General features: G+C 40.8%; 4 protein-coding genes and 1 long non-coding RNA gene across 8 annotated transcripts in view; 1 reads left to right on the top strand and 4 right to left on the bottom strand.

The window, feature by feature from the left end:
• itga10 (integrin, alpha 10) overlaps nt 1-8,952 on the bottom strand; it is a 34,981-nt gene extending 26,029 nt beyond the window's left edge. The window contains exons 1-2 of the mRNA XM_034698637.1: nt 8,150-8,952; nt 1-69 (exon numbers count right to left, since the gene is read on the bottom strand). The exon at nt 1-69 is cut by the window's left edge and continues 43 nt beyond it. Of these exons, the coding sequence (XP_034554528.1) occupies nt 1-69; nt 8,150-8,201 (121 nt within the window). The 5' untranslated portion in view covers nt 8,202-8,952. The remainder of the gene's footprint in view (nt 70-8,149) is intronic.
• A 5,064-nt stretch (nt 8,953-14,016) lies between these two features.
• On the top strand, nt 14,017-64,043 carry LOC117823441. Of its 4 annotated transcripts, none has more exons than XR_004633402.1 (5): nt 14,017-14,269; nt 53,882-53,978; nt 54,105-54,184; nt 60,986-61,163; nt 63,536-64,043. It is a non-coding gene; the product is annotated as an uncharacterized LOC117823441 (long non-coding RNA). The 4 variants fall into 4 exon arrangements; XR_004633401.1 differs by having other exon boundaries at nt 54,102-54,184; XR_004633403.1 differs by lacking the exon at nt 54,105-54,184.
• On the bottom strand, nt 26,710-34,025 carry crabp2a (cellular retinoic acid binding protein 2, a). Its single transcript, XM_034698642.1, has 4 exons — nt 33,663-34,025; nt 30,142-30,320; nt 29,467-29,583; nt 26,710-27,342 (listed from the first exon to the last, which is right to left on the bottom strand). The coding sequence occupies exons 1-4, from the start codon at nt 33,742-33,744 to the stop codon at nt 27,286-27,288; spliced, it is 435 nt and encodes a 144-aa protein (XP_034554533.1). The 5' UTR covers nt 33,745-34,025; the 3' UTR covers nt 26,710-27,285.
• On the bottom strand, nt 46,961-48,305 carry LOC117823438. The gene is made up of 2 exons (XM_034698641.1): nt 48,137-48,305; nt 46,961-47,920 (listed from the first exon to the last, which is right to left on the bottom strand). Exon 2 carries the CDS (start codon nt 47,906-47,908, stop codon nt 47,327-47,329), a length of 582 nt encoding a protein of 193 aa, XP_034554532.1. The 5' UTR covers nt 47,909-47,920; nt 48,137-48,305; the 3' UTR covers nt 46,961-47,326.
• Nucleotides 51,332-66,169, bottom strand: ca14 (carbonic anhydrase XIV). Its single transcript, XM_034698643.1, has 11 exons — nt 65,938-66,169; nt 65,574-65,597; nt 61,327-61,506; nt 60,957-61,102; nt 58,959-59,054; nt 58,783-58,849; nt 58,134-58,291; nt 56,492-56,618; nt 55,691-55,714; nt 55,495-55,579; nt 51,332-52,200 (listed from the first exon to the last, which is right to left on the bottom strand). Exons 1-11 carry the CDS (start codon nt 66,116-66,118, stop codon nt 52,089-52,091), a joined length of 1,200 nt encoding a protein of 399 aa, XP_034554534.1. The 5' UTR covers nt 66,119-66,169; the 3' UTR covers nt 51,332-52,088.
• Nucleotides 66,170-71,931: the final 5,762 nt, after the last annotated feature.

Genomic DNA, 71,931 nt, shown 5'->3' with positions numbered 1-71,931 from the left:
ACAGAGCATCCTCTGGACCCTCAAAGATGCGTGGATTTTTGACATCTATATTGAAACACTGACATAACTCTGAAAGACACAGCAAAACAGATTATTACACAGGTGGCAACATGACAGAAAGATGACTTTTATTTACATTTTGTCAACAGTATTTCAAGCAAACATATATATCATATCTGTCTCTTTGATATAGAGCTACAATTAGCAAAGTTCTGCACACATGATAATGATGAGTAAATGCAACTTAATGGTGCAATGTTCTACAGGTTCCAAACTTCATCACCTTCACTACAACATCACTTCCTGGTTCCTGTGTCATATGACTGAAATAACCAATCACAAGCAAAGAGGACTTATCAAGGTTTGCATGAGGGAAACCAAAGAAGCAGAAGCAGCAGCACGTCTGGTCTTCAACCAGCCTAAGACAGCTCATGTCACTCCCCTGCTCATTTCGCTACACTGGCTTCCAGTTGCAGCTCGCATTAGATACAAAACTCTAATCATCACTTACAAAGCAGTAACCAAAACTGCTTCAGTTTACCTGGAACCCTTAATCCAGGTCTACAGCCCTTCTCGCCCGCTATGCTCAGCCTCAGAAAGGCGCCTAGTGCTTCAAGCACATAAGGCCTCAAAATCACTAGCTTGTCTCTTCTCTTCTGTTGTCCCTAAATGGTGGAATGAATTGTCCAACTCCATTCGATCTGCAGAGTCCCTCTCTACTTTCAAAAGACAGCTAAAGACCCAGCTCTTTAGGAAGCACTATGCACTTAGCTAGACTATTCTCCACTGTTGTCCCCAGTGGCAGATTGTGTCGTCCAGCTACAGTTGACTTGCACTGTCCTGCTCTACTCTGGGAATCTGTGTTCAGCTCTTGAGTGACCCAGCACTTGGTACTTTGGTCATCATTGTGATGATGACGAGTTAATGGTTGATGATGATAATGGTAGGTCTTAAATGGTTTGGTTGCTTCATTGTAGATGTTCCTTATTTTACAAAAAAATTTAAAATAATGTACTTTTGTGCATTGCCTTTACACTGCTTGGCAGTACCTGCATCCAAATGGACTTGAAGCACTTTGTTACTCTTACTGCTCTTGTTTCCTCTTGTCTAGATCTTTGCTTGTGTTGTTCTTGTTCTCGTATGTACGTCGCTTTGGATAAAAGCGTCTGCTAAATGACATTGTAACCTTGTAACATTAAACAGTTTTAAGATGCAGAAATGTGTGTGTCTTATAGTTAACTGTATACACTAACACATTTATTTTTAGAAATACAATTAAATTTACACATTAATTTCAATTCTGAACCTTAAATGAACACAATCTGCCTCCAAGTCCAGATCAGTACAAATAAACAAGATGTATCCAATATGTAAAGACAATGTTTATGAGGGAATTATATAGGCTACCTTTTAGTAACAGCATATTTATATTCAAGCAATCTTTTTAACATGTCACATTTTTAAAGGCTTTAAGGCATTAAGAATATAATGTAATACAAACGATATTAAAGAACTGTTAAATAAATGAAATACATGTAAAACATGGAGTAGGAAACTGTGTTCATAACTTAATGTCGACAGTGCAGAGTCAGATTATTATTTTCCCTCTTGGTGATAGGACAGAGGATTGGGGGGAGCTGAGGGGGAGCTCAAGAAGATGGATAAACAGACTGACCAGAGGCAACCTCCAGGAAAAAAGGGAGTTCAGTCTGAGGGGAAAGTGGGAAAGGAGAGGGAAGAGACGAGGCAAGGCAAGGAAGGGTGTGGGTTAAAAAAACTATGTAGTATAGTAAGCCTCCTGTTATGACACACAAGCCTGCCCTTCATACAGAGAGAGAGAGAGAGAGAGAGAGAGAGAGAGAGAGAGAGAGAGAGAGAGAGAGAGAGAGAGAGAGAGAGAGAGAGAGACACACACACAGAAACGCAGGATTGCAACATGACGAAGGTCAGCAGCTAAAAACATTTTTCAACTGGCCAAATGTAAGACACACATTTTATTTGTACCAAAGTCTGAGGGGGGGGAAGTCTAAATATGTTTTCCAACACCAGAATGAGTGCACAATGTTACATAAATACACAGCACAGATAAAATGTGTCCTTTAATACATGTGCTGGAAATATAAACTGACTAGACAAACAAAAAATATTTGACTGTTGAGTTTCTGTGCTCCACATAAAGGCTATTCAATCAACAGTTCCTAGAAAATTTCAAAAATAAATACAATTCACCATGTACACAATCTCTCACTGCATTTTTAAATATTTTCAACAAGAAATCACATTCACTCTTGGTGGACAACATGAGTAAGAGTCTTAACACACTGGTAGAATCCATTCTTACACACAGTGATGTCCAAGCGGCAGGCTAATGCAGAAGTGCTAAAAACTGCAGTTCGTCGAGTGTCCACTTGAGGCTTGCTCCAGAAGTACTGGAAACCACTTAGACACTCATTCAAGAAGGCTGATCTTTACAGCTAAAATAAACGGGTTGACAGCCTGGTACAAAAAATTATTTCAGTCTGACCAAGCGGTAACCTCCGGTCTAAAAATATGAGTCCAATGCGGAAGTGTTAAAAACTACAGAACATCAAGGATGAACCACATACACACCAATTAAAAAAAAAAAGACTATCTTTACAGCAGAAATAAACATATTAATAACGTGCTGGACGCTTACTCTCCTCTATCACTCTTTCAAGACCCAATTCGGTCGAGGCATGATGGTTGTCTAACATGAGTCTGGTTCTGCTCGAGGTTTCTGCCTGTTAAAAAAGGAAGTTTTTCCTCACCACTGTAACTAGCTAAATACTGCGATGTGCAATGCTCATGATGGATTAAAGTGGGGTCCGACTGAGTCTTACCCTGTCTTGAATTTGGGTCTCTGTTCATAATTTGACATAGAGTGGTCAAGACCTGCTATGTTTGTAAAAGCGTCTTGAGATAACGTTTGTTGTGATTTGTTGCTATACAAATAAAGATTGATTGATTGATTGATATTTACAGCCTGGTACAAAAGAAGAGTGTAGTCTGGATAGCTCATTTCTCGATCGGCACACACTGTACGGGGTGTGAATTTTTTTCTTAACGCGGCAATTTTGAAGATATTGAGATTACGAGTCTTCTAATGAGAGGCACAGCTGACTTGACTGACAGACGGGAACACTGTAGCTGTTGGCTAGGAGGCTCAAACTCCGCCTCTTTACATCACAATCGCTCGACAGCAGCAATATGGCTGCCGATTGGCCTCAAAACAGCTCTTCAGAAACAAATGGGTGACGTCACGGATACTACGTCCATATTTTATACAGTTTATGGTCTGGACACTAAACAGGTGGTGAATTATTTTATAACTCAGCCTATTAGAAGGTAATAAGATTACGAGTTTCGCCTAACTAGAAGCACAGCTGACTTGATTGACAGGCAGGCATACTGTTAGCGAGGAGGCTCAACACCTCCTTACCTCACACTAGCTCGACAGAAATTAGGTTGAGTTCAGCATTTCCAATATGGCACCTGCCGACAATAGCCTATGGTGATGCCTTTTTCTTAATGCTAAGTATACTAACGTGATCCAAATGATTGAATTAACATGCTAAAGTTTGGCTTTTATATGGAGTTTACCAGTTATACCACCAGTTTTAATCAATACAACATCCCAATCTTTGTTTTTCCTTGTAAGCTATTGTCCTCCATACTGTGCTGCAGTTTGCTCTCACCTTGCTGTACATTTGACTTACTGTTCCAATTTGACAAGTTTGCATTTGTCAGATACCCTTGCCAGCTCCATCCTTTAAAGAAAATATGGTCACTTCCGACCCTCCCCAAAACAAGATGGCAACATCCAAAAAATCTATATCATGACTTTAAAACAGCAACATGATGTAACAGCCCACTTCTTACAGTCTATAGTTTCAGCTGAAACTATATAACTATGGGGCTGCAGTAGCTCAGGCCTTGGGTTGGGAACCGGAGGGTCGCTGGTTTGAGTCCCAGTATGGACGAAGTATGGCAAGTGGACTGTTGGCTGGAGAGGTGCTAGTTCACTTGCCTGCCTTGAGTGAGGGAACCGAATCCCCAACTTCTCGGGGTGTGCTGGTTGTTGGCAGCATCCATACTCTGACACCTTAAGTGCATGTCCACTGCATGTTTGTGCATAAAATTGTAATGCATGACCAAAAAATAACACGAGTGGAAAAATTTAAGTATGTTTCTTCTTGAAATCCTGGCTGTTGTTGTCAGGGTCATAAAAAGAAACAAATTCTCTTTGGCACTTCATCAGGACTTTTAATTCCACTCAAATTAAAGGGTATCTTAAAGTCATATTTTCAGTTGAATCAGTGTGCCACTCTTGACGGTTGTTACTTAACATGTCCTTCTTGTGCATCTACAGTATGTTATTTGAATCCCTGAAAAGCAGGATGTGTTGGATGTGTTCTGTCAAAATAAATTTGACTTGACATGTAATTAAGTAGCATCCGGGGCCGTCTACATTAACTCTACGACTGTACTGTACTCCAAGCGTAAGTCCTCTTGAGGAAAGTAGTCCAGGATGGGGAACAAGACTAGGACACTGCAGCTGTGATTACACACTATAGTCTTACACTTGTGCAGAGATACTTTCCAACAAATACACAGTGACACACAAACAGTTACCTCGGCCAGGCCAATCAGAGGGGGATTCCACTAGGTTTTGAGACAGAAACTAGATATGTCCACTGTTTCTCTTCCATCTCTGCTCCTGCTTTTCTCACACACTGTAATTTTTCCATTTTCTCTCCAGAACAGATGTTTTCATTCTGTGATATAATTACAATTTCAGGCAAGTTTCTCCTTCTCCTGTACACAGATTTACTCACTGGACATCTGTCGCTACAAAAGATGTGGGTTGTATTGGCCAGGCTGGCAGTCTGGCTCTAAGGGTTGCATTATAACTGTAGCATTTGTTTCACCAGTTTGGTCTAATCTAAAGCATTTTAAAAAACCTGGTTGGACAGAAATTTTAATACTGACCTCCATGTTCCCATAAGGTTGTGTCCTGCTGATTTTACAGTCAGCCAAAGTTTGTAGCTATGCACCTACTCAATGGAATGGCAAAGAGTTATGATCCCCAGGGGATGAAGTCTACTGGCTTTCAAAACCTCTTCACCTTCTGTCATCACGAGGCTCATATTTGTGGTTTCAACTCTTCAGGACAATTGGATGACTTCCAGGAATTTGGTTCCCCTTTGGGTGAGCTGTAATAACTTGGTGATTCCTTAAACTTTCAAAAACACCTTGATCATGTGCAAAAACCTTCTCGAATAAGCAAGCAAACATGTTAAATGAAGGTGGCGACCACTGTCAACATTATTCCTTCCTAGCATTAGAATATTAGTATTGTTATTTTGAGCATGTTTAACTGCCAGCAGTGTCTCAGTAGAGCCCCACAATGCTACTTATTAAGCTGTAGACTCTAAATCTTGTTTCTGCTCATTCTGATCTATGCAAGCTTCCAATACTTAAATTCTGAAATCATCGGGGGACTTTGGAGAGATTCAGCCATCGGACTGAGTCTACACAGATGTTTAATGCACTTCACCAATGGGAATGTGCGTAGGCAAGGATCAAGTAATTCCTTTATATAAAATCTTTCATTTTCATAGCCAGAATGGACAAAAATCTTGCTATCCAGCTCTGTATGTAACAAGTTACTCTCTTCTGTTCTCTCTTAGATGCAGTGTAGTAAATCTTTTCTGCCTTTTCTTGTGGCAACATCCCCCAACTTCTCCAATTCTGACTTTCTTTCCACAACAAACCGAGCCCCTGATAACAACCCTTGCAGCTCATTTCATTGATGTCATTCTGACTGATGTCATTCTCCTATTTCACTCACTCTCTCATAAACCATAAATTGCTCTTTTCTTTTACCCCCTCTCCTATAACATACGCTCAAGCACACATGTAAACACAAAGTAAGTCTACCACAAGGCCCCAACTCCCTGCCCAGCATCTTCGACTCCCACAAAGCTGTACCATCATTTGCTGTTCTCTCTTTCCTGTCCTCCCTCCTCTGGTTCTGGTTCAGTTTTCATTCGGGGTTTATATATGACACAGTACCACAGCCCCTCTGACCACGCTTCACCATGACAACTAGTGGCAAACATGTATCAAGCCAAACTGGGTCCCGATTCTCAAAACCACAAGGCACTTGGCGCTACTGCTCGATGTGTATTGTGGAGATTGTGCAGAAATGTAACTTCACATTACGAAGTTTTGATTCTAGAGAAACAACTCTTATAGAAGTGTATAAATATTTGAGTGTCCCTCTCTTCCTCTATGTTTTTCTGTCTCTCTACTTTACATCCTCTCCTTGTAGCACCTCTGTGAACTGCAGCGGAGTTGTCTCCTTGACCGTCTGTTTCTATCATCTTCATAACCGACTCATGTTTCCCAAACATCTCCCCCTTCACCTCCTCTCACCCACTTTCACAGCTTTTCTATCCATTATCTCCACCGTGGTCTGTTCTCATCTCTATCACCCTCTCATGGGGGAATGGGGGTGGGAGATGAGGAGGGGGGGGATAGGAATGAAAGTGAGCGAATGATGGGAGAGTGAAATAACAGAAGAAGATAGCAGGGAGAATAATAGCGTAAATTTATGAACGACTGGTGGAACTGAGTCAAACACACACACCTGCGTTCAACATCTCAGTAAAGCATAGCACGGTGTAACAGACACGGGGTGCCTGCTGGCTGCATTGGGGGAGCTCTGCTGAAGCCATTAACATTACACACATACTCACTCATTCACCTATATGCTGATGTATGACACATGAACAAGGTAGCATACTCATACACATGCAGGAACTCTCAAACTGAAGTCATATAACCTACAGTACAAATTAAATCAAAGGTCACACAGAGAAAATTACACTGTATATGCTCCATTTAAACAGAAAATGAAAGGCAATGTGTAAAACCTAACCACAGGCATCATTTGACTGCTGGCATGTGTAAATAGGTGTGTGTGTTTGTGTGTGCATGTCAGTCTAAGTATGTAGTGTAAATGATCTTAATGCGTGTTGGAGGAGAGGCATTTTACATAGCATGAAAACTGGCTGCATGGATAATTACTCTGCAGTCTACGTGTTAAAATTTGGCAAGAAAGCCAGAAAGCAGGTTGAACTTGACATGCCTTACACGACATAATATCTCAGCCTATTGATCTACAGTTATGTCATGGCTATGTGCTGCAGTTAAACAACTGCTTATCAGCTACATCAACACTTTGGTTTGGTAGACAACAATAGTCTGTTTCTTTGGTTTCTTGCTGGTGGTCAGGAATGGTCCAATGAGGTGTGTGAGGCTACACGGCCACAGTGAACATGAGTAAGAAGTAAACGCACATGGCACAGACGCCTTATTAGGGGAACTGTAGACATGTAGTCGCTTAGACTCTAAGCGATGAAAGTGGCTGATATGGCCGGTGAGGTTGAGTTACACTGCTGCACAGGTCAGGAGAAGTCGGCTGTAAGCGGAGATGAACTAGTAACCTTTTGGCAGAGGATACATCAGCAGATTTCTCCTATTGCTCCAGACATCTCCTGGCAGAGCTGGAAGCCGCCAACAAGAGAATGAAATATTTCCTTAGGACTGACAAAACGGATAGATTTACGGGATCATCGGACTTTAAACCAGGAACCATTACTTTGTTGGACTCATGCACAACTTCCTATACCTTTGATGTGTTTGGCAAATGGAGTGCGGCCATATGTTTTAATGTGTCTGCCTCCTAACTCTCCTGCACACAGTCATGTTAGGAATGTTTTCATGGTCAGTCGCTTACTGTCACACAGAGAACAAAGCTTTGGGCCTGAGGGAGGCACGCATGACACCAATATTCACATATGTTGTCTGTTAAAGTGTAAAAGTACTGGAGGTTAAGGACCATACCATTGAGCTTGACAGAATTGAAGGACAGGGGAGCAACTGGGCAGTAAAGAGGCATCAATCAAATGAGGTTGACATAATATAGTTCCCCAAAGTTCACAAATTGGTGCAATGATTGAAGACCTATTCACAGTTAATGAAGTAAAAAGACAAATCATATTTGAAGTCTAAAAATATATTTGGAACACAAACATAGGTCTTATAACTGAGTACTTCTTACCGTTAAGAATGAAGATAAACTCCAGGTACAACAGGTATCTATGTAGCTCCATTTATGAAACTGATTCAGAGTCTCACGTCTAGTTTCCAATATTTTCTCTGATTCCAAAGTAGTCTCTCCTTAGTTCTGTTAAATGCAGTGAATCGGCGTCCACCGCACATTCACACTCGCACGCACGCACAGAAACAAGCGCGTGCTACTTTTTCAGCTCTCTCTGCCCAAGAGACGCGTAAAATCCGTGCAAACGGTGCGGCAGGGGCATATCTTCTGTTCCTAAGGGGGTTCAGGTCAGGTTCTTTACAAGACAAAAGCAGTCCGGAGAATTTAAATACGGCTTGAAATAAAGAAAACTTCTTTAATTTAGCCTTTTAAAGTTCCAACATTTGAACGACCTCACATTTAAAAGATAACTTGCGGAGCATCAGAAGATCCTTAGGATACAGAGAAAAAACCCTAATTAACACCTCAGTGACCCATGGTAAGAGCGTGAAAATCCTGCACCTGTCCCGTCAAACAAGGGGCCGCAGTTCAGAGTCATTAAACCATAACTAATGTGCAACACCTTCCTAAACAGTCACTCGGCACCACGCGTTATCCCTGCTGGCTCCGGCGCGCGTCTTTGAAGATCAAACTCCGCTCATTAGGCCGAAACTTTGTACAGAGCTGCTGTGCCTCGTATCCATGGTCCTATCCACTGGTTTCTTAATACTGAACATCCAAAAACAGCCGTTTCCAGTGAGCTTCTATTCATGTAAATATGTGCCTCCAGTGACGAGTTTCTTTCACTTTGAAATGAAAGAGCGCATTTATCCTCAGAACTTCCCTCCTTCCATGCGTCCTCCTCCATCCACCAGACTCCTCTCTGAGCAACTGCTTCTCTTGACAAACCTCAAACCCACTCACCCCCCCTTCACTCTTTCTCAAACATGTCTCAGGATTTTCTCTCAAAATATTTCAGTTTGCTCCCTTCTTCATCGTCTTTTTTGTTTTCTTTGAGAATATCTCAATAAATCTCTAAATGTGTGGAGTCCAGTTCATCTGGTTCTATGCTTTAATGTGACACTGAATAAAGTAATTTTATCTATTTGTGTACAGGGAAATCTTAGGCTCCAATATATTCTCACTAAGCCACACACAAAAGTTATTCTGTCTTAAGTTATGAATGAATTTATGAGTGAATATATGAATCATTAAAAATCAGTTCAGCTGCTGTACCCTTTTAAGAAAATGTGTGTTTGAACAGTCCAGGAGGAGTGCTCTGATGGTTGTGAAGACTTAAACACTTTTTCTGACCTTCTGAAATAAATGCTAACAGCTACTCTAAGTTCACTTTTTATGTACTCATGAACTAATACAACTAATGGTTCCAATAAAGGCCTGAATGTTAAACTCAATTGAATATGTTTAGATGTTTTACTGTGGGTGGCACTTTCTTGATTATGCTGTTGCAGTACTGCAGGAGTAACTAATAAGAGTATTAAGTGCTGTGTTGTCTGTCAATAATCGCTGGGAAAAAAAGCAGTCAGTAATTTTAGTAGTTTATGCTGTGTGTCCTGCATAACAATTTGAAATGTTAGCTGAATGGAGATTACTCATATGATGCAGAAGGTTTGCCAAATTAACAAAGATAGGCCAAAATGTTAGATTTTTTAGAGGGAAACAAGAAAATTGATACTAATGATGTAAATGTAAAATTTACTCTTAAAGCTGGGGTTTGTAGTCCGATTTAGATACACTTTTTGTTATACTGGTTAAAATTATCTTTATGTCCCGAGGGAAATCAATACATAATGTGTTCTTAAAAAAGAGTGAAAAAAAGCTGCTATCTACAGCCAGAGTAAACCTGGGAAAACACCAACCAATCCCTGCCATCAGGAGCCAAATTATAAAACCAATCAAATCCCGTCCTGCTGTTCTGCCCGCCTCCTGCGCGTACATTTCATGTTTGTGTTTTTAACTTTCACTATGATAATGTTTTGGTGTTTTCCTACCGCTGAGTGAGACATGAGTTGATGTAGAGCAAGTCACAAACTATGTGCTGAGGACCGGTTTTTTAATCAGTCACCATCACATGGTTGCAAAGCAGCGGCACTCGTGCATGTGAGCGGGGCCGTTGTTTTGGAGGAGCTCCGAGGGGAGGGGGAGGGGTTAGATGGAGTCCTGAGGAAATGCTACATTCAAATTAATGCTAGTTTTCCATGACTACCAACCCTAGCTTTAAGCAAAATGTCATTAGTGCGGCATTTGTGTTTAATAACTCTTACAACTACAGTGTGAATAATTGGAACTTGTATTTTCATCATTAACAGAAAATAATCATTAACATTAAAGAGTAAATGTGACAAACATGTGCAATGATGTTAACTTTTTTTTACACTTGCAATTTTCTTAATCCTGCAGCACACTGTTTCTAATGGGAGTCTCTCCCACGGTGATAATGTCCCCATCTACAGGACACAATGTGTCATAGGTCATAGGTGGAGTTTAAACTTTTTGGTGGGCATTCATATGAAATCTAACAAAATGAAATAAAAAGTTAGATGTACAGCAGAGTCTTCATACACATTCAAATTAAATATCAAGATACAGACAGGCACTCATCTGTATGGAGAGATCAGTATTCAACCTGAGACAAATGTGTGAATATTTTCTCTGTAAGAATCTGCAGTTTTTCTCTTTCCTCCTTTGTCCTTTTCAAACTCTTGTACCTCTGGGGACAGCAGGAACAGGTGCAGCTTCAGCACTGTTTCTGCTTGCACAACTGTTTTCCTCCTATTCTTACCACAGTTACCTGTCTGAGCACTTTCTACTTGAGGCTTTGAGCAAGAGGTGTGCTACTGTGGTTCACATGAACTTTGGAATAATATAGCCATGTTTCACAAAATTTGCAATGTCAAAATCCTAAGGAAGAATTTGGTGAATAATGAATACAAAATAAAGCACGAGTATGCAAATTGTGAATGAATTAAGAGAATAAAATCATACACAATGCGTTTTTGCACCACATGAAAATATTCTTGTAAAGCTCTTTGGCGCCATCCTTAGGCCTCTGCAGTAACTTCCCCTCATGTTAACTGTGGCACAAGATTTTCACTATCACAGGTGGGAAGTATCTCACCTTATTTACTCAACTGACCATCTGGAGCAATTTCGCTGTCAGTGTCTTGCCAAAGGACACTTCAACCTCATTATTCTAAGCAGTCTGTGCCCTTGTCACTGACACCATCTTGTTTGTCTGTGTTGCAGTATCAAGTGAGCTGAGATGCAAAGTAGAGGGACAGAAATTAAATTTGAGGTCCATAGTGATTTGCAAATATGACAGCAAAGTAGAAAATATCAAGTCAATAAATAACCTTTAAATATGAAATATACAAAACTGCCTGAACAAAGAAAATGTAGAACAAATACTTTGATATGAATCTAGCAACCACTGTTTAAAACATTATAGTATAATTTAGCTAACACTGAGTTCCTGTCTTTAAAGGCATTTCATCTCTCAAAAATGAACTTGTCTTAACATCGTGGTTTAGGGGAAGATGAAGTGTAGCAGGCTCAATGGAGGTGTTGTAGTGAAGGTTTTGATGAATACTGGGATCTTCATTCTGGATTGTAATTTCCTTTGCCAAACCCCAGGATATGCCTAAACATCCTAAACCTGGAACACAAGTATAAAATAATCAAAAAGAGAAGTAAACAAAGTGACTTACTATGAAGTCACAGTGACAGGATCATTAGTTCATGGTGAACAACAGGAATTTATAATTAATTCATACAGAAATTCATCATGAGTCATGCATTACTTCAACATGAATTAAGCATTAAGCAGCCTTGTGATATGAATGTGATCACATATAGTGCAGTGTGCAGCGTTGCAATCTACAATCTGACCGCTAGATGTCCCTAACTATTCCCATGTCTAAAAACTGCACCTTTAAAAACTTGCTTTAAGGAATTGAGCTATGTTTATTGCTACAAATAAGCAAAGCCTCCTGCTATCATTTCTCTTTTGTCTGATAAATGGCAAAGCACATTTCCATTTAACCAAGTTTATATTAACAATAATGACGAAACTACAGTGGCTCTGAAGGACAAAACAAATTTAAAAAAGATGAAGCACTTTAAATTGATATTTTGGAAAACATTTTTACTTTTTATAAAACAAAATTACATCAGCAAAACACTTTTACTAAGGCCAAAACAAATTTACATTTAAGGAAACAGATTTACAAAAGATGAAACACTTTTACAAAGCTGGAGGCAATTTTACAAATGACGGAATCCTTTTACCGTTAAGTCTGACTCCTTTTAGCCTGACTCCATTTAGCCTGAGGCGATGTGGTCTGAGGCCGTTTCATCTGACTTCTGACACATGATGAAGATTTTGCGGCGATATGACGGAGCTTTTCCGGAGACATGATGCTTTTTCAGCTGACACCTCTCTCTGAGACCTGAGGATGTCCTAATATGTAAACCATGTCCATCTCCATGTGGTTTCTCTCCATCAAAACAAACTAAATGACCTCTCACTCTATCACTTCCGGATCACTTCCGGTATTTGGTACATTCCCTTTCCTTAAAGCTGGGGTTGGTAATCAGATTTAGATACACTTTTTGTCATACTGGTTAAAATGATCTTTATGTCCTAATGGCAATCATTACATGATTTGTTCCTAAAAAAGAGTGAAAATAAAACTGCTATCTACAGCCGGAATAAACCTGGGAAAACACTAACCAATCACCGTTTTTTGGCTCCCCAAATTTTAAACCAATCAAATCCCGTCCAGCCGTTCTGCCCTCCTCCTGCGCGTACATTTCCCACAGCGTTCACTCCTCTGAGTCCCCGTATCCTGCCTCTACTTCCCCTGACTCTATTTACTGCCCCTCTCGCTCGTCCTCGGGCCTGTCCCCTCTGACCTGATGAGGTGCTTTGCTCAGGACTGTAGTCCGGATCAGAGTCTAAAAAGCTCTCACCAACAAGCAGAATAATTAATGACGTTCAGTAAGTCCTACAGATGTATTGTAGCGTCAGTCCGGACGCTGTAGGGATGACGAGCCGATTCGTGAACACGTTGAGCTTTAATAACTGGTCACTGTCGGCCGTGATCACGCCGACCAACAAAGCAACAATCAATGTTTGAATGAATGAAAAACTTCTCCTCTCCTCTCTCCCACTCGCACACTCTACACCTCTCCTGATGCCTTCACTGACCGTCAACACTGTAGGAATTAAGAACATCTACACTGAACACGTTTAACAAACAGTAGGGCTGTTACAGTATTATATGTGTTATAACTTTTCTCCTGATATCGTGTCACCGGTACAACTGGATAATGCTAGCATGATAGTTGTGAGTACTAACAGCAGCCATGTTTGTTTGTGTTTGTGTTTTGGAGGAGCTCCGAGGGAGAAGGGGAGGGGTTAGACGGAGTCCTGAGGAAAAGCTACATTCAAATTCATGCTGGTTTTCCGAGACTACCAACCCTAGCTTTAAAAATGAAATGTTAATTTGTTTCAGAAATGGTAAAAGTGTTCCGTCATTTGTAAAATTGTCTCCAACTTTGTCAGAATTCAGATGAAATGGCCTCAGACCACATAGCCTCAGGCTAAACGGAGTCACACTAAAAGGAGTCAGACTTAACAATAAAAGTGTTCCATCGTTTGTAAAATGATCTCCAACTTTGTAAAAGTGTTTCATCTTTTGTAAATTTGTTTTCTTAAATGTAAATTTGTTTTGGCCTTGGTAAAAGTGTTTTGATTTTGTAATTTTGTTTTATAACATGTAAAAATGTTTTCCAAAATGTAAATTTATCTCAAACTTTGTAAAAGTGTTGCATCTTTTGTAAATGTGTTTTGTCCTTCAGGGCCACCGTACAAAACTGTTGCGGATTCACACATCAACAGCGAACCACCTCTGGCTAGCCCGCTGTTCGCTCCTGCCAGCACCCAGCTGAGCGACAGGTGAATACATAGGGGCATGAATAACTTTTATTCAAGAACTTACCGACGAAATGACATCTTTTGTATAAAAAAAGAAGAAGAGAAAAGCACCTTCCATTGCTCAGGTGTCCCGGAAGAAGACGTCCAGACGTTGACCCGGTTAATGTGTTTCAGCTGGATGTGTAAGTACGCAGTTTCTCTTATGACCCCTACTGATTAACAATCACCAAAGCAGGGAGTTTTTGGTGGGATGATAGAAGTAAGAAGCTAACTGAAAAATTTGGTGATCCTTTTTTAGATTTTTTCTAACTAAAACCATTCACACACCTTTAGCCAGTGTGCTCCAGTCTCCCTCTCCTAGGGTTGCCACTGTCCCGTATATTGGGCTAAACTGGTTTGTTTCACCGGGACTCTAATTGTCCCGTATATTGACTATTAACTCTTGTAAATACAGCAGACTGCACTCTACAGATCCTAGATCAGATAAAATGGCAGTGGCAGATCATGTACCGATCACACCGCCTGTCATCCAATCACAGGCCCCCTCACGCGCATCAGTTGTATACAGCGCAAATGCGCATAGTCTTGCTAAAAAAAAGTGTGGAGAGGCTTTTCTCTCTGATGGTCATCAGATGGTCAGATGGTCAGACTAAAGAAACAGATACAGCTAAGAGCTGATCAAAAATGAACTTCAAGTATCTGTACACTGTGACTTGTCATGTAAGGACTTCTCTCTGTCTGTGCAAAATGACAAAAGACTGCTTGAGTCAGTCAAGAGCAGCAAAAAGTATCCATGGAAAAAGTACATGGTGAGTCATACTCCTCTTTTGCATTCAATTTTTCTTTTCCCGGTTTTTTGATGTAAAGAGCCAAATTGTGGTTTCTTTGAGGTTGATTCATATGAGGTTACATAATGATACAGTAAGGATTAAAGGGGATATACACACTTTCTGCATTTCCAGTTGAATCAGAATATTAATATAAGCTGAATTCACACATCATGCTCACACCACCATGGCACCGTGCACCTGTCCCTTATTTAATAGTGAGAAAGTTGGCAACCCTACTCTCAACGGTCATCTCAGGCTGACCAACCTGTAGTCTTCACATGGATGTGTTGGCTACTTCCACAAATTCCACAAACAAATAAATGAATAAGTAAGGGGGGGGGCTCAGTCATCACAATCAGGCAGGGAATTTAAAGATTCTATATGATTTAAGAGATGACTCCAAGAGTTTTCAAATGAGTTTGAGGAACCATTCAGGGAAAACCTGAGCTTTTCAAGTCTACTAAACAGTAACAACTTTTTAACCCATCTACTATGAGATGGAGGTTGAGGGTGTTTCTGTTTGAGGAGTATAAATCGTCTGGCCAAGAGGGTGGTAAAGGCAAGAACAGTCTGTACGACTTTAGAGGTAATAGGCTGCAGAGGGGCACCAAAGAAAGGATCAGGAGTGATAGTTATATTATATGCTGTGCTGAGCATTGTGAATATTATATATATTGGTGTTCTTTAATTCTCACAGATCATGTTTCAATGAGGATAACTCACTCGTTTTTCATTAAAATTAATGTTAAAACTTTTTTAACATTGGATAGACCTAAATATAAATACAATAGTTTTACATGACAGATTTTTGTTTATTTTATTTTAATTTTTTATTTATTTTTATTTATATGAAGTGATGTTGATAAATTAACACGACACCTCTTCTGCCACATGCTGCCCAGATTTTTATGCTGCATTTAGCTGGTTTTGAAGGCATATATTGCCTAAAATCGACTTTAAAAAGGGTCAATTTGACCCACAACATAACAGGAGGGTTAAATCATGCTGGAATTTGCTGCTGCTTTAACAATTTCACAACTCACCACTTGGTGCCGCTCTACTTTAGCTTGTGTTTTTCCTTAGTCTGGTTGGAATGCCTCACTGTGAGGTTGAATACTAAAACAGCTGCTCATAATCGCCTTTGAATAGCTGAATGCAGTGCTCACCATAGTCCAGTTTGTCTTCTGACTGTCAGTGCTCTAACTCGTGATGCTCATGATCTTGATGAATTCATTTTATCCATAATAGTAATTCCTCTTCAAACATATTTGTATTAATGTTGCTATGTCTCCTGCAAATGTGAATCATGTGGTGATGGCTTTCTGCTGAGACTTGGACGGGCAGTGAGTTCATTGAGTCGGAGAGTAAACACGTCAGTGGCCAACAAACTTGAAATGAGAAGAACTTCATTAGCTTTGATTTATAAATCCACTGGGGTAGAAGGTAATGATTATGAGATAATTGACCTCTGTCCCTCCATCAGGGCTTTTACAGTTACTGCCTAGTCGACATTGGGCTCCATCAGTGTCCTTGCCGTTATTGCCTTCCACTTCTTTGTCCTTATGTATCCCCACTTTTACACTTCCTTTTTGAAGGTTTGTTCTCATGATATTACATTGAATCATACAAGGTCAAACACCCACATCAAGAAACAAATAGACTTTTCACATTTGCAGTGACCCACATTAGCTTTGTTTTTGACAGGCTGCTGTTACTCTAACTCGACTGACGGCCTCAGCATGTTGTCTGGCAGCTGTATGTAAAGTCCGATGCAAGCTCACATGCGACCAAACTTCACTGTGCACAACCACAGATTCCTGCGTAGAGGTGGAGCTGGAGCAAGAGCCAAGAGAGTCACACATACACACACATTCAGACTGTTTCACACCAGTGGGAGCTATGCAAGAGCCCATTAACGTCAGGCATTAAATCGAACTTTGCAAAGTCACGCTGCTATAACAACACTACATGAATTGATGCAGAGGCGTGCTTTTTACCATCCTTTACTAACCACTTGCAGTTGCATGCATCTGGAATATTTCTTGTTACAGCCTCTTGAAGGGAAGATGAATTCGAATTTGGTGGTTTGTTTTATGAATATGTGATAATTACTCCTAATTGTTCCTACTATATAAAGATGAAAGCATCAAAAATCAAGAGATTCACCACCAGGGAATATTCTGAGCCAAGTGTGGGCCAATCTGAGACAGCAGCAGCAGCAGTGATTGCATTTTGAACTGATGTGCAATGCAAAACAAATGCACTTTTTAGGATAAGAAGCACAAGGAATTCCTGCTGGGCGTGCTACATTAGTTGGCATGTCCTTGAGACATTTTGCCCGTTGGATGATCAGTATATCAGCGTCAGACATAGAGCTCGGCTGTGCAGATGGATAGATGGAGGGCAGTAGGAGATCATAGCACCATTGTGTTACATATCATCACTGCAGTACAGTAGATGTGATTTGTGGGTAAGGTAGACGGTAGTGACAGTGTAGTGTTAGTAGATGGGCCTGTTTTCCGTCTGTCATCAGGTGCTTCTGCAACGTCACTCTTGTTTGGTTTGGCAGGGGCTGTGCCAAAATTCAACACCAGGGGTTATCATGATGATTTTCTGACAGTGGGCCATACTCTTTAGGCTATTCCCATGAAGAGTGCACGCCTTTGCTTTTTCAGAAAACATAACTCTCTTTTGTGGGAAGCATACTTGGTTTTCTTTTCATGCACACACATGTTTGTGTGTGTGTGTGTGTGTGTGTGTGTGTGTGCGTGTGTGTGTGTGTGCGTGTGCGTGTGTGTGCGCGTGCGTGTGTGTGTGTGTGTGTTTGGGGGGGTGTTTCATACGTTTGCAGCAGCCACTCATATTTCTTTTTACAAGGTGTGCTTCCTTCACCCCTATTTCCTTAATTAGAGCCCTCTGCAACCAGTCAAACCACACTGCTGCTCACCTCAGCCAGCTCTAGCACTGTATCCAGCGATGACATGCTGGTCTCTGATGTGATATGGCCTGGTCATCGTCTGGAGTTGTTTAAAAAGAGGAAAGAGATGCAGAGAGGGGAAAAAGAGGGAGAAAAAAAATGAAGAGTGTGGGGGTGATTGGTTTCACCTCATGTAGAGAGTAATCAAAAGCAGGTTCTTAAAAGTTATCACTCATATGATGTGTCCTTTTAAGATTTGTTCATCTTCAACTTCAGGGATAACTTGAGACTTAAAGGGGTTGAATTTCCATTCAAAGGTAATCTGTCAATCTGTGACTACATCACAGTAGTTTTTCGAGAATAAATTTTGTTAGCAAAAAAAGTGACAGGCAAAAATGGCTGATATGCATTTGTGCACACTTGTTTGTGTGTGAGTTAGTATCTTGACTGTGTGCTGATTTTACGAAAAAGAGATGAGTCATGGAGCTCTGAGAGTTCATCACCCTACAATGCCTAATCAGGGTTCCCACGCGTCCTGGAAAACCTGGAAAACAGTTGACCAGTTTTCCAGTACTGGAAAACACCTGAAAAATGAGAGAACAAGTAAAATGTCCTGGAAAATCAAGTGTTGTCCTGGAAAATTATTCGAACATGATTGCGTGTGACCTGACCCGATTAAAAAAAAAAACATCCCCATTCATTGAAAGTTGAGTGCACGCTGTGCTGGAAAAGACAGCGACACTGCGCAACTTTTTTCACATCTTTTCTCCCTTACTTTGTCATAATCATGCATTCACAGAAAACGGGGGTTTATTGTTAATGATTTATGGTAAATTAACCTTGTGGAGTGCTCTTTTGATTCAAAGAGTCTTATATTTAAGTTAAAAAGTGAACAGTATATTGACCACTGTGCTGGATGAATATCATGATAAAGCAGGTATATTTTGAGTTTGAGTTGAGAAACATTTGTGGCCATTTTTGTCATTCAGTTCTATTTAGGTCATTTATGCACTGATCCTCTGATTATTATTTATTTATTTATTTCAGTAAGGCAGCTTCCTGATTCCTTTGCTGGCTCTTTTGTTTTTTACTTAGCTCATTTAATATTTATTGAGAAAAGAGAAAGCTGAGATGAGAGTTGCCCATCATTGTTGTTTGGTTGCACTAATAAAGTGAAGTGCTGTACATCTGTGGTTGCATTATTCTATTATCAATTTGCCATAATTTTTAAGCATGTAAGAGATGATTTCCTTGATAGCCATAGACTACATTTCTTTCAATGTAGACTTCCACTGAGAGGAACATATTAGACTATTTAGGAACTAAATTTAGACGGTCATACCAGCTTGATCATCACTGAAAATGTCCTGGAAATGTCCTGGAAAATGATCTCTGGAAAAGAGTGGGAACCCTGCTAATGATTCTCTTTGATGTCTTTCTGTACAACCCCCTCCAACACTCCTCTTTTAGGTAACTACAGCACACCATTCGATCAAAATATTTGAACATACCTGCCCCCAGTAATTTTCTATCTGACAAATGTGTACTTTGGGGAGAAGTTTGGAGAAGGTTATTTCTATTTTGCATGGCAGTGTCCACAGGCACAGAGCGGCGTCCATGCCAAAATGGTTACTTAAGTTTTGTGTGGAAAAACTTGACTGGCACACAGAGCCCTGACCTCAACCCCATTCTGTATGTGGGACAAACTGGAAACCAGACTGTGAGCCGTGACGGCGTGTTGTCTTCAAACGTTGAGGAAAGGTGGCACAGAGGATGGTAGTTCTGGTGGGAGCCAGCTACACCAATAGCCTTTCAAAGTAGAGGCTTGAGCCTTACAACAACAGCCGTCCTCAGATGCCCTCTCCTACCAAAGATGAATCTGTCCATCCTGGTGAGGAGTGTTGATAGACTGTTTTGTGGAAAGAAAGGCTGCCAACTATCAAAAGGGTGATCCAGTGAGCACAAAACAGGATTTCAACATTTAAATTTGGTTGATAACAGTTTGAAGTCAGTTCTGGATGAATTTGACCTATTTTCAGTCATTTGGTAGAAATGATTACTGTCTATTCCCATGAAGAGTGCACGCCTTTGCTTTTCAGAAAACAGAACTGTCTCTCACGATCAACAAAATTGTGGGAAGCATACTTGGTTTTCCTTTCATGCACACACATGTTTGGGTGTGTGTGCATGTGCGTGCGTGTGTGTGTGTGTGTGCGTGCGTGCATACGTGTGTGTGTGTGTGTGTGCGTGCATACGTGTGTGTGTGTGTGCGCACGTGCGCGTGTGCGTGTGTGCGTGCGTAGCACTGTTGCCTCACAGCTAGAAGGTTCTTGGTTTGAATCCCCCGCTGGGCAGGTGCCTTTCTGTGTGGAGTTTGCATGTTCTCTCCGTGCATGCGTGGGTTCTCTCCGGGTACTCCGGCTTCCTCCCACCATCCAAAAACATGTTCATCAGGTTGATTGGTCACTCTAAATCGCCCGTAGATGTGAGTGTGTGCGTGAATGGTTGTCTGTCTCTCTGTGTTTGCCCTGTGATAGGTTGGCGACCTGTCCAGTTTGTACCCTGCCTTCCGCCCGAAGCCAGCTGGGATAGGCTCCAGCCCCCCATGACCTAACGGGATAAGCGGTGAGGATAATGGATGGGATGGATGGATTACTGTGGGGAACACTGGGGAATAGCTTGGACATCTGAAGGGAGCTCAAGAGCCTCTTCTCTGCATCTATAGGAGCAATATGAGGTGCTTTGAGCAGGAAGCCACCTAGATGCCTTCCTTTTGAGGTTTTCCAGGCGAGTTCAACCAGAAGAAGAGCCAGAGCTTGCTGGAGGGATTACATATTCCACCCCAAAGGAATCACGCTATAGGTCCTTCTGGAGGAATATAGGTTGACTTCCTCATCCTGCCGCCACAATGACCCAACCAAAACTAAGCGGAAGTGGATGGATGGATGTATGGATGGTAGATGGATGAAGGATGGATGAATGTATGGATGTATGGATGTATGGATGGTAGATGGATGAAGGATGAATGGATGTATGGATGGTAGATGGTAGATGGTTGAAGGATGTATGGATGGTAGATGGATGAAGGATGTATGGATGAAGGATGTATGGATGAAGGATGAATGGATGTATGGATGGTAGATGGATGAAGGATAGATGTATGTATGGTAGATGGATGAAGGATGAATGGATGTATGGATGGTAGATGATGAAGGATGAATGGATGTATGGATGGTAGATGGATGAAGGATGAATGGATGTATGGATGGTAGATGGATGAAGGATGAATGGATGTATGGATGGTAGATGGATGAAGGATGAATGGATGTATGGATGGTAGATGGATGAAGGATGAATGGATGTATGGATGGTAGATGGATGAATGGATGTATGGATGGATGGTAGATGGATTAAGGATGGATGGTAGATGGATGAAGGATGTATGGATGGTAGATGGATGGTGGATGGATGGTAGATGGATGAAGGATGAATGGATGTATGGATGGTAGATGGATGAAGGATGAATGGATGTATGGATGGTAGATGGATGAAGGATGAATGGATGTATGGATGGTAGATGGATGAAGGATGGATGGGCGAAGACACTGAGGCACATTCCTTGTATATAACCTTCTTGCCACTTAATTCCCATGTGTTGTTACTCTGATGAGTTAATGATGGTATTGTATCGTACAGAAGTGTAGTTATGATACTGACTTGTCATGTATGTGATCTGGAAGGACAGCTGTACAGTATCAGCTTGGTTAAAAAGTGCATGGTCTTTGATTTGCAGTGTTTTTGAGTACACATACTTAGTATAAATCCATTAACTTCTCCCATGCACCACCCCTTTCTCCAACTCAGTCTTCTTTCAGTATCTCCCATCTTTTCATCATCCCCCTCAGTCTGTCCGGAGGTCACCATCAGAGCCTGTAATTAGATTTATGATTAAATCTTTGGTCTTTACAAAGACTTCATTCAGCCTGCCTCTGGTATACTGTAGGATCATTGTTTTGGATGATGCAGGAGCAATGATCAGATACAGTATCGGTTAAGGGATTCTCCCAGCTGAACTCGGTGCTTTGCAAATTATATAATTCAACTCTTGGCCCCTTTTTGAATCATCTTTTATAACATTAGACAAGGGAGCTTAAAACAAGGTCTGGTCCCTACCTAACCCTTCTTTTAGTGTCTGACTCAGTGTCTCCATTTCAATCCTCTTTGATTTTTATTTTCCCTAAGGGAAGGATCCTCTGCCTGGAGCTTGAAGAGAGGAGCTTTTTATGGACTTTGGTTTGAGTGTCCTGTGTGGCTCACTGGGCCAAGGTGCCAACCATATTCTGGTTTTATTTCCAAATTTCTTCCCACGACCTTCACTGAATATCTTCCCCACTCTCTAATGTCTTTCCTTTGGCCTATTAAGTCTGCTTCCTGACAGAGGAAAGAGGGGAAATGCAAGATAATTCAAGTTGATGTATAAAGCGTAATTATTGTATGTGTACAAAATTGTGTCAAGAAAGCCAGGGTGGTTTTGATGACTCGATTTTTCTACTTTTAAATTAAATGATGCAACAGCTGTGTGTGTGTGTGTGTGTGTGTGTGTGTGTGTGTGTGTGTGTGTGTGTGTGTGTGTGTGTGTGTGTGTGTGTGTGTGTGTGTGTGTGTGTGTGTGTGTGTGTGTGCGCGCTATTCTTGACTAATGTTTTACAAGAGGCCTCAGAAGTTCCTGGGTGGTCTAATTGCATTTGCCACTGGAGATTGGTGCACTTAACCACGGTGTGTGTGTTAGATGAGTGTATCACTTTGTGCGTTCTTGCAGGTGTGTGTGGGTGTAAATCAATATCCCGGAGGGTGACAGTACAGTATGTGGGGGGTGTTAACTGACACTCAACTGTCATCACACTGTCACATGCTTTTTTTTCTACAGTATGAATGTGTGCAGCTACATGCCATTGAAGGAGACATGGGGGCTCCTTTATTTTCCCATCATGCCCCCCCCCTGCAGGGCATTTTTCTGCAAGCCCTCCCACCTCTTTACTATCTAACCCAGAATGCACTTGACCTTCATGGCAATGATTGCTTCAACTAGATCACAAATCTTGACTTGACTTTTGTGACAGACTCCGAAGTTTGAAGTATGCAGACATGTACACACACTCCACGCCTGTGCAATAAGTCACCTGTCAAACTGCAATCCGACTTAGCCGGCACCTAAACTAACCAGCTCTCACACAACCAGCAGTGATTGGTTAATATTCAAACTAGGGATAGACCGATTATCGACCGGCTGAAAAAACTTTTTTGGCCTTTTTGCCTTTATTGGGTAGGACAGCTGAAGAGAGACAGGAGGTGTGGGGAGTAGAGAGCGGGGAAAGACATGCAGGAGATGGTTGACCGGCTGGGAATCAAACCTGTGACCCCTGTGACGAGGACTATAGCCTCTGTATGTGGGGCGCTTAGGCCGCTAGGCCACCAGCGCCCCTAATAAACATATGCTTAAAGGAATTTAAATGTAGTTAAGTGTTGGAGTTTGTATTATTCAAAATTTTGACGCCAATATTTCCCCTTTTACTGCAAATGAATATCGACTCCAAATATCGGTTATCGGCCCCCTTGACTACTAATAATCTGTATCAACCCTGTAAAAACCTTATCGGTCTATCCCTAATTCAAACAGCCTATGATGAACTCATCACAGGCACTTGAGAGGTATTAAATTGTGATTTAAAATCTTATTGATTAGGTGTATTTACTGTGTTGGCACATTTCTTCATCATACAGGTGTTTTTTATCTTGTGAAGCATGAGAGCATTTTTGTTTTCTCTTACAGGCAGTGTAGGAGTTTAGTATGTTTGTTACCATGTTGCAAAACTGCCTTCTGTTCCTTGTTACGGTTTCTGCAAAGCCCGCAACCTGCAGGGATAACGATGCAGTTAGGATGCCAGCAGCAGAGGCTGCATTTTCACTCTGTTCTTGTTTTTAAGAACTCTTCTCTGGTGCTACATCTTTCAGGACTTTTCACACAATTTTGTGCACAACGAAGTTTGTCCATTCACCTTTTGGGTGAACCACGATGGTGTTTTATGAGCTGCGTGTACAGTGCGAGTGTTTGATGGTATGTGTGAAGAGTTCCCAGAATGTGTGTTTTTAGTTTGGTATGTGAATGTGTGTATGTGTGTGTTTTTTTTACAGGGGTCCGGTGCTAGCCGGGCGTTTTGAAGGGGGCCAGACAGCTGCCTTTTACTGCCCCAGGGGGTAATAAACATTGAGGGAGGGGTAGTTATTTACCCCTTTTATTAGGGCAGGAGGCAGAGGAGAGGACTTTATTGAGGTCACACTGTAACTACACACAGCTGCAGGCAAGAAGAAGAATAAGGAAGGGATACTTTTCAGATAGATGAATGAATGAAATAGCAGCTTTAGCATCTCTAAGTTTCTCACCCAGAAATCCTTGTCTATCCCGTTTTTACTTCTATGACTGTATACATGTGTGTGTGGGTGTGTGTGTACCGGAGGTCATCCATCTTTCTCCCACTTTTTCATTTCCAGGTCCCTTAACAGCCCACTCCTTGTTAAGCACATCTGCTGTCAATCAGCTGTACCCTGTAATCCAACTGGCATTTCCTGCCTTTGTAGACATGCCCACTGACCCTTAGTCAGTGACCATTTGATGATTGGTCAGGTAGCTCATTGTCTGAAATGTTCAACCCAGCCCAATCTTAAATAATCCAAGGTCACCCTTATGTGTCTCATCAACATCCTTGTTTACTGTGACAACAGGTTTTTCATAGATGAAGATGATCAAAGTGACAGGTCAAATGTGAAATATTGAAGTTATTGACTTTCTTGTCCAGAGTGCAATGAGACGGTTGATATTACTCTTACACCTGTACTGTCACCATGGCAACTATTTGGCTAAACTTGTCTTACAGCTAACTTGGATTGGAACCAAGCGGCACCCTCAGGTCTCAAACTATGAAGCCCATAAGGAAGTGTTATAAACTGCAATTCATCAAGAATCCGCTTGAGGCTGGCTGCAGAAACACCGGAAACCACATAGACACCAATTCAAAAAAGACGATCTTTGCAGCATTAATAAACATGTTTACAGCCTGGTTCAAAAAACAACTTGGATCTATGTAGCTAATTTCTCTATCGGCACACACTGTTCGGGGGGTGATTTTTTTTCTAACGCAACGGTTCAGAAGATATTAAGATTCCGAGTTTTTGCCCAAATAAGGACATGACTGACTTGACTCCCGGCCGGGAACACATAGCTGTTGGCTAAGAAGCTCAAACTCCGCCTCTTTACGCCACACTCTGCCTGGTTGAGTTCCGCATTTCCAATATGGCTCCCGCCGTCGATTGGCTTCAAAACAGCGCTCAGGAACAGATAGGTGACATCACGGATACACGCCTAGTTCTGTAGGGTTGCAAAATCAACCTACCAGCACCTCTATAACTCACTAATTAACATTTTTGGATTAGGATGGTGTGGGTTTAGTCGACTACGTCATCACCCTCGTTAGTCAATACCAGAAGTACTCTTCTGTAAAACAAGTTATTAATAATGTAGGCTTAAATAGGACATAATGTATGTTGTGTCTGGGCTGTAGCACAACCATCCACCACTAGAAGGAACTGTAGCTCCGGTTGATTATGACTACTACTGTTTGTCAAAAATCACAGATGACAGATAGCATCTTGTAGTACATATAGACATATTTTTTCTAAAAAATGGAGGTAAAGTTTAAAAAGGCTGTGACTGGTGAACTCAACCGGTACTGGTAACCAACACAAGCATATAGGTGTCAACCTGCAAGGAGGACCGAAGGCTGATTCTGCTGGCTCTGCTAATGTTAGCCACATTCGGCAAGCCTGTTGACATCATTAGGACTCTGATATAATGTTGAGCCATGTCAAATGAATTGTGCTCAATTTGGACTTTTTTTCTCTGGTCTGTTTAAACCACCAGCATATTAGTCGCTTTGGAACACCCCTATTTTGGATTAACATTGTTGCTTTGTACAAAATTGAAGTGTAGATGTTGACCTGCACCATCTAGGAGACTGTAATCTGACAATTGTTTTGTCCGTAAGGTAAACAGGAAACACTTCTTAAGGTTAATGGGGTTGTAAATAAATTGCTGACTCATCACCTCGTTAAAGAAAAAAATGTTATTTTAGATGTGAAATTAAATAAAGAAGCTAAAAAGCATTAATCACTCAGCTTTATAGGGTAGGCCTTTTCTTCCTCTGAACCTGTGCAGGTTTATTGTTTCCACTTGTTTCCAGTCTTTTTCACAGGCTGTGTTCATGGTCTGCTGGCTCTTGTCAAGTCAGTGAGTATTATGTTTCACAAAATGAACTATTTCTTAAAGTCAAGCAGCCTTCAAAAACTTTCCAGAGGAAAAACCAACCAAATATAACCCATTTGTAAATTAAATGGAAATCAAACATAGCTGAGTGTAGTGGCAATCCCGCAGCTGGCTCTATGTCTCTGAGTGCCACTCTGTGTGTGGGAAAAAACTGCATGTGTGATGAAAACTGAGTAGATAGAGAGAAAAGATGTTAAAAGGAAAACATTCTAGCATTGTAGAATAAAGAGAGAGGAATAACGAGGACATGTGGCAGAAAGATGAATGACAGATAAAGTTGGAAGGATGGAGAGACAAAAAACTGAGAGGGAGGGAGAAGGACTGGAAGGGAGGGGACAGACAAGTTATTCTAGTTGCGGACAGCTGACAGAAAGCCTAAAATAAGATGGAGCCATCTACTGAGCACATATTCCACAGCTACACTCACAAACCATAAAGCATATGCACAGTTAAACGCTAATGGTTTTCCAAACAGGAGGGCCAACATCTGACGCCAAGCTGAGTTCATGTCATGCTTTATTGTTTTCCCATAGAAAGTGTACTTTCCTATGATCACATTTCATATAAAAGGGACACAAAGTAAAAACTTTCGTGGTACTGTATCAGACTTCTAGTGTGGTGATAAATATAAAATGTCGCTGTGAAATAGAAAAGGTTTTAAATTTGTGGGGCTACAGGAACAAAAAGAAGGGACACATCAAAACTGACCTGAAACTGGAAGAGCTCATATATTGGTTTACATATCTACAGATATAGTTTCACACCTCTTCTGCTGAAACATACACACATACCCTCACACTATACACACACACATAATACAAAAGAATGGGCTGTCAGGCAGCAAGCCCACCATACAAAGCAACATCCATGTTTAAAACCCAGCTGGATACTTATGAGGCAGCTGTAGAGACAGATGGCTAAGACCATTGTGAAGATACAAAATGTGATACACTGGAAACAGTTACCGAACTAACAACACAGTGAAGCTAAGAGATGTACTGCAGGTTGAAAGTGGTGCAGGAGAAGGGGGGTGGGCTGGAAGGACAAAAAGTGGGAGAAGTGCTCGTGTTCCTTTTAACTTCCTTGTCGTTCGTAGACTCTGGTGCATATCACATCGTCTGCTCCCATGGTCTGAAAAGAAAGAACAATTGTTTTTAATGAGGATACTCAAACACACTGGGGCTAAATTTATGGCACAGTAAAAAAAAAAGGAGTGTAATTTTACTTTCTCAGAAATCCCAATTTGATTTTAAAAATGACTCCAGCTAAATTTAACTGCCAAAGAGTTAAGAAGAAGTTGTTCAGCCAAACAAGTTATTTCACTGCTGGCCTCTAAAAGCTGTTGTTGGTTTTATTGAGTAGAAGCACACAAGGAGTTTTAGGTATGAGAATAATACCAATCTTCAATATACCTGCCCCATGACTACTTTTGTTTACAGCCTGTTCAGTTATAATCATAGACAGTATAAAATATGGACAGGGCATCAGTGACATCACCCATCTGTTCCTGTGCGCTGTTTTGAAGCCAATCGACGGTGGCAGCCATATTGGAAATGCGGAACTCAACCAGGCAGAGTGTGACGTAAAGAGGCAGAGTTGAGCCTCCCAGCCAACAGCTATGTGTTCCCGCCCGGGAGTCAAGTCAGTCATGACCTTATTTGGGCAAAAACTCGTAATCTTAATATCTTCTTAACCGTTGCGTTAGAAAAAAATTCACCCCCTGTACAGTGTGTGCTGATAGAGAAATTAGATACGTAGAGCCAAGCCGTTTTTTGAACCAGGCTGTAAACATGTTTATTAATGCTGCAAAGATCATCTTTTTCCCGCTCATGTCTATGTGGTTTCCAGTGTTTCTGCAGCCAGCCTCAAGCGGATTCTCGATGAATTGCAGTTTACAACACTTCCTTATGGGCTTCATAGTTTGAGACCGGAGGTTGCCGCTTGGTTATAATCTAGCAGCTCCAGAAAGACGCCTGTTGTGGATGCATTTGTCTTATCCAGTTGGACTGGTTTACACATATATATCAGCCTTCTCTACGCACACCACTCACATTATAATGAATTGTTTGCTCTGTTCTGTTTTGATTTTGTTGTCACAGATGCTTTCATACCAACTTGATGTCTGAGCATGCAGTTGTAATCAAGAAAGAGAGTCTTTCTTCTTCTGCCAGTGGAATGATTGTAATGGTATTTATGGTGCTCTTGTTGCAATTATATAAAATAACAGTGTAATTTTCTTGCATAATGCAGGTAGATACGTGAGCAGACGTGACAGCACAAGAGAGCAGAGCCAATGATAGTAAAAGAAAAATGGCATCCATATACAGTACATCTTCAACTATATCCTCTCATATTTTATTCTAAGGGGGAGTCAAGTCATTTAAAGTTGACTCCAAAAGTTAAGTTAAATCATTGGTTTAACCCTCCTGTTATGTTTGTTTCTCTGGAACAGCAATAATGTTCCTGGGGCAATTTGACCCGGGGCATATTCAATTATCCAAAAGTGTCAGAACCCCAAAAATCCCAATTCACTTTTTTTTTTAATCTAATTTTTAACTCCATTAATGACCATTTAAATCAAGATTTAGTCCATTGGTGTTCTTTAATTCACAGATCATGGGTCAATGAGGATAACTCACTCATTTTTCATTAAAATTCATGTTAAAACTTTTTTTAAATGTACATTGGAAAGCCCTAAATATAAATACAATAGTTTTGCATGACATAGATTTTTGTTTATTTTATTTTAAGTTTTGACATTTTTTATTTTTATGAAGTGATGTTGATAAATTAACTCGACTCCTCTTCTGTCACATGCTGCCCAGATTTTTATGTTGCATTTTGCTAGTTTGGAAGGCATGTATTACCTAAAATAGACTTTAAAAGGGGTCAACTTGACCCACAACATAACAGGAGGGTTAAGAATATTTGGCTTGTAACTCAAATCTGACTCAAGCTAAACCTGCACGAGCCGAAGAAAACCTGTGAGAAGTCATAACATTGTGCAATGACAATGTTGCATCTGATAAATAAAGACATATCAGACAAGTCTCTCTATTATTTAAAAAACAAACAACCTCCAAATAGTAAAAGTTGTGTTTCTTTCCCCACCTGCTTTTCTTTGGCAACATTTTCCTTACACTCCTCTCCTTCGCAAGCCATGGACCTAGCTAACCTCGCAGTATGCGCTAAACTGACACTGAACAATAGCAGCTATTTAGGTCTTTGACTGAAAAGGCAAATGGTGTGTCTTACCAGGATCAGTTTGCCATCATTGGTGATCTCTCGGGTCCAAGACGTCTTCGGTCCTTCTCCTTTCTTCAGAGTCTGCTCACAGCTGATCTTGTTGTCAGTTTCCCAACGTGGAAAACTCTGTGAAAAGAGAAAAAACGAAGAAAACAATGAGAGAAATCACGTAAATTCTTACTTCCAAGGACTCTTGGAAGACCCTGTCTACAGGAGGAATCAGATGATAAAAGCGTGTCTAATGGAGAGCAAAAACAAGAAAGGTGGAGCAGGGCAATCACTGAGAGGTGATAACTTGTGATGTGCTCATGGTTAGAGCAAAGCATTGGCTGGTTGCATGTGTTTGCTTTGGAGACGGCCAAACAGAGGCCATCTATGGGAAAACAGGGAAGAATTAGGGAGGGACGGAGGGCAGGAAAGGGCAAGAGGGGATACGAAGGGGAGACGGAAAGTTGAAAGGGGTCGTAAAGAGTGTGAAGAACATAATGTAGTATGATAGGCCTTCAGAGACTAAGGGAGGGGTCAAGATATGCTATCAGACCAAATATGATGAAAAGCCAAATTAAACAGATTATGCACACACCCATTTCTGCTCTGTGTGTGTATTTGCTCTTGCGGTTGTGTGTGTTTGTGCACGCTCAGAGAAAGCAGAAAGGATTTAGCGTAAATACAAGCGTTGTGTACCGTGCAGGGACGCCCATCCACTGTGGCCTCATTGAACTCCTGTCCCACGGTGAACGTGATGTTGGTGGTGCGGACTGTGGTCGACGTTTTAATGTTCAGCGTCTCTCCGTCCTGTTTAATCTCCACCAGAGGTTCGGCTGCTGCCTTCACCGCGATCATACGCAGCATCATGTTGACATCTGCAGTAACAAAAACAAAGGCATAATGACAAAACTGAAGTGTTTTTTCTGCTTAGTAATAACAACCTCAGAATTTGTACTCCCATGAAAGCAGCACACACCTTCAAGTTCACCTACTCAGTTCATGAGAACCAGGTTTTCTTTGATTTACAGTGTTGGTTTAATTGGTTCCAGCCCTAGGGAGCAGGACCAATTTAACCAGTTTTTACCAAATCATGCCAACCCAAAGGCCTTAGACTGTGTGTGTGTGATTGTGTGTGTATGTGTGTGTGTTTTAATAGTGAGGTTTTGCTGTTTGTTCACAGCCTCTCCCTGCACAGTCAGGGTAAAAGGAGCAGCCGACCGCCACACAGCTCTGTCCAATATTGATGACAGAGGAAACAATGAGGTCATATGATAAAGCATGCCCAGCACATCTGCATTCCCCCCACACTTGATCATCGTCACACACATGCACACATGCACACATTCTCTCTCACACAGACACACACACACACACACACACACACACACACACACACACACACACACACACACACACACACACACACACACACACACACACACACACACACACGTACGTGGGGATTCATTTCTACAGTGTAATCAGAGTTATTCTCCTCTTCTAAACACAGAGAGAGAGATAGCACACTGATACTTCCTCCATGTTTTTGTGGTGAAACTGACGATCCAGCGTGGGAAAAGAGAGGGAAGCAGACCGGTGTGGGAGAGGGGAGGAGGGGGGGGGGGCTCAGACAGACAAGGGGCAGCAGTGGTCTGTGTGTGGTGTGTGAAGATCTCTGTCCAAGTGTGAGGGGAAGTGTGTGTATGTCTTCCAGTGTGTATCTGCCGTCGAGTTGGGTTTCGCACTTCTCACCTCTCGCACATTCCCACCTGTCACCAAGGGTAAATATATACACACTGAGAAATGCACAGTCATTCAGCGTGCACCGGGATGTCCAAGCTGCTTACTGTATGCACTGTCCGTCTACTGCACACAGACTGCATGGTAAGGGTGCTTTGTCATCTTCTAAGTTTGTGTCATGTGAGCTGCATTGGGCATTTAAGCAAATTTCCACATTTGGCAGCAGCAGTAATTATTTTGTATTGTTTTATACACTGATATGTACAGTGTACCAGTCTCTGTGTCATTCATTTCTTTTTTTTCACCGACAGTTGTGGAAAGTAACCACATGTTCTCAGGTTCATATAGCTGTGCAGGTTTATGCCCGTACGTTATGCTCAATAAACTAAGAGAGGGTCTTTAGTCAAGTCATGTCACCTTCACTTGTAAAGAGATTGCAATTTCATATAAAGATATCTGGTTTGAATAGACAGATAAAAAGCATAGATTATTGTCAGTGTGTCATTTAATAGAAATGGTATTCATGAAGGAAAGCTGTCACAACTTTGCTTCTTCTAGTTTAAAAAAGTTAGGATATCACTTGTCATTTCAATCAATATGTGAGACTTTAGCCTCGAGATCAAGCAGATTAGATTAAATCACAGATCTTCTGATAATGTGAACTCTCATTTGTTGCCCCCTCAATGGAGATCTAGTTCACAAAATCCTTTAAACAGACCAACAATCTATTAATCATGTAACTGATGTAGCCTTATAATGCAAATAAACTTCATAGGAAAAAAAAATCATATAAATTAAGTGTGTTGCCAAAGTAAATGCACTTGGTGCCACTTCACATGACACATGTTTTAAATAATCCTTTCAAAAATGGTCGGTTAATTCAGGCAACAAAGGAACCTTAAGACCAAACTGACCTCTGTGTCTCAGTCACACACAGTGAGGAGTCAAGGGCTCGTCTGTGGACCATTTGAGAGCGTAGGAGGGGGCCGAAGCTTCTCAAGTAACCACAAGTTGTTAGAAGTTAGAAATGACCTGAACAGACTTTTTGACCAAAATGCTTCAATTCCCCCAGACCGGGCCACATGAGGACACATACACACCAACAAGGGATGGATAGCTGGACAGACGGTCAGGGTCAGAGGGCAGAGGAAGCATTTGGGACAGAGAGATGAGGGAAAAGGGGAGGAGAGAAGGGAAGTGAGGAAAGAAGAAGAGGATGGAGGGACAGAGGAGGGTGCTGGGTGCTGACAGGCAGCATACAGCTGCGATGTGCCCCCCAGTGAGACCAGAGGCCATTCCTATCCGTCAGTCATGCCAGTGCAGGGGTAGATTATAGGAGCACATGCCCTGATATATGTGTGTGCATGATTTAGAGAGAGAGAGAGAGAGAGAGAGAGAGAGAGAGAGAGAGAGAGAAAGAGAGAGAGAGAGCAATACCAAGTTGCAAAAACGTGCACAAACGCATTCAAACGACGATGCCTTGGCCACAATTGGGTGTATGCCATATTGGCATGATGCCATCGTTACCTATTTTTAAGACCCCTATCCAACTGTGTACCTGATGCAGTGCACGCATGCACGCACAGACCCACACACATTGGAAGAGTCAGGGAGAAAGAGAGGAAGGTCGTCTGGAAACGCATCAAACACAAGTTAGAGTTGGCCGCAGTGATGCGTCTCTATCAGAACTAAAGTGGCATTTAGTTATTTTAATAACTTCCGTGTGCAGTGGGTTACCCGTCTGTGTGTTACTGAGATGGGGGGCGTTGTTGAAGGCGCTCTTCTGTCTTCGTGTGCGTTTGTACGAAGATATGAATTCCAGGAGCGCACTGTCTCATTATTTTATGAAAATTGGCTACTAACGACAGACGGCTCCGCACGCGTACACGCACGGTAACACATTCAGACGCAACACACGCACACCCTGACGCCTGTGCAGACTCCAAATGCACCAGAACGGTGTGAATCTCAGCAGCAGGTGTTTGTCCTTTTACTCGCACTGTCACTTCAGATAATGATGTGACTGTCCTGCAATGTATCCTGCCATAACGGTTCTCTTCACCACACACACACACACAAGCACACATACACACACACACACACACGCTCTGAGGCTGACACAGACAGATGTGTCGCCGTTTGTCTCTATTGTGTTGGCATTGGGAGGCCAAAGGGGGAGATGAGAGGAAAAGGGGTGAGGCTGGCGGCGGGCCAAACACTGAATTTTGGGTTCTGCAGAATGACAAAGACCCCCCACCAATGCGGGCCAGGGGGTGAGCCTCGTTGGTGCACGGACACAGAGAAAGATTTGACCTATAATGTGCTGAGAAAGCTACAGTTTGAGCTGACACATCTGATCTGTGTCATTATGCACAGAAATAAAAAGCTTTATAAGAAACCACTCTAGCGTTAAAAAACGAGACAAACTGCCATAGGGCCATGATGTTATTTTCAAAACAGTTATTCATATCACTTACTGAGCTTCTTCAACAGTTCTTCAAAGTTTTCTGAACTCTTCATCTTCCAGGTGCCGTTGAAATTAGGGATTTCGCGCTCCATGTTAGGCTGCAGGTATTTTGCGGGTTAATATAGATGAACTGTCAGGTCCAAGTGCGGTGGTTGCGCTTCTGTCCTTGCGCGTCTTGCGTCAAAAAGCCTCCAGTTGCCCCCTCTGAGTATGTTCTGGGTTTGTATGGTTCACCAGGTGGTTTCACTTAGCTTGTACGGTTACTTCTGCTCTCCTCTCAGAATGACTGACCGTCTTCCACAGCTCTTATCTTACCTCTGTGTCAGTGCTCGTTATAAGCTGTTGCGCTTCAAATGAATGGCACAGAAAGCAGAGGTACTTGGGCAGGACTGTTAACGCCTCTTTCCATACGAACACGCCCACAGGCCTAGAGAATACAGGCAGACGTCCACAGTGCCTCGACCTGGCCACTCCCCTGTAGGCAACGTGCGCTCCAGAGCTTCACATGCAGCCAGCGTTTGGAGACTCCTCTCCTTATACGCGCGTCTCTGGAGTGAGCCGCAGTTATACCGCGCTCTGTCGGTCCCGTGCGTGCTGGAGAAAGCTTGCACATTTGATATTGTATTACATATTGAGATGCATTGTGCGTATTTCCACGTGTTTAGCAGCCGACTATTACTCGGTCACATAAATGACTTCAGTGGGGTGAACATTTAAGTGCGAACAGGGAGGATGTCAGACAAGCCGGTCTGTTGACAGAACATGTCGTCTTGGCAGGGCGGTGCGAAGGAAGAACCAGTCAACTGCCAGGCTGGCAGTCTGAATAGATGGCAGAGCTGATATTTGTGTGTGTGTGTGTGTGTGTGTGTGTGTGTGTGTGTGTGTGTGTGTGTGTGTGTGTGTGTGTGTGTGTGTGTGTGTGTGTGTGTGTGTGTGAGCGAGCGAGCGAGCTAGAGAGAGCGAGAGGTGCGTTTGCGAGGAAAGAGACCGAGAGGCCAAGTTCACCCTAAGCCTCCTGTGTGCCACGGCGCTGTGTCATAAAAATAAAAGCGGTGGTAATGGGATACAGCTTCTGGCCTAGACCGGTGGGCTATCCATTTAACGGGGCCTGCGTCAGAGGAAAAAACACCCCGAACCCATGAGAGAGGGAGGCAGGGGGAAAGGGGGGCATAGATTAAAATAAGAGGTGAGGTTGTGGCAGGTCGGCGGTGTCTCCTCAGAGATTTGCTCCCCCCCTCCCTCCCCCGCTGCTCGGGCGGAAGAAAGAGGAGAGTGGTGGAGGAGACGCGGGGGCATTTGGAACCGCACGTCAGACGGGCCTGTGGGGCAGGGTCAGGGGCCCGCGGGGTCGGAGTAGGTCCTCAGAGCAGACACACTCACACACTCTGTGTGCGCTCACGCACGCACACGCTGATGATGGATGGCAACGGGACAAAGCCGACGTTAACTATTGACTCTTGATGGATGATCCCATCCGCTACACTCCACGGCGAATTAGCGCGAGGTAAACCGGGAGGAGGGGGGGCGGGCATCAAGAGCAGTGCAAGTGACTCATACACACTCGGCTAGTACAACGGCTAAGTATCAAACTAACAACAAAGACACATTGACTAACAAAGGTGAATAACAGCTTCAAATTGATATTTGGTAACACGATATGCGCTTTTACGCACAAGCCCGCGACCAAATACAACGATTTGCATCGGGCCCAACGATCTGTTTGAAGTGAACAAAGCTGGCTTACATTGTTTCCTTCATCTCCCCCCCACACACCCACAGACGCACGCACGCACGCGCGCGCGCACACACACACACACACACACACACACACACACACACACACACACACACACACACACACACACATTGGCCACACACCATGCCACAATCACAGCATGTCCTCACAAGTCCCTCCTGGTCCAAACAACAGAGATGAACCATTAGACAGCCATATCAGAGCTGTAATTTCCTCTCCCAACTCCCATCCTCTCTATTTCTTTCCCATCAATCACTCTGTGCAGCTGACTTGAAGTTGTTAACTCTTTGGGGGATAAAATAAAACCTCAACATCAAACAGTTTTGTTGAAAGACAATATCAATCCAGATCTAATAAAAGAAAAAAAATACATTCCAGGTTTGCATCAGACTACCCTGCTGCAGCTATGGTGGTCTGTTTAACATGGTCTGTGGATAAAAGGGATATTGATCATACCCCCAATGTGAAAGTGACTGATGCAAGCACAAAGGTTACAATAGAGAGCTGTCTAGAGTTGGAAAATTCATCTTCAGCCTCACTGCTGGTCATTAGCATATTACCATGACACAACAAGAAATGCATCAAAGACCACTGAATCAAACAGGCAGCCGTGCAGTACAGCCCAGCGACAGCCTCACCCAGTGTGTGCGTGCTGGTCAGAGGGGGCTTGATAAAGAGATCTGAAATGTTGTGTGTGATGCTGCATGTCAGCACGTGATGACAAAGCACCGCTCAGCATTCACATCCACTCAACCGTGCTCTGCTCCTCTCAACCTTTCTCTCTCTGCTCAATCCTTCCCTTCATTCCCCTTTTTCCTTTTCTCTCCTTTACCTCATGCAACTTTCCCCCCCTCCTCATTTTCTTCTTCTTCCTCCTCCTCCTGTCAAGCTTTTGTTCTTTTGTGCTGCTCCGACACATTCCTCAAGCACGTTGAAGAGAAGGGGAAAACAGAAGGGGAGAGGATGGAGAGGAGAAGAAAGAAAGGGGGAGAAAGTTAGTGACTAAAGTGCAGGTCATTTTTTACCTTATTGTTCAGGAGAAAAGGATAGGCAGGGTGAGTCAGCAAAGGGATCAAAGACAAACAGATAGTGACAGAGATGGAGAGGTTGAGAAACAGTGAAAGAATGAGAGCCACAGATATGTAAAGAGAGGCTCCTCTGTCTTAAAGAAGTATTAGTTTGCTCTACAAGTGCCAACTTTATTTCACTCATCTTCATTTCCTTATGTTTCTTCCAACTATCACCCCTGTATACTGTTCACTTCTTTTGTTCCGTCATCTTGTTCTCTCTGTGTTCCCTCTCATGCCAAGAGCATTGTTGGTAACTGATACTGCCAACTGACAGCACAGAGATTCACAAGCAGTACGTTACCACGTGCACAGAAAAACAGTGTATCATAACTTGTTTACTGCAATGTGACTCTGATCAGCCTGAGTTCATAGCAAAAAACATGCTTGAAAACAAAAGACCAAGAGGAAAACCTACCAATGCTAATAAAGAAAGAGCTAAAAAAAAAAGCTGAACGGAACAGACAATGAATGATACTCTATTTATTTTAATTGTTTAAGTTATCTTTCTATAACTTAATCATCAACTGAAACAGAATTAGATCGAATGGCCACATTGATGTTTCAAAGGGTGAAGCAACTGCCAAAAATTGTGGCCAGGAAGCCGTCTTTGCCTTTTGTGGCCACCTGCTGTGTAGGAAGCTGTAATGCTCAGGAGTGCCGGCCTTGGCTTAGGGTGTCTTCAGCTGAGGTGGAGAACGGCTGACCTGGACTGTAGATATCATTGAGCATATATCATTCTGACTTAGAGGAACTTCTGAGCCCAGACAGCAAGTCCTCTGATCAGGAAGCAGAGTTGAAAGATTCAGGGGAAGCCTTAACTTTGTCCCTAGCACTGAGTCAAGTAGTCAAGAAGCTCCTCAGTGGCTGAGTGCCAAGTGTTGATGTGAGTCAACTTTAGATGATGATTCTCTCTGAACATCGTTGGACTCTCTTGGCTTACACATTTTTTTAAGGTAATTTTTTCAGGCCTTTTTGCCTTAAATTACGGTGGCCCTGAAGGACAAAACAAATTTACAAAAGATGAAACACTTTTACAAAGTTGAAGACAATTTTACAAACAACGGAACACTTTTACTGTTAAGTCTGACTCCTTTTAGCCTGACTCCGTTTAGCCTGAGGCGAAGTGGTCTGAGGCCGTTTCATCTGAATTCTGACACATGATGAAGGTTTTGCGGAGATATGACGGAGCTTTTCCGGAGACATGTCGTTTTTCATCTGAGGTCTGACACCTCACTCTGAGACCCGAGGATGTCCTAATATGTAAACCATGTCCATCTCTGTTTGGTTTCTCTCCATCAAAACAAACTAAATGACCCCTCACTCCATCACTTCCGGATCACTTCCGGTATTTGGTACATTCCCTTTCCTAAAAAATGAAATGTTAATTTGTTTCAGAAATGGTAAAAGTGTTCCGTCGTTTGTAAATTTGTTTCCTTAAATGTAAATTTGTTTTGTTCTTGGTAAAAGTGTTTTGCTGATGTTATTTTGTTTTATAAAATGTAAAAAGGTTTTCCAAAATGTAAATTTGTCTCCAACTTTGTAAAACTGTTTCATCTTTTGTAAATTTGTTTTCTCCTTCAGGGCCACCGTATGTAATGAATAGAACAGTGGGAGATATACAGGAAATATGGGGAGATGGGATGTAGCCGAGAGTCAAACTAGGGACAAGGACTAGAGCCCCTGTACATGGGGCGCATGCTTAAATTGCAAGGCCAATCAGCATTCTGGTGAATAAGACCCTTACATTTTTGGCAGGGTCTTGGATAGTATTTGCAGGGTGGTGGTTCCCAGAGGATAGACTGCAGTCATTGGGGTATCATACTACTCCACTTTTATTTCAGGGTACTAGAAAAAAGGTTCTGCTTATCGTTGGTTCTCAGGAACAGTGGAAAAAACAGGGTTGCTGAAGGGATCATGGGAGTTTGCTCATCCAGTCTACATTCAATCCTGTCTGTGATTTTCAAGATTGTCCAGTGTTGGGACATCATGATAATATCTCTGCTTTTTGCCAGAGTGATAGTCTTTTGGCTGACAAAGATGCAGCATTGAGGAGACACTGTTGGATGCAGTCTATATAGTGAAGAGGTCAGGGATGGGAGTCAGCCCCTGCATGTGTGAGGCCTTGGTCCTCAGGTGGTAGGTTTAGTTTGAGTAACTGCTTCAAGTGAAGGAGTTAAAGTATCATGAGATCTTGGTCACAACTTGAGATAGAATTAATTAAGAGGTTAACTTTTGGATTGATGCAGCATCAGCAGTTATGCAGGTGACCTACCAGACTGTTAGGGTGACCTGCAAGACTAGATGAGCTTTGGGTAGTGACTGACAGAACAAGATTGAGGACACAAGGGGCCAAAATCGATTTCTTTCTCAGGATGGTTGGACTCGGTCTCCAAGAGAGGTTAGCGAGCTAAGAGAAGAAGAAAAAAGAGCTGATTAAGGGGGTTCTGATAAAGATACTTCATGGACACCTCCCTTTTTGAGCTTTCCAGGAACCTGCACAAGAGGAAGAAACCCCTGGATTGAACACTTGGGGGATTAAAGAGTAGTTGGAAAACATAGATAGAGAGATGGAAGTCTGGGCTTAATTGCCTTGCATGCTGCCACTACTGCCCTGCCCCAGTGGAAGAAAAATGGATGGGAGGATGGATATATTATCAGCATTTAAACAAAAAAACAAAAAATAGCGTTCTACTTTTCCCTAAAACAACTGCACAGTGAGAGAGTATTTTCCTCTCTGTCTCTTTGATTTCGTTGGGACTGTCGATTCAGATCCCGGTCTTGTATCAACATTCTCTCTGGAGGAACTTGACAATATCTTCACTTTCACTTCCTTTTGTGCTGCTTATTGTTTCCTATTTCCTCTCCACATTCAAATGACACAGATTTGAACCGTATCTGTGAAGCATCAGACTGTCTACAGACTATTTATTGTCCCAAAAAGAGCTTATCTGGGTGTGGAAAGGGAAACTCAGAAACTGCTCACTCAGGCTAACATTTAATTCAACACTTTCTGAATGTTGAGTAGAATGGTGTCCTTGTTATGTTGCAATCTCAAGTTTTTGAAAGGAGCTACTAGTCTGCACAAGTTTGAGCTTGTGCGTGTGAAGGTGTGTCTGATCAACCCGTAGTAAAGTCACACTTCAGTGGCATTCTCCACTTTATCATCCAGATGACCTCCAGTAAAAGCCGCTCACCCCAGTGACCCCGATAATCCCAGATGTGAACTTGACCCTGTCTTTCCCCACACTAACTCCTGGAAGTCATTATCACTGACCTTTACCCTCAGAGGAAGCAACCCTGCAAGAAGTTTATATGCATGCACACTTATCTGACACAATTTAAAGTATTTGTTTCTCTTCTGATTTAGTTCTGCGTCAGTGGGGGTTTCAGGACCTCCTCCTGGGAGGAAAATAAATCTGAGGGGTTCAGGAGATTAACTGGACAGGAAAGGCAAAAAAGAACTCTGAAACAAAGGGGTGCCCTTTTTTTTATCTTTTCTTTTTTCTTGTGAACACTGAACTGTTGTATATCCACTGTCCTCTGGCAGAGTGTGACATGGCTCAAAGGTACGGTGGCCAGCCGCACAAAGGTACATTCTGAACGAGATTGAAAGTTGCATGAGGGTGTCTAGATTTAAGAAGTGACTGCCCACACTTTATTTTTGGAGCCACTGCTGTTTGAGTTCTGCACAGCCGTGGCACAACAAACAACCACAACAGCAAGCACAAAGCGGAAGGTGTGTGCAGCATAGTGTGCTGCTGGCATGCCGACCCACTAAACCATGCGGGTTTGATTAGAGCAGCGTTTAACAATGCTCATGGAAGTGAGAGGCTGTGATCGAGGGAGGCCGAAGAGCAGAGAGAAAAGATAAGAAAGAGGAACTGAAAAGAGAGAGGAGACTGAAAGTGGGAAGCCACAGAGCGTGCAGAAGTGTGTCTAGTGTGACTTTGATATTTTGCATGTGAATAATCACTGCTTGACAAAACCCTACATGGAAACATGGGGGCAAAAGTTCCTTGTTTTAAGGCAAGACCAGACCAGCCTTGTGTGTGTGTGTGTGTGTGTGTGTGTGTGTGTGTGTGTGTGTGTGTGTGTGTGTGTGTGTGTGTGTGTGTGTGTGTGTGTGTGTGTGTGTGTGTGTGTGTGTGCTCATGCATGCTCTTCTGAGCCCCCGCATTCTCCTACCAGACATTTGTTAATCATTTATTTGTATTCCTTCTTGATAAAATCATACTTTACTGGAATCATGACTCAAATTCCTACCGACACACCACTTAATGACGACGGGGATTTTTCTTAAAGCATCAGCATATTAAAGTGGTGTGTGCATGTGTGTGTGTGTCAAGCTGAGTCTCCTTGTGTACATGAGATTGAACCTCCAGATGCCTGGGCAGTTGCACCCAGACGCCTGTATTACTCACACTCTATTCCTTTTGTCCTTCAACTCCCCCCTTCCCCAGCTCCTAAAATCTCTCCTCCTCCCCTTCGAGTCTTTGTGGTTCTAATTATCGCGCTCATTTGTTATGAGTCCTGTCTGGACAGTGGGAGAGTTCGAGCATACAGAGGATATATAAGGAAAGGAAGAAGCTGAAGACGTGCTCATTTGATGAAGTAATCTTTCATTGTTGTCCATGCTTGTTGTGTCCATCCCTTCTCTTACATTTATTACAGTTTATCCTCTCTGTTGCTGCCCTTTCCACTTTAATGAGCCCCTTCTGAGGTGACAACAGCACCGTAAAACAGCACTGACTCATGCTGAATTGCTTTAGGAAGATGCAAGGGGAAAAGGAGTGGAGGGTTGAAAGAGAGGAGCGAGGTGAAGTACATGGAGTTAAGTACGGTGATGCAAAATTGAAAGAGGAGGTGGAGGGAAGGAAAGCTGAGAAGAAAAACAAGTTTTGGTTCTCATGCTAACACTTTGCGCTCTCTAACCTGTGTGTTCATTGTGCGTGTTCGTGTTTTGTTTTTTGGTAAATCTTCCAAAACGTTCAATAAAAGTGAAGTGCTGTTTACTCCTCCTCCTCTCTGATTTCTGCTTCTCTGCTCCTCCACCCTCGCACCACTTCTCACTCTGCACTCATTCTTTTATTCCCTCGTAGCCTTTCCTCTTTGACCCGAGTCAACGATTGTTGTTGGATTTTGCTTTTTCCTCAGCTGTGATTGTGTGTGTCAGCGGGGTCAAGTGTGTGTTTACAGTAGTGTTTCTATGTGTGTGACTTTGTGCACGTGTCTGAATCTGTGGATTTAATGTGACTGTGTGTGTGTGGGTGGGTGGGTAACCCTCTAATGATGTCAGGGATTAGGAATGGCCATGGTTTAATGCTTTAGTGGAGGTCAACTTCTGGTCACTGTTACTGTATGCGACTTGTGCTGGTCCCTGAAGTCTCCAGAATGACCCTACAGCGTGTTAACATGTTTATGTGTCGTATTGTTTTAAAACTGACTGAATAGCGCTCAGTGGACATGTCGCTCCCCGGTGCCTCTGGGCAGAAAACTGAAAATAACATCAAGTTTCAGTACAAGTTGTGATTTCTTGTTGATCTTTTTTTGCCCTCTCTCTTTGAGGAAATGAAAAATCTCAGAGGGCAAAATTACCAACAAGGAAATGTTTTATGTCTCCACTCCGCAACAGGATCACACCAGCAGCAGAGAAAAAGAAAGGATGTGAAAAAGAAGTCTTACGCGATCACCCCTTCTTTTCTTTCCCATAGGATTACCTACAAGCACTTCTTCTGCCTCAGCTACAATTGATTTCTAGAGCTTCTCTGTACACACAAGACATTCTTATTCTAAATTATTACATGGCCACCTCATATGTAACTACAACAGCATCATCTCTGATTTTGTTATTACTTTTTCTCTTGTCAGAGTAACTTTTCCTAGAACTTTTGCGTAAATTATCGTGTCTTGGGATATTTTGTTTCAATATGTTTATTCAGGAAAACAAGATCTCCACAAAGCATCCACATAGACATTCAATTTTCATATAACAGTGTAATTCAAAGGCCGGATCGCACAGACTAAATCATCATTAATTTGGATTATTCATTCCTTAAAATCAGGCAAAACTGTCTTCATCATAGAGTGAACAGTAGAACAATAACTTATCCCATCCTCCCCCCTCCCTCAACCCTCCCAAGGAGTGCTACCTGACAATGTACAAAAAGTTGATAATTTCAGATCTGCAAAAAGGAGATCAGTGGGTGCCAAATTTTTTCAAACTTCTCAAGTCTGTTTTTGAGAATAAATCTAATTCTCTCTAAATGAAGTGTGTCCGTCATCTCTGTTAACCACAATTTGAGAGTAGGGGCTTCTTTCAAAATAGGAGGATCAGTTTCTTAGCAGTAAGCAGCCGCGTCTTGGGATATTTTGAAAGCACACTGTGAATGAAATCAGCTTTCGGAGCAAAGCTAGGCAGGTTCAACTTCAGAGCCTCAAAAAAGTCCATTTGTGGTCAGATTTCAGCAGATCACATTCCGCTGTGCGAGAAAATGACTAAATCTATCCCTATCACAGTAATGTCATGTTTGTAAACCAAGTACAGGATATATAAATGTGTATGTACTGGTGGACTGGTCATCTCTAAAGATCAGGTTGCAGGTTTTCCTCTGGTCCTTGGGTGTAGTGTTGAATTATAAGTATCTCTTCTGCCACCCAGTGTTGAAAACGTGGTGCTCCCGAGTCTCCTGACTCCATGATCCATACTTTGTTATTTTGGAGATGTCCCTGCACGTGCAGCCAAAGTGTCACAAATACTGTCGCTAATCAAACTATTGTTGTTGTTAGAGTTTGTTTCAGCTGTGTGCACATGACTCTGCTTTACTGCACACAGAGACTCACTCAAATAACAGCAGGGACTGGTGTGATAACGAGTTTGTCCGGTCATCTGTTGGAAGACTTTATTTTTGTTTCAAGAGGTTTGTACTTTAAATTTAAATGTAGAAAAGTATTTTGCACATCTTTTCATAGGACGGATGCAGAGAGAAGAGAGCGAAATGAAAAATGTAAACTCCTACACATGTTTCATGTATTAAAATTAGATTTATAAGCAACATTTCAGTAGGGGACAACAGGGTTGGTTGTCACACTTTTTACTGTTTTGATAATTGCTCATCATCAAAACATCTTTCAATAGTCATTCCTACATTAAATTGGAGCTTAAGGTGTTGGCTTGAAATGTGTATCCCTCTCATTTTCTAACTCATTGTAACAAAGAGGCAATTAACTATCAAAGACACTCTGACACATTGTGACAACCAACCCCATCACAATGGAAAGATTAATTGCACTGACAAGTGATAGGCCTACATAACTTAATGAATTTTAACATAAAATGAGCAAGGAACATGAAGAGGAAACACATCTTTAGGCCAGCCTATATAACAACATAAAGAACAAAACAAATAGGCCGAACAATAATGGCCTACTCAACTAGGCTACATGCAGTCACTGTCTAAGTTACAGTGATGGCAAATGTAGGGTCTGCGCACTACAACTAATTTCACCATGCATGATTTTGCCAACATAGGGGTTGGTTGTTACATGTGACAACCAACCCCAAAGAGAATGTGACGACCAACCCCAACTTGGATTTTTTGCTAGCATCAAGGTTAAAAACCATCTAACAACTATTTAACTAGCTAATACAAATCTAAACTATAGCTTTCCCCTCACACTTTGTAAGGGTAACACTTGTTTTGTTATAACCCACCGTTTAAAAGCCAAGAAGAAAAATACTGAGGAGCTGAATATTTACAATTTGACATGAAAAACACAAAAAGTCCTCTCACCTCAAGTTCAGCTGTCTTACTCCAGAGAAGACTATGTAGGTGAGCTCTGGTCCTAATTCTGGAAATGTCCATAACCCAATTTGAGAGACAGTGCCTTCTGGTGGCGAAATATAACGAGTGTGCCAACCAACCCGTGTGACAACCAACCCCATTCTCCCCTACTAGGTTTGACTGATGAAAGTCTCGCACCAAAACTTTTCTTAAACCTTTTTTTTTGTGCAAGTGAGACATTTTGTAGGAGTTTGCATTTTTTGATTTGAACATTAAATCTAGAGTAAAGGCACAGTAAAGGTCACTGTAAAATGGAAACATTTAAAACTTAGAAGTCAAAGCTGCTTTAGAAACTGTGATTCTGATATTGCATGTCAGGGCATTTACCTTTGGCCTGTCGCCATCTCTTGTCACTTTTGAGAAAAACAAAAACATTCAAACAGCAATGACATTTTCATTAAAAGTTCAAGTGCATCAGACCGTTTGAAGCCGTTGGACCAGCAGAGGAAGCTCTAAAATCAGGCGGCTGATGCATTGACCCATCAGTAAGGTTGGAAAATAAAACAATGGATTCAGAAAATAGCAAACAAGCAAGCAAATCCTTGCTGATTGGAGATTTTTCTTTTTCTTTTAATCCACACCATAAACGGCAAAATCCCAAACAAAAATGGGGCTGTTGGCAACTCCGTAAAAACAGCTACCTTACTAACAAATTTGAGGAGTCGCCTGCTAACTTGCTCTTAAATGGGCTCAGGCCCAGAGAATTGTTGGCATTTTACTATCATCTTTATATATTGTTTCCTCTTTGTATGTGGATGCAGTGATAAACTGTGTTCCTAGGCAAAGGTTTTTGGAGGTGTTTTTGAGCCCATGCAGTGATTCCCACTACAGAGTCATGTCTGTTTTTAATGTGGTACTGCCTGTCTCTTTTGTACAGAGATTTCTCCAGATTACCTGAATGTTTTTATGATATTATGTACTGTTGACAAAATGATAAAAACCCTAAATTCTTGACAGTTTTATGCAGAGGAACATTTTCTCATAGAGTGGTGAACCTCTTCCCATCTTTACTTCTGAGAGACTCAGGATGCCCTTTTTATACTCTGTCATGTTACTAACCTGTTGCAAGTAAGCAAAATTTAATTGGAGTGTTATTCCAGGCGTGTTTTTAGCATTACATCATTTTCTTTTATTGTCCCTGTCCCAACTTTTAAATTATACGCCCCAACACTGGTGTGTTGCTGGCATCAAATTTAAAATGAGCATTTACTTTTAACAGCTCTGTGTGATTGTAAGCATGTGAGGAAAGCATATTGTAATTTGGTAATACGGTGCATGAAACGATAAGTTGGTAATATACAGTAGCCCCAGAATACAAATAGAATTAAAGATTTATATAGAAGTTCAATCAAAATGAAAGAGGGTTTCAAATGGTCTACATTTACTGTTAGGTTGATGTGTAAAGTTGTAACTCTTGACTAAATAATTGAAAATCAGTCAATAGTTTTTTCATATATCGTTGAGGTTTGGAACCACAAAACACAACTGTTGAATCCAGTTTATCTGACCAGGTTTTTTTTTTTATCTCTTTAAACTGTTTTTAATCAGTTTCTGTGGCTCTACTAACACACATTTGCTGGTGGAAGATAAACCCTTGAACAGGATCCTCAGGTCCGTCCTCATGTTGGTATGAATCACTCACAGTGGTTAAATATGAGTCACTGGCTCTCTTTTGAAGTTGTGTTTTTGTGTTGGAAAGAAAGAAGTGGGGCGGACTTTGTTGGGTTTATATTTAAACAACTTATTCACGTGATCTCTGACTTCCTGTACAAGCATCTGTGATCTGTGATCATGCATGCATCATTACATTTCATTTGAGCATCACACTCGTCTATCATTGATTTTTTTTTTTATTGGACGTATAACTTTTTATGGTCAGTTTTTCATCTTTACCACATCTGATGCACCGAAAACAAGGCAGTGTAAAAAAAAAAATTAAATTCCAAAGCTTCCAAAGCTTAAACAATACCAAAGGCTCATGAAATAATAGTGTTCCCCTCCTTAATAGCCCGTTTCTTTTACTTATTTCCTGGAAAGCACAATCACCACCCAGCTTCACCAGATGGATTACAGATACCATGTATTTCCTTAAACTTGAAAAAATAAAATATACCTTAAATGGTTCTTTACACAATTTTAGTGAGACATGGACCCCCTTTTTAAAATATTATGACAGCCTGCAAGTCCCTCTAAATAAGAAATGAACAATAGCAGAGTAGAAGAAAAGGATTTTTTTAAATGTATTTATTTTCTCTTCCTTTTCCAATTTCTTGATTACTATTTTTTTTGTGTGTGTGTTTACTTATTTATTATTGTTATTTATATTTTTTACTAATGAATTATCTTATTTCCCCTTTTGCTTACTTACATATTATGTCAAATCTGGGATGTGGGGTTGAAGGGAGGGCTGGGGTGGGAAGGGTGGGATAGGGTGGGGCATGGAAGGGGAATAGCAACCTTAAATACTGCAGCAGCTGTTTTATGTTTTGGGTTTTTTTGTATGTGTTTACCAGCAATTTATGCTGCAAGAAAAAAATATCATGATTAAATCTATGGAAAACTCAATAAAAAAAAGTTAAAGAAAAATAAACAATACCAAAGATGCAAAAATTCAAGCAATGAAACTGTATATGCAATGAAATCCCTTTTAAAATCCAATTTTTATTCCTGCCCTTTCAATGTAAAATACACTCCACAGATCAAATCTTTGGCATCTATACACAAACTGTGGCCTATATGTAAATTAGAATCAGAACAATGTCCCTGTCATTATCTCTCCGAGATGCATGCATAGTTATAAAAGTAAACTCTCAAATACACAGACAAGGTGCTGTTGTTACAAAAATACGTTTTCTAAAATGGTTGATATTTATAGAACATTTGATACTGTTTTTAATACCAAAACTTAAAGAATTTAAAGACTTCATGTTCAACTGAAATGTTCTCAAATCTTGATTATGAAAATCCAATACTGATATATATATATAAAAAAAGAACTCATCTTTTTCTAGTTCCTTAAATATAAAACAACAACAAGCAGAGCTGTTAACAACCAGAGCCAGGTCATCCTAGAGCCGGGAGCGTCACTGCTGGTGTCCTGGCAATCTTTGGCATTGTTATCTGGCTTTAAGTTCTTGGGATTTCCCTCAAAGTGGACTGGCAGGCACTGATTGCTCAGCAGCTCACAGGCCAGGATCAGATGTTTGATTTCCTCTGTGATGCTCTTGATGCCACACGTTCCCGGCACGCTCCTCACAGTGACAAAACTGAAAGATTCCTTGCTGATGCAAAGGTTCTCCCTCAACCTTTTCCCACCTTTATTGGTGCACACATTCTTCACCTTTTCCAGGTCCCTTGGATGGAGGAAGGACTGAGTGGGTCTGTCACAGCCCCCGTTGTTTTTGATGTACTTCTCCCACTCGTTCTGGTCCATAGTCACAGGAGTGCCGTCGCGAATGTGGCGTCTGAGGAACGTATCAAAGCCGTTGTTCCAACGTGACAGCTGGCAGGGAGCGTCATTCTTAGCAAATGTTTGATGAGCCAGCATGAGGCAGACAGACAGAGTGAGGGAAGCCCTGAGAGCAGCCATTACCCAGCAGTCCTTGAAAGAAACAAAGTCACAGCAGTGTGAAGAAGCATTACACCTAAAGCCCTTTTTCAGTTGTATAATATTAGAAACATAACACATAGCGATGTAATTACTATGTCTTCAAGTGGAGCGTCAAACCAAACCACAGCTGTCTGTGTTGTTTCTTTAAGCACCATGAAAGCAGCAGAGGAAGTAGAAAACAGCTGCCTGATGAAAGAACTTCCCTACCTGTTTTTGACAGCAAAGAGGATGAGTGAGTGAGAAGTGACTCTAAATCTCCAGATGTGAGGTCTTTTTTTCTTTTCTTCTTCAGTTGTGTTTCCACATTTCACTTCCTGAGAGTGTGAGCGGGAGTGGCCTAAACTGTGTTTCTGTGTATTACTCAGATCTGTCCACACGGCTGTGCTTTAGAGCAGCAGCCATGAGGGTGTGATCCAGTTACAGCTAAAAATACCTCTTAAAGCTAGGGTTGGTAGTCTCGGTAAACCAGCATGAATTTGAATGTAGCTTTTCCTCATGACTCCGTCTAACCCAACCCAATTTTTTTTAATTGCTTAAACACGATTTTGAAAACAGGGCCCATTTTGTCAAAACATAACACACAATTCACACAACTACACACACAAGTAGCAGAACACCTCAGATCCTTTTCAAAATAAAAAACTCTTTTAAAAACTATACACTAATTTAAAAAAACCATATTTTGTTACCACATGTAACACACACGTTTCATATGACTTCCTTCTGTTTGAGCCAGTTACACTGCTTCTGCTAACCTATAACACTTTTAGTAATTCTACTTCTCAGTGATAAGAGTTCTGTAAGTGAAGTACACAGAGAAAGTGCAAATATACAATAAATTCACCAAACACTACACAAGACAAATGCTGCAGACTGATTAACATTTCATTTATTTCTCTCTAAATACTCAAATCAGTCAACATGTCAACATGGAGAATCACAACAAAACATGTCACAGTTTTCATGCTACTACAGTAGTGTGCATAACACTGTGAGCTCAGCAAATATCAGACAAACATAAATTACAGTATCCAGCACAGGTTACAATTACAGTAAAAAAAAAAAAAAGAATCTGGAAAAAACTTAAAATACAGTTCAGAAAATACTAGACATTATCTCTTCGCCTAGCTGTATCTGGCCAGAAAAATTTCATCAACATCATAGGCGATATTATCATTGGCAAGACAACGTGGGAAGAACTGTCTTGAAATTCAAATGTCTGTCTTCAAATCCGTCCTTGCACAGCTGCGGCGTCAATTTGGTGATAGCCTCCTCCATGGCCTGAATGAGGGGTACCTGAACCTGGGGCCGGAGATCGTAAACCCTCCCTCGCCATGAAGTGAAAAACTCTTCGATTGGGTTTAGAAATGGAGAGTATGGTGGAAGGTATAGCACTGTAAAACGTGGATGGTGTTGAAACCACTTCTGGACCAGAGCAGAGCGGTGGAATGACACATTGTCCCAGACGACAACGTATTGCTTCTGGTGCACTTGGTTTACTGCTGTGACGATGTGTTGCAATCGGTCCAAAAAATGTGAGAATTAATTTTAATTTTAACTGACAGATAATCCAGTCAGGATTCTGGGGCAATTCATAGGCTGTGTTTGATGTCTCCACAGTCTTTATATTAAATTTAATTAGATTTTGTCTGAATTAGGTTAATTTATTTTGTCTGTGCTAGGGATGCACTGATGCGATCCTGGTTTCGGATATCAGCTAGATCGGACTCAAAAAGCTAGATCGGATATCGGTGACAATGGGCCGATATATAGTGCCGATCCATACGGCAGATCTATTCATCTCAGTTCTATGCTTTTCTGTGTTTACAACAGCCATGTGCGTCTCCTACGTCATCAGTGTCTTTATAAAATGTGCTGCTGATTAACATTGTCACAATATCAGACAAGGAGAAGGGAAACAGTAAGGGCAAAGCTGGGCAGAGTAATAATGTATTCAATGATTTTAATCCCAGCCACAAGTACACTGTACTTCTGTGGGAAACACTCTATGGAAACACTGCGTTTAAATATTTTTTATTTTCTCATTTGAAGCAGTTTTTTTATACAGAATATGTAATTCTTCTTATCCACTGCTGAGGTTTACAGTTGAATTGTAATATCTGTTGGTTATGAAGATTAACTCACCAAACTGCTGGTACACATTTATAATCTCTTGAATAATGATACTGTGAGTTTAAAAATGTTCATTTTATTTTAGTTTACAACGTCAGAAAAGCCTGAAGTTGCCAAAACATGATTCTATCCTCACATTGAGGAATAGAGATTGTTAAATCAATACCAGGATCAGATCGGCTAGTATCGGTATCGGCAGATACCAAAGCCCAGGTATCGATATCGGTATCGCGACCTAAAAAGTGGGATCGGTGCATCACTAGTCTGTGCTTCATATCTTGACATCAAATGTAACTTTGTGAAACCTCTGATGTCTAGGAACAATGAAGGCCATGGCTATAAATATATGGGACTAATAGGTGAAAAATATAAACATAATAATAATAATAATAATAATAATAATTTTATTTGTAGAGCACCTTTCAAAACCAGGTTACAAAGTGCTTTACATGGGCAGCAAGATAAAACAGGCAGATCATAAAAACACACAAGTCAAGATAAAGAAATAAAACATATTTTAAAAGACATAAAATTCCCCTGAAATAACTCCAACGGAATAAAATTATTTTCAAATATATTTCTTAAGACGGTTAAAATAAAATAAAGTCAAATAAAATTCAGATAAAATCCGGGAAGGCTCTGATATAAAAGTATGTTTTAAGAAGGGATTTAAAAGAGCTTACTAACTCAGCAGACCTGATCTCCTCGGTAATCATGTGTTTACTTAAACATGCTTGAAAAGGCAATTTACTGGGTTGTGTATAATTACATTCATGAGACAAAGTCAACTGGAATGTTTCCTAAACTTTCAAACACAATGCCCATCTCAAACAGATTTATAGGTTAAAACTTAAAAGTTTATTAAAGAAAATGTTTCTAACTTTAAAAGGTGTAGGTCGGGCGCCCATGTGGAGGGTGGCCTTGGTTTGAGTCCAGCCTGCGGCCTCTCTCCCAGTTTCCTGCACTGTCCACTGTCCTCTCCTCTATAAAGTACAGGTGTAAAAGCCCCCCCCCCCCCCCCCCCCCCCCCCCCCTCAAAAAAAAAACATGTAGGTTTTGGTTGTGTGGTTCTCTTGCTTGTTTAATTCTTTAGTGTTTGTTATTAATTTGGTGTTTAAAGGAAGGGATATATATCTTTTTGTCGCATGACTTATAGTAAAACATGAATCAAGAACATGTCACATCCATAAAAACAAACTGCCCACTGTGGAATATTCCTCACAAAAGAGATAATTCAAATTCATTCAAGTATTTTATTGAGGTGCCCACTTTGACAAGTTATATACAGCAAAAAAAAATCTATCAGATAAACATGATATTTGAAATGAAGAATCACTTTTCAAGTAGAATAAACACATTTACATAAATATGACTTCATTTACAACATGACATGCCAAACTGGCTCTAGAGCTGTAATTTCCAGTTTATACATTACACATAATAAATCCCCTAAGGCAGTCATTGGTCACGCCTCCAGTGTGTTTTAATTACAGAATTGTACAATTTGTGTCAGTGCTCTAAAACTGGTGCAAAACAACATAATATTTTTTACATTGGATATGAAATCATAGGTAAACATTTCATAAGTCTATGAGATTTCATACAGTGCAGTGTGCTTGTGTTTCAAGGCAGGAATAAGATAGAACAGTCGACCAGGTGAAACAAAGAAAAACATATTCAACAGAGCATTTACATCAACCTCTCATGACTCCCAAGCAAACATATGACTCAGAACCAACAAACCAACATACTTAAACCAAGTGCGTCTGTGCGAACAGAAAGAAAGATGCTTCCAAGAATGCAAACATCTTTGAATTCAGGTTGAAAAAACAAAAGGAGATATCTGTTTCAGGCAGTGGGAGTATTCCTCCTGTGTCCACTTTACTTCACATTCTATGAATGTTTTTTTTCCTTGTGTAACTTAAAAGTGAGAACTTGTCTATTTCCCCCCCAACTGGTGTATCATTGATAAAAAGTGTTTGCGAGTGTCTCGACAAGAGCAGCTGAGTTTCACGGTGCTGTCATCTTAAGGGTCTGTTTGAAGGGACAGTGACGGCTCTTCTTTCTTTTCCCCTGCAGCTGTCGAGTTCAGAGCCGTGTCTTGTTTTATTTCTTTCGCTTTCTCGGGCTCCTTTATCCTGAAATGCGAAAGAAAAGAGTAAGTGCTACCCAGTCGTCCCATGTAGATAGTGCAGGTTAGCTGTCAGGTGTAGTTTGTTACGGTGTCCAGCAGAGGTCCTCATTTGTTAAAGAATACATAGAAAGCTGTGGAAGTTAAGGGTTGAACCAAATGATGGATGGTTCATGATGATGATGATGTATGTTAATTAATAAAGGTGATAAATACATCTGATGAAGTAATGAAGATAAATACAAAGAAGAACTGTGGAAACAGCCTGCCTCAAGTGAATATTAGTGTGAACTGTTTCGATAACTGGTTGACAACACTACAGGATTAAAGGATTATTTCAGTCATTGCTGAGTGGTGTAGAAGAATTCTTTAAACACAGCTAACTGTGAGGGATTTACCTTTAGTCCGTAAAGTGCATACAGGACATATATAGCAGTACTTTCTTCACAGTCAGTGGAATGTCTTTAAGCTCTACTTCTCTAAGGGGAGGATCAGTCGCTATGAATGAATGAGTGGTTAATGTAAAGAGAAGTGATCAAGTAAAGGTTTTAAGGTCAAAGGTGATCATTTTGAACAGTAACCTTGGCATGGGAGCGGGCCGGTTATTGTGTAGGACATCCCAGCTAGAGGTAGAGCTGTCGCAGATCAGGAGACAAAATCACATGACCAAAAAAAAGAGATTGAACATTTCGCAAAAAGAGGGTTTGCAAAAATTTAAAGCACTCGTGCCTTTAAAGTCAAGGGTTCCCAAAGGCTCCTGGAGGCTCCTTGAGGAGGCTTCAGGAGACACATTTTCACTGTAATCTTCATTCAACATTGGACAGTAAGAACAACACTACAGGGGTCTGATTTTTTACATATCCAGCACTGAAATTATGTTTTTGTCTTCAATATTCAAGGCTCTAAGTTACAACTCCATGTCTTGAGTTTCACATGCTTTTGGAACTTTGGGAACTCATGATCAAAGCAGCAGGTTGAATCACTCAGGGAAAATTAAAACACACTTTTATTAAGTTAATCAAACAGAGAAAATAAGAGAGTTAGGTAAAAGCCTTGTTATGGCAGCAGAGGTGAGAGTATCAGATTATCCTAAAGGCTGATCTTAGACGTTGCTCAAATGTCAATGGGGAAATCTCACAAAGAGGATTATATGTATGCCGACATTTCTACAAGAGCCTAATCAACCCTAAATCCAACGCACTATGCAATTAGAGTTTTTTGCCTGACTTAGTTTGCCTACGTATGCGTACATTTGTCTAGTAAGTCATGTGATTACCTTTCATTGCACACTAAACATAAGCTTGAGCATAACAGACTTTGTCAGTTCTCCTGTGGATATGCAGACACTGTTTCTGTAGTCCCCCAAAAAAAAGCTACTTTTTTCATACATATTGACTAAAATATATGCGCTTGCTAACCTAAAGCATTCAGCAACATTTAGGGCCTGTGTCCATTGACTGAGTATTTTGTGCTAGTAGCTCCTATCTTCTCTGCAAATCCAGTGAAGTTCAGCATTTTCAGCGCTCAGCGTCATAAGTGCAAAAGCATCCTCAGGACTCAGGGTTTTTTTTGTCAAAGGATGACAGCACCCTCATTTGAAAGTAGCTAAACTTTTGGAACATCGTTGTGCTGGATGGTGTAGACAGTGTGTTTGGTAATTTGGTGTCTCACTGTCGTCCTTCTTTTAGGAACCTTGGGATCATCTTTGACAGTAAGCTCAGATTTGATAAACAGATCAGCTCCGTTGTTAAGACGAGCTTCTTCCAGCTCCGACTTCTTGGCAAGGTAAAGGCCTATCTTCCTTCTCATGAGTTTGAGAAGGTTATCCATATGTTTATCACGTCTCGGCTGGACTATTGTAATTCTTTGTATGTTGGTATTGATCAGTCGTCTCTTCGTCGCCTACAGCAGGTTCAGAATGCTGCTGCACGCCTGCAGACTGGGAAGAGACGACGTGATCACATAACGCCTGTACTGGCTTCTCTTCACTGGTCAGTTTCAGGATCCAGTTTAAGACTTTGTTGTTGTTTTTTAAAAGCTTACATGGGCTGGCACCACCTTATCTGTGTGAGTGTCTGCACCTACATGCTCCAGCCAGAGGACTCAGGTCAACGCACCAGGTGGTTTTAGATGTTCCGAGAACGAGGCTCAAAACTCGAGGTGACCGAGCCTTTGCAGTGGCTGCTCCCACACTGTGGAACAGTCTGCCTCCTGATATAAGGCATGCTCAGACACTTGAGCATTTTAAATCTCTACTTAAAACGCACCTCTTTGCACTGCCTTTTAATACCTATTGAGCGAGACATCCTACATTTTTTTTGTTTTTATTTATTGTGTCTTTTTTCTTGTTATCTATTGTGTTTTTAATATCTGTTCTTTTTAATTACTATTTGTTTTTATTGATTGTGTTTTTTAAGCGTGTACAGCACTTTGGCAACTGCGGTTGTTTTTTAAATGTGCTATATAAATAAAGTTGACTTGGTCAATGCCACTTTTCCACTACTGATCAATTAAAATGAGGAAGGGCGGGACTTCTGATATCAACTTTCTGATCAATGATTTGAAGAGGAAACTAACCAAACTCGTGGTTAACACTTTCAATGATACAATATCCTGGTCTAGAACTGCTGCTAATGCTATAACACCATTTTTGTCATACAAAGCATTTAAAGTAGACTTAACGTTTCTGCTAAGGGAAGGGAAAGTGCTGCAGGACAACTTTTCTAGCAACAGTAGACACTGGTGTGAAATGCCCTGAGATAGAGGTCGTGGGTGCCGCCAGTGCAAAAAACCCTGTTAAAGGACACAGGCCCTTGCCATGCTTAAGCTGATTAGACTTTAATTTCTCTCTGTTTTTTACTTCAATGTAAAATGTCCCTGCATGATTTTGACTACATAGGGCTCTTCTTCAGTTTTATTTCAACATAAAATAAGATGATACTTCTACCTAGATGATACTGCTCTATTGTATGAGCAGTCCTTTGATTAACATAGTATTAATCTAAGATCAGCACTCAGGGATATGCGGCAAAAAATAACAAGTCATAAATAAAAACAGCTCTGCCAGCTGTAGTTGTGTATCCTTGTCAGTTATGTTATCAGGTAAACCACCTGTTTACCGCGACTGTTTCGTTGTGGAGGATGGTAAAAAATCTGCCAAGATATGGAAGATAGAGTGAGAGTGAGAGTTTCTACAGATCGTCCAGTTGAACCAGAATAGCAGCAGACCGGTGGCCAGAGTCTGCACCAGCCAACAGAAACAGAGCAGAAAACAGGCTGCTGATATGACCGGACTTCTTACCGTATCGTCTTCACGATGAAACGTACGATCACTGCCAGACCTACGCAGCCACACATCACTCCTATTACTATAGCTGTGACTTCACCTGCAGCAGAAAAAAACACTGAAGTGTCACAGACCAGGGAACACTTTCAAATATACAGTAAAAACACAGAACACCGTCCACATAGTTACAATAAGAAAATCATTGTCTTACCAGAAGAGAGCTCCCTCCCTGATTCTAGGACAAAGAGAAAAGATTGATCAGTTCATTAGAAGAACAACAGATGTTTGATCTTTCTTTCTTGTAGTTGATAGACACTGATTTGTTGCTTTATGTCAGCAGAATCTGCAGTTCAGCTGGTTGAAAATGTTATGTCAGGTCACCATTGCTGCCTCTGACAGCAGTGCTGATTTCACAGGCCTTCCAGTTCAGTCACTCACCACAAAAGGCACTTTACACAAATTCCCTCTCCTTTGTCTTTGTCTACCCCTCTGTCTCCCTCTATCACTCCTCTGTGTCTCCTCTTCCTCTCCCTCTTTTCTCAGTGAGACATGCGTGCTAACAATGGAGTCAGTGTTCAGTTTTTGCAAATCCTCCTCTCTAATCAGCCTGCAAACAAACACAGCTCCCCGTGTTGTCCCACCAGTTCCCCTTTTTTCCCCTGACTTTCTTTCTTTACTTCCAAAAGCGTTTTACCTCAGGCAAAGTTATGGCTAATCCTTATTTTTTACGCATTCCTCTTTTTGCACTCTGCATGGGTTTCACTAATTGCTAGTTCGGTCTGCATGGTCACCCTCTGGCTTGTTGTGGTTTGCATTGTGAGCAGCAAGCTGGCATTACAATCCAACAGTGAAAAGGAACAGTCAGGGTCAAATACAGGTGGTCACTGCAGTGACCTTTAAAATAATTTGAAATATGGACTATCATGAGCACAGATATTACTCTTATCAGGTAATATTTGAAAAGGCATCATGATGATGAATTCTCTCTTTGTGTATTCTCAGTCCGTCTTACCTGCAGAGAAGGAGGCAAAGACGACCCTGTGGTTGAGCGGCTGTGTTGCTCTGTAGTTGTCCTGCAGCAGCATCCTGTCCGGCTCTTCAGATTTACTCGAGTAAAGTAACGTCTCCATCCTCAGCAGCTGCCGGGGACAGGGAAGGAGGAGAGGGTTGGATAACATTGTTAGGTTAGAATGCACCAAGCTCAAAACAGAAAGTAGACAAGTTGACTTGCATACAGCAGCAGCAGTGAATAACTTACAGACTGTCAGTAAAATGAAGCATCAAAGTTTAACAGGAGCTTCACTTTTACTGGTTCAAATAAGTAAAAACTGACCTAGGTCACTTATACTTTATACTTATTTAATACAATCCTTTAAAAGAAAAAAAATCAAGTTGAGGTCTTTGTAAGATAAATTCTGCCACACTAAAGATACAAAGGATTTCATCCATTATCAATCTAAAATTTCTAAGGATTGGAAAGATAACCAAATATTAATTGAGGCCACAATACTAAAAAGATTTGGCTAAAGTAAAAATGTGAAATTAAGAAAGACTGCATCACAACATTGATCTGATGAATTCTTTCACAGCTACTAACTTGCACTTAATACCATCTTTCAGTTTGAATTTTACCCAAACTGCAAGATGATGCATCTTTAGTTTTTGACCTCCGAGGTTGATGTGTAATTTATCAAAGTTAAAAGTAGACATTGGAGAAAAAAAACAATGCCAACAGTGGAAGGGCGTCAGGAAAAGAGTTTTAGTGTTCCACTTTAGTGCTTACACATTTTTGTTTATTAAGATAAGATAATCCTGTATTCGTCCCACAACGGGGAAATTTAAGTGTTTCAGCAGCAAAGTAGACATTGCAAAACAGTATAAAGCAAACAAGAGCCTATAAAATATCAATTATTAAAAAGTTATTAGCAATTTAAATTAAAGAAGTGAAAATAAGCATATCTTACGACATATATACACAATGTATATACACAACTAAATAAGTAAATTTACAAATATTTCTAAAACCAATGACGCAGTGAAAATGTGCACAGACTTGTAGCCTAGGTATAAAACAATGTACATAGAAAGACGTATTGCACATGTATGAAGAGAAGAATGAACTGGATTGGGGAAATATTGCACTTGAGTCCGTTTCAATGATGTAATTGTTATTGGTTATAGAGTCTGACCACTGCAGAAAGAAAATAAATAAAAAAAGCTTTGTTGAAGTAAAGTAATGACGACAGAGAACAATTCAAACTATGTAATTAAAGTGTATATATTGTAATAACTAATATAGTTTAACAATTTAGAATAGGAACCAAAAGGGGATCATTTATGCGACCTATATCAAGCATTTGTAGGTTGAAATGGATTAAAAATGTAATGGCTGTACTTAAAGTCTGTTTCTGTAATGTCACTGCTTTGGGTTATAAAACACAAGATTGAAAATAACAACACATCACCAGCTTGTTTTGGACCAGTACTTAGTATAAGTATATGTGACCTTGGTGGAATGTTTACATAGGCTCTAGACAATGAAGCATCTTGGATCAGTTTGTTACAGAAGAATTGAAATGTACTCTACAGGTAGAGGGAATACTGAGTTGAAGCATGTAGGGTCTTCTGTAACAGTGTCAGCGTCTCAGTCTTACCTGTGCCTTTGAGATTTGAACTCTTTCATGGAACACGGACCAGATGACGCTCTGGTAGCACGGGGGTGTTGTTAGGGAGCCATTGTAGCGATAGTAGCGTCCCAGATCACTCGGGAGTAGAGACTTGATGTCAAAAGCTGGGATGTAAGCCTTCTGGTCTGCCAGGAAGTGTATAGAGGGGAAAAAAGGGTATAAGTGGTCAAAGATATAATTCAGCTAAATTTTAATTCAGGCACTGGCGAGAAAAAAAAAAAAGACAACTGCAAACTTTTTTTTGGGTGCCATTTTTGATCTTTATTTGCCAGTGTCTGAAAGGCCCATAGTGATGTTTTACTTTTCATGTAAGGGTTAATTTTTTAAATTTTTAATATAATCTTTAATGTAATCATTCAAAAATGGCTTTTCTAGTTTAGCTCAGTGGTTTCATTGTGCACCCCATATACAGAGGCTACCGTCTTCAAGTGAACAGTCCAGCTTCAAATCCTTCAAATCTGTCCCTCTGCTGCATGTCATCCCCCACAATCTCTCCCCAGTTTTCAACTTTATCTACTGTCCCATCATCTGATTGAAGCCCCAAAAATAATCTTGAAAAATAAATAAGGATGAAATACAAGGAAGGTATCTTGTCATTTATTTGAAGACGAGTTACCTGCGTGTCTGATGCGGCTCAAATAGTTGAGGACGTTGTTAAACGCCGGGTTGGTCTCCTCACCTGTCTGGGAAAACAACCCTCAGGCTAACAAGTTTATGACACAGCAACAGTTCTTCTACTAAGTCTTTACTTAAGTTGTGTTTTGCTGTAGTTTGTTTGCATTGTTTTATTACCACAATGAGAATTCCTAACACAGCTAGGCCGTCTCTCTTCGTCATGGCTGTGGACATGTTGGGGTAGAGCTCGGAGTTGTAGTGAACCACGTGGAGCTGGGGAGAGAAAGGAAGAGTGTTACAGCCTGAAAGGACTAAAGAGAGATTGAAAGCTGCGTGCATACCCAGATTTCTCTCTAAGAGTAAGACAGTAGACATTACAGGGATGAGGAGACTGATGTGAATGAAAAAGAGCTTAATTGTCACATTATGTAATGAGACCACTCATGCATGTCTAAGGTTATTTTTCCTCTCTTATTTGTCTCTGTTTATTTTTGCTGTCATTTCATCAACTCTGCATGAAGATTGTCCCTTTCAGTGTTCTCTGTCTGCTCACCCTTGAAGAAAAGGTGTGTTGGCCAGCCTGCACACAGACAGATGGATTGGAGGTGCAGCACTGAGACGTGCCTCTCTTCTACATCATTGTTCAGTCAAGCTTTATGTCTTCCTCTCTGAGTGTTTTCTCTGCCTACTCTCAATGAACTATCTACTGTTTACAGCCTAACTATATACCAAACCAGAACAAGAGCCAAGCATTACTCAGCCAGGACACATTTCTATTTATAGACGGAAAGAGACTCAAGCTGCCTTAAATCCTGTAACCTCAGGTGTGCAGATATATTAATAATGTGTTAGTTCAGAGGTGACAGGTTTAATTTACTAATTCTATTAGTCTGAATCCTACACATATTTATACGACTCCCTTCATGACAAAGGAAATCAGTTCATTGTCACATCTGAGCTGCTGTGACTTGAACAGGTCATGCATTTGCTTCAGAAAAATTACAGTAATTGTGAAGTAAGTTACTACAACTCAAACAGCTTCATATCTGGCTTTTATTTATAGCTGGTTTACTGCTGCAGCTCAAGGTGCCAAAAATATTAAGCTACATGTTTCATGATAACTATATTACACTTGGACAGTTGAAGCTTTTAATGAACACGACTCAGGGAGAAATTATCAGTGCTTTTTCTGTGGCCTGTTTTATAGCTATGAAACTATCCATTAGTTATACAAGGGGAGATGTTTTTACTGTATCAAATATTGTGTTTAGTTTAGCTTCCTGACAGATTTACTTCTCATGATTGTAAACTTGTATGTCTATACAGTAGAAACTCCCCCAAAGAGAGCATTTTTCCACCCTGTGTGGAAGTGTGTCCTGCAGAAGTGTATTCATAGACTGCATATATCTGCAGTGTAATCCGTTGTACATCTGTGCTTAAGTCATCTCTTCATTACTTGTTCCTCAAACAGCCTGGAAGCTGATTATGTAGAAACAAAGCTGGCATCGTAAAACCTCGCCTTTCTTATTGTGCTCGTTCCTTGATAACTGATCAACACAGAACAAAAACGTGATTCCATATTTTAACAACAGCCCACCCTAATTTCTCCTACACAAACAACCCTTTATACACGTGGTATTATTTTTATTTTTCATTTTCTTCCCCACAAGAGTGAACAGATCTCAGATTTATGCGGTTACTCCGGGGCACACTCACCGGTTCATTTCGGTTAAGACAAGATCAGTTGTGATTCTGTGTCCGGCTGGACAGTAAGACTCTACAAGTTACAGACTTCAGAGCAGTGACGGGGGCAGATTATTTATAATAATCCCTCCTAATCTAAATAAATAATAAGACCCAACACTATTTACTATGTACGTTAAGTTACATAAGTACACAGAGAGAGAGTAGATCAGACATAACTGGTTGCATATAAAATGTAAATGTTCAAAGTGTTTGCTGTGTGTTTTTTGATTGTTACTGTTCTGGTTTTTGTTTTAAACTCTGTAAAGCACTTTGAATTGCTCTTTGTATGAATGGTGCTTTACAAATAAACTTGCCTTGCCTTTCATGCAATTTATCGCCCTCTTGATCTTGACTCAGTTTTTTTATCCTTGTGTTATTTTGTACAGTGATGGGGTTTTACAGATGACTATGAGCTTCGTTTTAACATACCTCTGCATCTGCACTCTGTCCATTGATAGTGTGTTCACTGCCCCCGTGGCTCGGCCCGCCGCTGCCCCAGTGGAGGTGTAATTGCACTGCTGTGAAGAACCACGGAAGCCCGCCGATACCCATCCACTCTGGCAGGTCAATCACAGCTGAGGGAATACACAGAGGAAAAATAACCCCACAAGCAATACTACATAAGGACAGAGACAGGTAAAATATGATTCAAGATGTAACTAATCTCCTGTATTATTCAGCAGGAGTGAAAAGTTTGTTGCCAGGTTACACCTGATGATGGTTCAGTAAAGACAGATTGACCATAAACCTGGAACACATTTATACTAGGAGCCTGAAATCCACCGACCACCATAGTTACCTGTGTGTCCGTTATTGTACAGAGTGAAAGGACTGTTTCCGTGCTGGTCGTAGCCCAAGGGGGTCAACGGGATCAAACTGGGGTCATATTTAGTCTGTGTGGTTACCACGTCGACAGGGGACTGAGAGGTGCCTCCACAGTCCAGGAAATACTCTGACCACTCAGTTTGACCTACCATGCCTTTGACAAGAGGAAAGACAAAAACAGCGATGTCACAAAATCACACAGCTCACTGGTTCACAGTCATCCAGGAAAAAAAGACTCCATTGATCAGAGAGTAATTATAGAAGACAATTAATCCCTCATGTTGTCTTCAGTTCACAGCTTCATGGAGGTCCGCTTCATACAATTTGAATTATAACTTGTATAGAAAACGGTCTAATTATATAACCTCTCATTTTAACAACACATTATGTTTGAATCATTTAAATGATCAAGTTGGGATAATGCTCTTTATGCTGCTGACGATACAGGATGAATCCAAATTAATTTCCCTTAACCTGAATTAAAGACAGGGTAACTATCAGATTTTATAACATTTTTTCTGATTAAAGAAAAAAGAAGATTTCACTATCTTCTGAAACCTGAACCTAAAGTTGATATTTTCTTGAAAACATTCAGCCAACAGTGCATCTTGTGTTCATCATTGATAAATAGTTGTCTCTTTCCAATATTCTGTCTAAATAAGATTGCAATACGTTTTAACAGCAGCTGAAATCGGTTGTTATATTGAATGAATTCTGCTTGAATGAAATCTGCTGATCGTCATCATTAAAACAAATGCTAATCAAGCTCAGATGAAGATAAGATGCACGACACACTGACATGGCTACCTTCAAAATCAAGGGATAGAGACAATCATTATACGGCTAATTTACTGCTAACAATCACACAATAGTCAATAAAGAGCGTCACTTCACTCTACTTTAACTGAGGTACATTTACAGAAATCAATAAGCCTTCAGGTTGACACAGCTTACAGTGAATATTCTTATATTCCATTATAATTAATTAAAATTATTGCAAATGTAACAAAGTCAATTAATAAAAAAAGATTTTAAAACTTGACATTGACCTGAAATAATACAAATATTTCCTGTTTAAATGAGTGTAATAAGATGATTTATTTATTGCTTTTCTCTTCATGTTTCATCACCTTCCAATAAATAAACACAGTGACTTATTTACAGATAATTCCTTTAAAATGTGCAAAAATGCAATTATTGTCTCCTCTGCAAAGATTCTACAGATTTATTTAACTGAATAATGATTATAGATTTTTTTTTTACAACACGTGCAAACATTGAATAACTATTTTTAAGTGTTTTGATGGTGTTAATGTTGAAATAAGCTTTAATGGTTCTCAAAAATCTCAAAAGTGTCCTGAAAAGCTAAGGAATGACCTTTAAAGTGCCTTTTTTTTCCTTACTGTCAAATTCAGCCTCCCACCGTATTCAATCTGAATTAATTAGAAGCTAAAAATATCATGACAACCTTAGGAAAATATACTCGTACGTACTCAAAAATGCAGAAAGACACAAAATATAGATTATGACTGAAAATGCTAATAGATAGATATCATGATCATGACACAGACTGCATATAGCAGGTCATACTAATGTATAATATAAGCGTACATTGTAGACATACTGTATAAGTACAGTAAAATATTTCTATATTTCTAAATTCTTAATTCAGTGTTTGAACAACAGTTTGTGCCAAAAATAGGATTTTTTTTCAAACAGAGAGATAAATATTGACAAAGAAAGTGAGTGAGAGGAGTGTAAATGAGGCCTAGGTCCTGAGAGTAAAAAGAAATGTCACCCCACATTGCATGATAAAGGAAAGAGAGAAAAAAGAGTCTGAAGGAAAAAGAATGAGTAAAAGAATCTGAATTTCAATTGCAAAGGAGAGGAATGCTTTAGAAAACGGCACACCGCTGACAGAAATGTATCAGCAGTGTGCAAAAAAAAAAAGGATGCACGAACATAACGCTATTTCAGGTTTCACAAATGTTAGTGGCGAATATGTTAGATAATTCAGTCATGGAAAATGGTGGAGTGATCAAACCCCACGATGAATAGAAGTACTGTACCACATTAGTAAGAACTTTAGAGATGTAAACAACACATACCACACCTCCTCTCCTGCTGCTTGCAACCCCCACCTCTAATCTGTTCTCTGCCCGACCCCTTCCTACCCTCCACAGCAAAGCCCCGCACCAAGACACGACTTCAAAAGTGAGTCCTGTGGCCCCGCCATCGGTCGTCATGGAGGTCTCCATGGTAACCGGAGGCCGAAAATCCTGACCCACTGCGCCTGCTCTACCTCAACCCTAGCATGCCACCCCTGCCCCACAAGTAACAAAGAAACCCACACACACATGTACACGTATGCAGATTCGCTCAACCAGGGCATGATGAGGCAATGATGGAACGTGAGACCGACTTTCCCTCGATTACACTACGTAACTCTGGTTTGTGGAAAGAGGTGTCCCTGAAACTGAGCAATTCTGCTCTGTCATGTGTGAATATGATGTTGAGCATATTAAAAGAGCCTTTCTACTTCAACTAACAAGCTCAAAACCGACACATCGTGCAATTATATGTCACACAACATGCCCAGAACACACGCTCACACTCACTTGAGCACTGTGCAAACTGTGGATGAATCTCTGAAACTCTCATTAAAAACACTCTGGACTCTGTGTACATTGATTGCATGTCAAAGAGTACTCAACATTTTTCTGTGCCATACACTTGCCCCCATATCTATACAATTAAAGCTCCTGTGAGGAAACTTAGGTTTTTGGTGCCCCCTGTGGACAAAGCAGTACCTCTTGTCTCTCTGCTGATTTGTTCTGTGGATGTAAATTCATATTTCTAACCAACAATCCCACCCTGCTTTTTTTGAACAGTCAAATGTATCACTCAGTTAGAATCAGGACAATGTAAAGAAAAAAAGGCTGCTCAGTTTATCACTTAATCAGACACCTACCTCATAGCAGCTGTTTCCATATTAAAAAAATAGCCATGTTAGAATTCTCCATCTTCGTGTTTACGTTCTTGTTTGCTAAGATAACTTATAAAGAGGCCTCAATGCTGATTTCAGTCTGTTTCAGAACCAGCTACAACTCCTCACAGGTGCTGTAATGCCTGAATAGCCTATGGATTGATACACGTGTCACACAAAGATGCCTCTCACACTCAGAGATTGAAGCATTGTGCAAACTGAATAGCTCTGAGTGACTTTTATTTTGGAAATTCTGGATCAAAATACACAAGTTAGATCTTTCTGAAAGCAAGACTTGATCACTCAGAATATTGGCTAGTAGTCTTAAAGTACAGTAATTGTTTAGTCACAGCACACTTGCCTCTATATCTATTGTAATGATACCTAAACAGTCCATGTATGGCTACCAGTTAGCTCCAGGCACAGCCTGTACACTTCACTGTATGTTCTCTATATTGGTGTTGCACTCCTGAATACATGCAGAGAGTAGTGGTCTGTGTGCCCCATTCATTCCCACAATGTCATTGTTCACAGCATAGTTCAGCCAGTGTGCATCCACAACACAATAAACACATAGGTTATTGTGTGCGGCAACAATAAGAGCACAATTTGGTATGCTTTTGCTTCGTCCCGTCCCATCTCCCTCTCTCCATCCGACACCCTCTTCCTCGTGCACCTGCCTCCCTCCTCCGCCTGCCTTGCTCTGTCTGCCCTTTTTTTCTTGCTTTCTTCCTCCTCTATCTCCCTCCACCCCTTCATCATCTCTGTGTGAGTGCTGTGCTCACGCCAGCTTGTTGAGCTGTAACTAATACAGACAGAGAGGGAAGAAGGGAAAACAGAGGGAGAAGAAATGAAGGGGGAGGGGGGGCAAAAATCCTAGAAAACTTACACAAGCTTTACAGTCCAGATAAATGTTGAATATATGCACTGGAGTTAGAAAGTTTCAACTATTTTCAAAATATGAACAGACAAAAACTCCAATTGTTGATGGATTTAACATTAAACTCTGTAATTCATACTAGCAAACGCCATTCAAACAAACTCCACACTTTCCACCACATTATTACTAAACTGACTTTTGATTTAATGTCCAGTCATCACACTCCCATTCATATAGCCCCAGATAATCCATTATATCCGAGATAGCACCTGCTCTGATGCTGTCTTTTTCTGTCACTGTCCTCACTTTGAACAGCTCTTGAATGAGATTCACTCAACAAATAACTTGAACTTACCTTTGTAGGTCCAAGTAATATCCTCTGAAAAGTAATACAAGAAAAAAGTCTTAGTTTGACCAAATTAGATTTGAGTCCACACAGCTCAAATCAATGAACCAGTAAGAAGCATTCCAGTGTGGTTGAATATTATTGCTAGATCTACTTATATATGTAGTGTTTTCACTGCTTCCTTTCTTCAGCTACTGCTGTTTCTAAACCCTCTTAAGTATAATCTAACAAGTTTTCAATAGTTTTGTCCTCATACACTATTTCACTACTACTTCACAGCTACAACTCTCACTGACAAACCCAAAACAATCACACTAATATAAAAACATAACAAAGCTCACATAATGCATATTTTTATGTAAATCAGCCTTACCAGCAGCATGTGCAGCTGTCCACTGGAAACACTGAAGCATTAGAAGGATAAAAAGACCCAAAGAGTCCATGTTAGCCCTCCTTGCCCATACACAGAAATGAATAATAATGGACGGAGTGATGAGGAGCAAGTGGGAGAGAGAAACAGGGAGGGAGAGAGAGGGAGAGGGAGAGGGAAGCATGCAGGGGTGGGGGTGGGGGGATGATGGGGTCCAGCGATCCCACCTGCTAAAGCTGTGTTGAACAGCCAGAGTGTGGATGTTACACGCTGCTGCACAGGTCTCTACGTAATACAGATGGAGAGAAAACATGCAAAGAAATGAGAGAAAGAGTGGGCAGAGGTGACAGGACAGGACCACTAGGACAGAAGAGAGAGTGAGAATTAATTCAGTGTTAGTTTCTGGAAAAGGCGGGTGACACAAGGGAGGGTGAGAATGCAGGGCTAAAAAGAGGGGGTTATACTGGGGTACAACAAATGTCCACTGGAGAAAATGAAAGTGAATAAAGGAGAGTGAGAATACGATTAAACAATAGATTCACATCCCTAAATCCAAGAGGAGGCCCGCCAAACTTTTAAAAAGCTTATACTCCACTGTTTTCAATATTTTCATCATCATTGATTACACTTCTCATGTGTATTACTCATTTAAAGACATCCCCTCAGATTATTTTGGATCTAAATCCTATTTAGAGACGTATAGATTTTAAAATAGAGAGACCTTTACATCGTATGCTGCTATTTGTTTTGTTAAAACAATTCTGTATGATAGATAGTTCTGTGGTACTTATTTTTAAGGATCCATGTAAGAACCATTAAAATCATTCCCTACCAGCTGTGTGGTCTTGCCCTGCTGGTTTGCAAACATTTGTGTACCAAAGAGACATTTCAAATTCAGATTTTTCATTGTCTCATGTGCAGGCTGGACCAATAAGATCACATTTACAAATGTCATTCTCAAATATGACATGAAGTCACCTCATATTATAACCCAAGCTCATATTTTGTCAATTATGTTCATTTTAAACCAGAAGCATACACAGGTGATTAGAGAAGCAAGGGTGATAAAATAAAAAAACAGGGCACCTTCTGTGTACCATGGGGCATGAGCACACAGAGAGTTAGGATTAACGACAACCGGCCTCTACTAGCACTTTGAAGACCATTTTCACTTTTCTGATCTCATCTTGGCATTTGTTAATCACAAGCTGTAGCCTGTCACAAATAAGGGCTGGTAAAAATGTTAGGTGGGCAACCTGGGCAGTAGGTAGCATGGTGGTTACAGATTTGTAATAGATTTCTAACTCCTGATACCCACAAAGTAGGGTTTGTTTAAACACATCAGGGCAGAAGTAACAAAAGTGGTTAGGGGTACTCCCCCAGAAAATGTTAAGCATCCAACACTTCATCCTCCAAATTCTGATTGGTATATATGCTGCAATTTGTGGAGGGAATTTAGTTATATAAAAGAAAAACAGAAAATTACTAAAAGGTAATTAACAAAATTTTAAAAATCCTACTTTTTGCATGAAGCTCACATTCTGTGAAGTGAGTAGTTTAGAGTAAATCAAGTGATAGGATTAATCGAAAACACTCAGAAAAAAAGAAAGAGGGTATTGAACAAAACTTACAAACCTTGCATGACTGAAAAATACATAACAAGGTTATAATAATAGGGCACCTTACCACATTTCATCCATGAAAGGGCATCTGGGAGGGCACTTTTGAACATTACACATTTCATCCACTGGAAAGGCAACCAAAGGGCTTTTTTTGTTTTATCCACCGGAAGGCTGTCTAAGAAGCATTTCTAAGGCTTTTTTTTTTAGACATGCGGGTATTGTTGGGGGAGGGGTCTCCTCATTGCCCCTCCTCTTACCACTGATTGACTGATCTTACAGTCATTATGTTGCTGTGTATGTTGATGCTTTTAATTTGTTTTCTCTTATGTCTCTATCTTTCATATGGAGTCTTTTGAACATAACACAAAAGACCACCAAGGTGTTCATTTTAATGGTTAGTGCTGGTAGTTTTCATGCTGCCTCACTGTCACACCTCCATGGCTGACCAGGACACGTGATGAGAGAGGAGTCATGCATGGCTGACAGTTCCTTCACTGAAACGCAGGGATTGGTCTGTCTGGTATGAATGCTCCAACTTTTGGCTTGAACTCCTTTTGAAGCACAAACTGAAGTCAGTCTGAGATGGACACTGTGGAATGTTTTTTGTAGTCTCAAAAAATACTTTAATTCAGGTTTCAAAACTGTACATTGCAGACTCACGTATCTCCATGTAAAAGATTACATAAACTGAACATAATGTACACATAGTATTAGCCCACATTTCTTGTTTTGAACACAGGGGGGAGCTCTCTCTCCACATGATACAGTTGGGCTGATTGGATACATGCAAGCAAAATCATAACTTGAATTGTATAATTTCTTCCTATAATATTGTATAACTGGGGTTACAGTCCTTGAACAGGTCTATTTGTTGTCAATACTGGAAAGACAGAGGTTATTTTCAAGGGAAATAGTGATTCAGAGCATCATATGTATCTTAAAACATTTGATGTAACACTCACGTGAGACCGCCTCTGCACTTGAACTGCAAACTGCCCACCCATTACATCACCAATTAAAGTTTGGGTGCACTGCTTAGTATTTTGTAACTCAATTATTACAATATCTGTTCAATTTGCATGTTGGGGCAGCTCTCAGAGGCAATCAAAGCAAGCTCTGAGGGTCTAGATTGCATCAGGTGTAGTCTAGGAGAATGTAAAAATGTCAATAGAAACTGGAAAGGTTACATCACTACTGCAAGGAGCTTAATATATGAGATACAATGAATATCATAATATTCTTCTACCCATGGCTTACAAATGACTTTTACTCTCCTTTATTTTATTGTTTTAACTCTGATAAATAATCATCTAAATGATGTATATAAGTTGAGTTGATTGGCCTCTGATGATTTAAGTTCTTTCATTTATTTCCTCAAAAATAAGAATCGATCTACTGTGACAATTTCTGAGTTTTTAGTTGAGTTTTCCTGACTTTTAATCAACATGAATAACATTTTCCTGTAAACACATTTACGATATGAGTCATCTAGCCTATATATAAAGGCTATTTTTCAAGTCAAAGTACAAGGCTACATTCGGGGCATACTGATGGGTGACCGTTCAGTCATTTTTATTCAGTGGTGATGACTAATTGTCACATGAGCTCAGATTTCGTGCACTAAAGCCGCTTTTATTTGTTCATCCCCTCTTCTTCAGTCTCTCTCCTCTCCATCTCTTCACACTGTTCTGGCTCGCTCAAACGTGAAACGCTTCAGCCAAATTATGCAACAGCAGTAGCCCAAGCCGCGCTCCCATTGGCTGCCCGGCGTTCCATTAAGGGGGAGTGGCTAAACAGTTTCCACGCGCCATTGGCCGCGGCTTCGCAGGGGGCGTATCAGCTGACTTCATTCACAAATCTAGCAGCGGAGTATCTCTCCGACATGTGAATATGACTCTGCTCATAGTGTTGAACACATGTCCCGGCTCCGCAAATGTGAGCGCTGCAGCAGCAGCCTCGGCAGATCATCGAGCTTCTCGACCGTTGAATAGACGCTAACGCTCATTGTGAATTATAGGCTGAGTATATGTTAATGTATAGGCTATTCGCTGTTATCTTTTAAGAATGTATGTGAGAGCAGCAGTTATGGGTGTGCTGATCCACCAGTAATAGCACGATCTAAAGTGTGACAGAAAGAAAGACTGATTAAACTGCTGAGCTTATTGTTCACAATGCACTAGGCCGCCTCAGATTAAAGTATGGGTTAAATTGACAAAACAATCATTTCGCTTTTTATTAGTTGCTTGTAATGTAATGAAAGATAAAAGGCATAAGTAGAAAATAACTGCTTCTCCTCCCCCTTGAGAAATACTTAAGCTTTACTGTCACAGTTATGTAAAATTCCTCTAGATGAGTGGTGGGTGAAGGAGGGTAAAGCCTGGTACACAGATGCAGTGCAGAGAAAACACAGCAGCAGTAATTGTTCCCCAGCTGTCCTGGTTTCCAGGTGAAACGTGAGATATGCTGCCTGGACTTTGCAACAGGAGTGGAAACTGTTTAAAGTTTAGTCTTTCTTTAGGCCTCTATTTTCCCTCAGGCAGGTCAAGTTTCTGTTATGGTGTCTCGCTCCCACCACACCTACTTGTGCATTTGGCCTTACAGGAACTCCTGCATGCTTTAACAATGATCAAACGTGCAGGGTGAACTTCTAGTATAAACTTCCACTACATTCCACTCTATACGACTATATATACATAAGCTCCCCTTATATCAGCTACATTGACTGTATGTCACTTAAGGACATAAGCCTAAGCAGTGAAATCATTCACACCACATTGTTATATTGTACTTCAGAAGCAACAACATGACCTGTAAATCCCAGATGTCCTTAACTTTGTCTGTACCTTAAATAACCCTACAGGGAAGGGTTCTTTTCTCCATACTAAGGACCAGTTCAAACACATCATCACTACATTTCCATAGATTTGAACCCATCACAGTAACTATTATTGAATTCTCAAACTTGTCAATACAAGGGATGGTAGTGTGAAGACGATGAGAAAAACACAGCTGGGGGAAGGGACACAGAGGGGGAAGGGAGATGGAGAGATGGAAATGATGGGGGTGGTCTTCAGTACCTATGAACTCAGAGTAGGTTCACTGGGTTCATGTGCTGCAGAGGAATGCTGTTGGGGGTTGTGAAGCTGTTTCTATTGACTTGGTCCTTGCAAGGTATACATACACAACCTCTCCCTTGGTTTACTATTTCAACAGGTCATCCGTTATTGTGTTTTGACCATGAAAGGTGGCGGTTTGCTCACCTGGTGTTGAGGTTACTAGGTAATTGTGCAAAGTTACAATACTCAAAGTCAAAGGTACTGTCAATCAAACGAGGACACAGCCTGTTGTGTGTGAGTTGAGGAGAGGGGTCAGTGGGTTTATGTGTATTCTGTATGTTTAGTGGGGGATGGGCAGCCCCCTCATCCCTTCACAGCAACATGCAAAGGGCTTAGAGGCAACCACCACTCCTCATGCTTTAACCAGGTATTTCACATCTAAAAATACCAGTTAAGCAAACATAATAACTGACCTTCAATTACAGACTTATAAGGAGAGAGGAAGAAACAATCCATATGATGAGTATGGGATAGATGATGATGTGTGTGTGTGTGTGTGTGTGTGTGTGTGTGTGTGTGTGTGTGGGCTTTGCATTGCTGTAAGCTATACACTGCATGTTTCAAGAGGGGGTTATTGAGTTCACTATGTAGTCACCTAAGAGAGGGTGAAGCTCTAACAGGACCATACATCACAGACCTGGACACTGACTTGCTGCATCATATTCTAAACTCACTAACTCATATTTAGTTGTATTTGTGATTGATTTATGACTATACAGCTACATAATATTAAAATAATTACATTTTTTAATAAAAACATATTATTTTCATTTCTTAGTTCACAGATTGTGTTTCTTTATATGTCTGTTTTGTTGTGCTACCTGAACAAGGACAAGACTTTTTGACAGGGAATGTTATGTTTTTGTCGCAGAATATTTGAGTTGCAGAGCAGGTTTGTCAGCCAATTGGAAAACTGACCAAACAAACAGGAAATCTACATAATTTGTTCTATATCTGAAATGAATATACAAAACTTACATTAAAAATGACCATTATACAAGCCAATGTACAGTATGTCAGGCAGAATTAAATACAAAGTAGGAATGAATACAAAAGTGAAAGTTAAATATAATAGATAAATGCTTTAAGTTGGAGTAATAGGTTGGCAGATGTCAAACAGATATTCCTGGCCAGCTCCTGATGAGTCTTTAAGCAGGTGTAGGTTTATGACATAAGCTGAAGTAAAGACAAGATTAAAAAGCTTTGGTTGAAAAATGATTAGTGTCATTGAATCAAACACTGTGTTACTGATGTTGCCT

Source organism: Notolabrus celidotus, chromosome 12 (assembly GCF_009762535.1).
Source record: "Notolabrus celidotus isolate fNotCel1 chromosome 12, fNotCel1.pri, whole genome shotgun sequence".
Classification (NCBI taxonomy): domain Eukaryota; kingdom Metazoa; phylum Chordata; class Actinopteri; order Labriformes; family Labridae; genus Notolabrus; species Notolabrus celidotus.
Note: the sequence above shows the minus strand (reverse complement) of the source record. Positions and strands in the feature narration are given on the sequence as shown.

Excerpts from the sequence above, each read along its gene's own strand:
- crabp2a (XM_034698642.1), bottom strand. The coding sequence starts at position 33,744 with ATGGAGCGCGAAATCCCTAATTTCAACGGCACCTGGAAGATGAAGAGT. Across the intron at positions 29,584-30,141 it reads TGGATGGGCGTCCCTGCACG|AGTTTTCCACGTTGGGAAAC; the intron begins GTACACAACGCT and ends CTCTTTTCACAG. Across the intron at positions 27,343-29,466 it reads ATGATGGCAAACTGATCCTG|ACCATGGGAGCAGACGATGT; the intron begins GTAAGACACACC and ends CTTTCTTTTCAG.
- LOC117823438 (XM_034698641.1), bottom strand. The coding sequence starts at position 47,908 with ATGGCTGCTCTCAGGGCTTCCCTCACTCTGTCTGTCTGCCTCATGCTG.
- ca14 (XM_034698643.1), bottom strand. The coding sequence starts at position 66,118 with ATGCTTCCCTCTCCCTCTCCCTCTCTCTCCCTCCCTGTTTCTCTCTCC. Across the intron at positions 61,103-61,326 it reads GTACAATAACGGACACACAG|CTGTGATTGACCTGCCAGAG; the intron begins GTAACTATGGTG and ends GTATTCCCTCAG. Across the intron at positions 58,850-58,958 it reads TGTTAGGAATTCTCATTGTG|ACAGGTGAGGAGACCAACCC; the intron begins GTAATAAAACAA and ends TTGTTTTCCCAG.